General features: G+C 44.8%; 4 protein-coding genes across 6 annotated transcripts; 1 reads left to right on the top strand and 3 right to left on the bottom strand.

Moving 5' to 3' along the window:
* Positions 1–9,268: 9,268 nt before the first annotated feature.
* rpl10a (ribosomal protein L10a) lies at positions 9,269–11,980 on the bottom strand. The gene is made up of 6 exons (XM_067236042.1): positions 11,842–11,980; positions 11,304–11,375; positions 10,933–11,013; positions 10,112–10,260; positions 9,743–9,915; positions 9,269–9,486 (listed from the first exon to the last, which is right to left on the bottom strand). Exons 1-6 carry the CDS (start codon positions 11,844–11,846, stop codon positions 9,316–9,318), a joined length of 651 nt encoding a protein of 216 aa, XP_067092143.1. The 5' UTR covers positions 11,847–11,980; the 3' UTR covers positions 9,269–9,315.
* Positions 11,981–13,180: 1,200 nt separating this feature from the next.
* On the bottom strand, positions 13,181–35,614 carry LOC136942793 (peroxisome proliferator-activated receptor delta-like). 3 transcript variants are annotated; one of them, XM_067235783.1, is made up of 8 exons: positions 35,230–35,614; positions 27,905–28,270; positions 19,496–19,647; positions 19,154–19,292; positions 18,472–18,695; positions 17,016–17,222; positions 16,371–16,614; positions 13,181–16,099 (listed from the first exon to the last, which is right to left on the bottom strand). In XM_067235783.1, the coding sequence occupies exons 2-8, from the start codon at positions 28,206–28,208 to the stop codon at positions 15,852–15,854; spliced, it is 1,518 nt and encodes a 505-aa protein (XP_067091884.1). In that variant the 5' UTR covers positions 28,209–28,270; positions 35,230–35,614; the 3' UTR covers positions 13,181–15,851. The 3 variants fall into 3 exon arrangements, with proteins under 3 accessions (XP_067091884.1, XP_067091874.1, XP_067091892.1); XM_067235773.1 differs by having other exon boundaries at positions 27,905–28,267; XM_067235791.1 differs by having other exon boundaries at positions 35,500–35,569.
* A 5,994-nt stretch (positions 35,615–41,608) lies between these two features.
* Positions 41,609–51,359, bottom strand: LOC136942634 (differentially expressed in FDCP 6 homolog). Its single transcript, XM_067235613.1, has 12 exons — positions 51,239–51,359; positions 49,081–49,221; positions 48,572–48,751; positions 46,287–46,514; positions 45,795–45,941; positions 45,448–45,556; positions 45,085–45,272; positions 44,672–44,782; positions 44,063–44,229; positions 42,998–43,196; positions 42,686–42,776; positions 41,609–42,027 (listed from the first exon to the last, which is right to left on the bottom strand). The coding sequence occupies exons 1-12, from the start codon at positions 51,332–51,334 to the stop codon at positions 41,807–41,809; spliced, it is 1,878 nt and encodes a 625-aa protein (XP_067091714.1). The 5' UTR covers positions 51,335–51,359; the 3' UTR covers positions 41,609–41,806.
* Positions 51,360–60,274: 8,915 nt separating this feature from the next.
* On the top strand, positions 60,275–60,828 carry LOC136947223 (achaete-scute homolog 5). Its single transcript, XM_067241151.1, has 2 exons — positions 60,275–60,778; positions 60,820–60,828. Exons 1-2 carry the CDS (start codon positions 60,275–60,277, stop codon positions 60,826–60,828), a joined length of 513 nt encoding a protein of 170 aa, XP_067097252.1.
* The last annotated feature ends 4,387 nt before the right edge of the window (positions 60,829–65,215 follow it).

Genomic DNA, 65,215 nt, shown 5'->3' with positions numbered 1-65,215 from the left:
TCCCTTGTAGAGATGACTACAGGAGCCAGTGTTACCTCAGTATGTGTCCCTTGTAGAGATGACTACAGGAGCCAGTGTTACCTCAGTATGTGTCCCTTGTAGAGATGACTACAGGAGCCAGTGTTACCTCAGTATGTGTCCCTTGTAGAGATGACTACAGGAGCCAGTGTTACCTCAGTATGTGTCCCTTGTAGAGATGACTACAGGAGCCAGTGTTACCTCAGTATTATGACACCAGTGTATTAATCCATTTTGAGTGGCATCAAAGGATAGGAGAATACAAATGTTCCCTGCTGGGTGGTTCGCCCACATGGCTGGCTGGCCCAGTGCAGAGAGCTGTTTTCTTCTCACACTGCCATTGGAAAACTGGAGGCAAACGGCTCTACTCATAGAACTGAAGCTACATAAATGTATTATTAAATGTAATATAATAAATACATATTGAGTTGTTTGTCTTAACACAATAGCGTCATCTACTGTAGCAACACCACTTCATGTAACACTTACAACTGTTTGTCGGTGAAATAATTAAGTGTCGGAAAGGGAGGGACCAATTGAGTTATTAATGACAACACACCCATTTAAATGCAACTAAAAAGTCTACTTGTGAATTTAAATCACAGGCATGGAGTATGTAACTCATACATGTAGAATGACAGGGAGCTACCTGCTGGGACCCCTGTCGTACAAACAACTGTCGGACATCTCCATCCTCTGAAAGGGACAACAAGACAGAGTCAATAGAAACAACAGCCAACAACAACAAAAACTGTGAACATCAACAAAGTTTCCTACCCATGCTGTCAGCAAATGTAGGTAAAGTTGGCCACAATTTACCTGCCGAGTCATCATTTATCTAACCTCGACAGCTGAATTCGCAAGATCACGGCTACACGAGAATCTATCTTGCCAATCCCAATTTGTTTGTGCCCCAGTGGTCGGACCAATCAGCGTCTTGTGATGAACTACTGGCAGCTACGGGCGTGATTGAAGTTAGTCAGTAACAGACAGATCCAATCACCTAGCAAATTTCGGGGGAATAGTGCCTGCTTTTTGCCAAACCGTTTCCAGGGAAAGTTTCCCAGATGGTTGTGTGTAACAAATTACCTGGTGAGTCAGGTTCCCAGTTACCTGCTGAGTCACTGTGGATCCTTCCTCGGCAGCGGTGCAGCAGCTTCCTGGTCTCCTGCAGCTGAACGTTGTGGGCAGAGTGACGTAGTCTCAGGTGCTGCATGTGGGTCTGCATGAGCTCTACAGAGCAGCTCACACGAGCCTCCTGGGGAACCAACACACCTGTCAATCCCTCCATCCTTCCAGCCCAACTCAGATCTCAATCCCTCCATCCTTCCAGCCCAACTCAGATCTCAATCCCTCCATCCTTCCAGCCCAACTCAGATCTCAATCCCTCCATCCTTCCAGCCCAACTCAGATCTCAATCCTTCCATCCTTCCAGCCCAACTCAGATCTCAATCCCTCCATCCTTCCAGCCCAACTCAGATCTCAATCCCTCCATCCTTCCAGCCCAACTCAGATCTCAATCCCTCCATCCTTCCAGCCCAACACACCTTTGAATCCCTCCATCCATCCAGTTCATACAATGTGATACATACAATATTAAGTCATGAAACATGATACATCCCAGCCAGGTGCTTCCCGTGGACGTTGTGGGCTGACCTGGTGCACGGCCCCCAGCATCTCAGCAGTGCTGATGATGTCCTCCATGCTGCCCAGCACCTTGTCAAGACTAGTGTCAATACAGCTCAGCATGTCGGACCTCTCACTGTCAGCACACCTGCCTCTCAGAGCCTGCAGGGGGGACGGGGGACATGGTAACACACCTACATGACCATCAAAAAGATTACGGCAAACATTGTCAAAGCACCATATACCACCCACACTCATACAAACAAACTGCCATTCCACACGCCCTACCCACTCACATAAACCCCCCCTCAACCCCAACATGCACACTGGCCCCCCTCCTCCCCCCCTCCTCCCCCCCCCCTCCCCCAGGCTGACCTCCAGAGAGTCCCTGGCGCGCTGCAGTTCCAGGGTGAGGTTCTCCTGGGCTACGATGCGGTCATGCTCCTCAGCCTGCAGCCGCTGGCTCAGAGTGTACTGGTCACAGCGGAACGCCATCGCCAGCTTCGAGAACTCGCTCTGGGGGGCGGGGGGAGGGAGGGCAAGGGGGGAGGGAGGAGGAGGAAAGAGAGGGCGGTCGAAGGTATATGTCTGGATGAATGTGGAATGTTGGCAGAGACAATACTGTGACACTTGTATTGTTTCTTTAAGAGGCTCAATAACTGTGTGTGTTAGGTGCAATTTGCCCTCAAACTATGATTGTAACATGTCTTTAGGTACAACCCTGTGAGTATACTTAGTAACAGGAATCACCTCCACTTCCTCTTCAGTCATATCTGCCCCACTGCAAGCATTTGGGGGTGGGGGGGGAGTGAACGATGACGCATTTGGGGGTGGGGGGAGTGAAAGAAGAAAGGGGAAGAGAAGTGAGGGAGGGACGCAATGAATGGTGCAGAGGAGAGGGATGAGGGGCTGTGTTAAGTAAATAATTTGGAGAACATTCAAATTACACATTGCAAACAGAAATCAGAAAGTGTTTTTACCTGGTGAGTCCAAGTCTCTCCAGTATAGGTAGGTCGTCCCAGGCCACAGCCAACTTGTCACTAGGACAAGGTTCTGAGGAGAGAAGAGGAGAGGGAGGAAGGAAGCAGCTCATTTGAACCTGCAGCCAAACAAGTCTGACTAAACAACTCGCGGTTCTCATAGGTTCAAGTACTTCCTGATACCCACAGTGAGCCAATGAGACAGCCTACCTTCATCGCTGTCATCGCTGTCTCCCAGTATTCCAGCATATTCGCACTGGGCGCTCTCGTGAGGGAGCTGGAGACATTGAGTAGTGGTCAGCTGTCAGTCTACTCCCCACCTCAGTAAAGAAACTCCTATTGAATGTGTGATTTGACAGCACTGCAACTTACCTGAGCACTCATGATCCCGTCTTCACACGGAGGCACAGCAGGTAAGATGAACGTCTATTTTCACCTGCACTGTCGCCAGTTTGTTTGTGCGCTTTTCAGTGTGAGAGAGACAAAGGACTTGTCACAGCTAAATACATCTGCAGTGGACAGTGAGAGACGGGCGGGCATCATTCAGCAGATGGACGGAGGAAGATGAACAGTTGTACTGAAAATGCAGTTTTACCCACAGAGGAGACAAAGCGATGTGGGAGTGTGTGTGTGTGTGTGTGTGTAGCAGAGGAGGAGTGATAAATAGAAAGCTTATGAATGGACAGGCACCTAAGAGGGACTAACAGAACACGTCACAATAAAATAAGCACATGCTTTTCAAAACAGTAGCTCTAAAACAATGACATTGACATTCATAATCAGCACACATTACTTCAAGCTATAATAATTATTTTAGAACATAGTGACATACCGTCATGTTTTTTTAGAGACTGCTCATCACATCAACCATGAAAATGGCAGCTTCAACAAGATGTCTCTTCAGAAGCTGTAGCACGGTCAACTGCTGTTTTCTCCCTCTTTATACAGAAACCACAAAAGTGAGAAAAATTCATATAAAGAGTTGTGACAGACCAGCAGTACTAAACGATTCTGTCCAATACAGTGACTTGCAAAAGTATTCAACCCCCTGACAATTCTCTCTTGAAACTGAATTGCAGTTTTTTATAAACACTGCTTAAATCGTAATCTGCTTTAAATTTGAAATCAACTGTAGCAAGGCAACATTGTTTTTATGCTGGGAAATGTAAACATATTTAACAATGCTGCTTGCATTGCAAGTATTCAGCCCCACAAATAAATAATTAGTACAGCCACCTATTGCTGCAATACCATGTTTAAGTATGTTACTTCAGTACCATCTTTGCACAAAATTGGAGTGATTCTTGGCAGAGATGTTCAGTTTGGTTTGACAATGCTTGTAGGCCACAACATTCACTTACTGTTCCAAATTCTACAGAACCTATAAATAATGTAACACTGGTGCGTGTGGTGCTAACCTAATTTAACCGGTGTAGATCAGTTAAACTCACTCCTCAGGTATGTATACAGGCCACCCGTACCAGCGAATCAGTAGCTTTTAGTTGGTGTAGCTGGTAGTGGTCGCACTTGAGATGTCGGAGGTGGCGGGTTTGTTCCCAAGTGCAGGCAAACATCAACCGAGTGTACCTCCAAAAGGGGTGCGGCCACGTCTGTTACACTAACACTGGTGTGACGTTAACCTAACACTGGCGTGTGACATTAACCTAACACTGGTGTGTGTGTGACGCTAACCTAACACTGGTGTGTGTGGGACGGTAACCTAACACTGGTGTGTGTGTGACGGTAACCTAACACTGGTGTGTGTGTGACACTAACCTAACACTGGTGTGTGTGTGACACTAACCTAACACTGGTGTGTGACACTAACCTAACACTGGTGTGTGACACTAACCTAACACTGGTGTGTGTGTGACACTAACCTAACACTGATGTGTGACACTAACCTAACACTGGTGTGTGTGTGACACTAACCTAACACTGGTGTGTGTGTGACGGTAACATAACACTGGTGTGTGTTTGACGGTAACCTAACACTGGTGTGTGTGACACTAACCTAACACTGGTGTGTGACACTAACCTAACACTGGTGTGTGTGTGTGACACTAACCTAACACTGGTGTGTGTGTGACACTAACCTAACACTGGTGTGTGACACTAACCTAACACTGGTGTGTGTGTGACGGTAACCTAACACTGGTGTGTGTGTGACGGTAACCTAACACTGGTGTGTGACACTAACCTAACACTGGTGTGTGTGTGACACTAACCTAACACTGGTGTGTGACACTAACCTAACACTGGTGTGTGTGTGAAGGTAACCTAACACTGGTGTGTGACACTATCCTAACACTGGTGTGTGTGTGTGACACTAACCTAACACTGGTGAGTGACACTAACCTAACACTGGTGTGTGTGTGTGACACTAACCTAACACTGGTGTGTGACACTAACCTAACACTGGTGTGTGTGTGACACTAACCTAACACTGGTGTGTGACACTAACCTAACACTGGTGTGTGTGTGACGGTAACCTAACACTGGTGTGTGTTTGACGGTAACCTAACACTGGTGTGTGTTTGACGGTAACCTAACACTGGTGTGTGACACTAACCTAACACTGGTGTGTGTGTGACACTAACCTAACACTGGTGTGTGACACTAACCTAACACTGGTGTGTGTGTGTGACACTAACCTAACACTGGTGTGTGACACTAACCTAACACTGGTGTGTGTGTGACACTAACCTAACACTGGTGTGTGACACTAACCTAACACTGGTGTGTGTGTGACGGTAACCTAACACTGGTGTGTGACACTAACCTAACACTGGTGTGTGTGTGACACTAACCTAACACTGGTGTGTGACACTAACCTAACACTGGTGTGTGTGTGACGGTAACCTAACACTGGTGTGTGTTTGACGGTAACCTAACACTGGTGTGTGACACTAACCTAACACTGGTGTGTGTGTGACACTAACCTAACACTGGTGTGTGACACTAACCTAACACTGGTGTGTGTGTGACGGTAACCTAACACTGGTGTGTGTTTGACGGTAACCTAACACTGGTGTGTGACACTAACCTAACACTGGTGTGTGTGTGACACTAACCTAACACTGGTGTGTGACACTAACCTAACACTGGTGTGTGTGTGACGGTAACCTAACACTGGTGTGTGACACTAACCTAACACTGGTGTGTGTGTGACGCTAACCTAACACTGGTGTGTGTGTGACACTAACCTAACACTGGTGTGTGTGTGACGGTAACCTAACACTGGTGTGTGACACTAACCTAACACTGGTGTGTGTGTGTGACACTAACCTAACACTGGTGAGTGACACTAACCTAACACTGGTGTGTGTGTGACGGTAACCTAACACTGGTGTGTGACACTAACCTAACACTGGTGTGTGTGTGTGACACTAACCTAACACTGGTGTGTGACACTAACCTAACACTGGTGTGTGTGTGACACTAACCTAACACTGGTGTGTGTGTGACGGTAACTTAACACTGGTGTGTGACACTAACCTAACACTGATGTGTGTGTGTGACACTAACCTAACACTGGTGAGTGACACTAACCTAACACTGGTGTGTGTGTGACGGTAACCTAACACTGGTGTGTGTGTGACGGTAACCTAACACTGGTGTGTGACACTAACCTAACACTGGTGTGTGTGTGTGACGGTAACCTAACACTGGTGTGTGTATGACACTAACCTAACACTGGTGTGTGTGTGACGGTAACCTAACACTGGTGTGTGACACTAACCTAACACTGGTGTGTGTGTGTGACGGTAACCTAACACTGGTGTAAACCCTGGCTCTGGGCACACCGTCCCAGTGGCAGCATCATGCTGGGCTTCTCACCATCAGGGCTTCAGGCTCCTAAACAAACCTTTGGAGAAAATGCACCTTTCAGCAGGACAACGATCCCAAGGACATCATTGGATTGGCCAAGGACAACAAAAAATGTATCTCCTAGCGACCCAGTCAAAGTCCTGATCTTAATCTCATTGACAAAATGTTGTCCAACCAACCTGAACAAACAGGAGCAAATCTATCAAGAGGACAGAGCCATAATCACTCTACCTGTGCAAAGCAGACACACTCACCACAAAAAACTTAATACAAGGCACTTTACATGGACGGGCATGCCACCATCTGAATAGTCCAGTTTCAGATCCAAAATGAGCTATAACACATTTCCTGAGAACGTAAAACTGTAAACCATAGCAAACAATGGTATGAAAAAAGAACGATTTAGAACATAGTTCACAAAATCCCCAAAAAGCCAATACAGTCTTGACCTCAAAAATGACTTTACCTGATTTGATGAAAGGATTTGACAGTCTGTAAAATTGAGATCTGTTCATCTCTGCAGGAGAGACGCCATGGAGATGAAGAGTTTCACCCGTCCTCACAGTTCCCCAGACATCTGTTAGAGTTCCCACAAGCTGTGCCTCGTCATACTGATATCGTCTCTTTCCATGTCAAACACACACACACCAGAAGCAGCTTACACACCCCTAAGGTCCTGTAACGGATGCAAGAACACCCCACAGTAGACACACACTGTGAAAAAAGCCTGTCTAGCCTAGGCCAATATTATGTCTACCAAAAACTTTAGTTCCCCCAAAGGAACACAGAAATATGAAAATTATGGAGCCGAGGTCATTCTAGCCCTGACTCTTGTCGTCTCCTGCTCCAGCTGAAGAGAGATAATCTCATTAAGTGTCATGGCAGCTCAGTACCCGTCTCGCCTCCTGTCTCAGATTAAAGACGTGACCCCAGTCAACAGGCACAAACCAGTCGATTGGTGCTTTAGTTCTTCCATGTAAGTTTGCTTGTTTTATAAAAATGTTGGGATTTAAGATTACATAAGAAAAACTGTAGTCGATCCATGACCTTGTGTGAGCTGAAAAAGCAACCTCTAACCTGATTCCCCAAACCAAATCTAATATGTGTTAGAGCTCTGTAAATGTAAAATATCAGTTTACAGCAGTTTTACTGCCACTAAATTCTATGTAGACATTAAACATACACTAATGGGGAGTCAGGTGGCTGAGCGGTTAGGGAGTTGGGCTAGTAATCTGAAGGTTACAGGTTCGATTCCAGGCTGTGCCGAATGACGTTGTGTCCTTGGGCAAGGCACTTCACCCTACTTGCCTCGGGGAGAATGTCCCTGTACTTACTGTAAGTCGCTCTGGATAAGAGCGTCTGCTAAATAACTAAATGTCTAAATGTAATGGAGGGGATACATCTGTGTTTTGAGACTGCAAATGCCACAGCCAGATTTGCATCACTTTAAGATCTACCATTCAGTAACCCCATGGGTCCTGTGGACAGGTGCACTATCCCCCTGGAAGAGACCGCTCCCCTTCAGGGCAGAACTGTTTCATCACCGAACGGGTGGAGATCACTAACAATCATTTAGTTTGGATTTGCAGTGATCCTGTAGGCTCTAGCATGCAGGCCTGTCCCACTACCTTGGTGCCAAATACAGTATGCAGTCACCCATGTGTTAAGAATATGGTGATGGAGAATGAATGTTACCGTATGGCTGTTTTTAAATAATAATAATCAAATCAGCGCTTATGGCTTAGCCAGCACTGAACTCTGGAATGTGCATCGGTCTTTGTTGCATCATGCAATACACCTGTATGTCAGTGATAGCTGTTTCCTAGGCTACCACTTGTTGAGCGAAAGTCATAGGTCATCTTGCAGATGTCAGTCTATATACTGCACGTGGGGCCTCCAATTGTAAGACTTGGGACTGTATGGGTAATGACACAGCCTACTTATCCTACAAAACCAGATTATGATCGCTATGTACTTCATACTGAGCCCTAGAAGGAAACTTGTGCTTCATCATATACAAGTCACCCTGTACACTACATACTCATCATGACAACTCACTATGAAACTACCCAATGAGGCAACCAGGATCTGTATATAACTTTTACAGCCAGCCTTTCGTTCTTCCTTCTTGGATTTCGTAACAGCAGACACTTTCTCCACTTAATCAGTTTTTTTTTTTTACACTTTGTGTCACACCAGTATCTCTGGACTCTTGATGTAGCAGGTAGTCAAATTAAGTTTTATCACCTATCCTTTGCCTCTGAACTTTTATAATATAGCTCATTTATGGACTAAATTGAGCAACTAAGAGAATTATCAAGTAACAAAGTTACAACCAGAATTAACAGCAAGATCCTTTGCAGAGAACTGTCAGATGCTTTTATCCAAACCTTTAATGTAATCTTAGACCTTGTGACAGTGAATTCTGCCACCAACCTATAACCATGGCCTGAAAGCATCCTACATAATCAAAAGAGCAAATATTAGCTAAATAACCATTCTTAATTTAATACTAATGAACATTTTAAATTTCCCCTCATTTGGGAGTCAGATGGCTGAGTGGTTAGGGAATCGGGCTATTAATCAGGTTGCCAGTTCGATTCCCAGCCGTGCAAATTACGTTGTGTCCTTGGGCAAGTCACTTCACCCTACTTGCCACGGGGAGAATGTCCCTTTACTTACTGTAAGTTGCTCTGGATAAGAGCATCTGCTAAATGACTAAATGTAATTTGCAGGTATGAACTGACCAACAATTGCAGATCTAAAAATTTATATTAACTCAAAACAGCTTTGGGACAGACAAGGCAACATGGTTCATTTTCCAGTTTTTTTTTATTTTATAGTGGATAAAAGCAGACCACTAGTACAGGCGCTGGGGCTTGCCCATGGTGCTCTTCACGTAGAGAGCGCGTACGTTCTGCCAGTTCTTCTTGAGCAGAGACACCAGGAAGTTGACAGCCAGGTGGATGTTGTAGACCAGCTCCTCCTCGGTCATCTTGACGTGGCCCACAGCCACCGCCAGACACAGGACCTGGAGAGAGACACCGGGGTGGGGATCAGAACACGCTCATCCTCCACCTGCTGGATCCCAGTACTGCATCATACATGAGTGGAGACATTTGACTGTTTTAAAGTTCTCTGGAGGCTTGTGACCTTCTGGCCAACTTGCTCTGCTTTATGCTTTAAGTATTGGATTTCACAATTCTGTCCTTAACTGTGGAAATGCATTCCCCTAAACTGCATATGAAAAAGGTACGTGTTCTCTAGGGTTTGAGACAGCTTCCTACCTTCTTCATCTGGAACTTGATGGTGGACTTGACCTCATCCACCTTGGTGTTGAGGTTCTCATTGTGGGTGAGCAGGGAGGGGAACTTGCCCGCCTTGTTGAGTCCAGGGCCCAGGATACGAGGGATCTGCTTGATCAGAGACTCGGAAGCCAGGAAGGCATCATACTTCTTGGCTTGGGGAGAGAGAGATGACTTCTGTTAAAACACATTAGACGAACTGGAACTAAGGCAGGTCACGCAATACTGCCCAATACATCCTTCTAAAGGAGCAGAGGTTACACAAACTTGTTAAAAGACCATGACAAGCCCAGACTAACTGACTGGTGGGAAGTGTAAAACATGCAGTTCAGGATGGAGGGGCCGGCTCACCAAGCTTCTTGACCATTTTCTTGTTCTTGTTGAGCTTCTTGAGGGCCTCGATGTCCATGTGGGGCATCTCGGCAGCCTTGGCCTCGTCACAGTGCTGCTGGTCTCCGAGGACGCACACCGAGAACTTGGGCCTGGGGGTGGTCTTCAGTCTGGGGGAGGGACACCAACATCACACCTCCAACGCAAAAAAGGCTAACATCCAAGTGAATAACATGACTAGGGCAGTAAGTGTACTAGTGCGTGTATAGTGGTAACCACGTCGAGTTGAAGGGAGCAGTGGCAGCAGAAATTGACTTAGTCAAGACTGCTTATCATAAATTAACATTTGTGACTGTCTAAACTGAAGTCACTTCAGTTAGAAAACAATAACAAATGGGAGCATCAGTGAATGTATGATGGTAAACACATTAACTGTATATGACGAACCAAAACTGAACAGATACAGACCACCGAAAGCTCAACTCTGGGGTCTTACCCGAACCTCTCCACTGGCTTCTCTTCAGGAACTCCGCCAGCAACACCATTTTGTTAGATTAAAATGGTCGGCTCAGGAGGGGCACAAGGGCCCCTCCTTTGCCTCCCCTCATGTTTTAAGACCCAGGGTAGGGGTCCGTCTGCTAGCCCCCGGAGGGGTTCCAGTCAGACTACCCAAGACACTTCTGCACAGCGTGGCCCACTCTGCAGTTCTGACAGAACCCACAAGTTCAGAGACGTGAGGAAATATTCACGCCAAACTAGGCTGTACTATCTAACGGGTTCTGGTCAGGATGGGGCGGGGCATGCCGACAGAAGCCTGGGTTTGAACGGGAAAGGGGCCCAACCTGACGGTGCCAGAGAAACGCTTGTCCTTCTGGGGGTCGTAGTTCTTCAAGCTGATCTGGAGCTCAACCGACTCTGTAAACCTTCAGGGACACAGGAAACAACTTAGCATCTTCTAATATATGCCTAGTGCCTCATAATGATCCTACTGTCTATTCAACACTGCCAGTACAAAAAGGTTTTGATAAACAACAACAACTCATGGAGCTACAATCATGTATGGCATTGTATTTTAGTCAGAATGTCAAAAAAAACTCCAGTGTGTAACTCTCAGGCTATAACAAACAAATTATAAACCCCCTTTCCAGTCTACAAGGTTTAAGAGGGAAATTTGCATTGTTCCAACTAGGTAAAACACGGAAAACTTCCTTACTTGCGAGGCTTGGCCAGCGCTCCCGCCTGCACCTCCTTCACCACCTCATACAGCATGTCCCTGGAAATCTTACTGTTGACACAAAACGTTCAAAGCCGTTACTGATTGCATCCATATTTAACATATGTAAATATTCATCAATACATTTGTTACCAAGCTACCTTTGAACAAGCCAACTGCGGCCAAACGGAACATCAGTGTACAACCCTCGACATATCGACTGTCTAGGTCCACCTAGAATATTCATCCAATCTCAATACTTGTACTTCATTATTCCTTATGTGCGTTGTTTTACATCTGTTATAATCCGATGTGAATAATTTCGGGGAAAATGTAGGATGGACATAGATTTCTCCTGAAGTCCATGCTAGCCAGATAGCCTAGCCCTACCATTTTGTATCGATACGTTCACTAGATTCTACATTTAAAAATTAAACTCATCACTGAAGCTGATGTGTTTCATGCATGTAACACTAATGCCTTCAATTTATTTGTTTTTAAATAGCATAGCAAATAATCTAATGGAAATTATTCTCACCTCATTTTGACGGCTCTGTTCGCACGCGAAAGACAACTGAAAGAAAGGCAGAACGGAAGCCGGTCTCGGTTTTTAAACGTACTTCCGTGACGTACTCACACACCATTTGTGCATCCATTTTTGTAGTTTGTGCGCATTGTCAAAGCGTCAAAAGCTTTACAAAATATGTCTTTAGACATGCGCAAAGCCGATAACGTAGCGTTAACGTTCCTGATCTGAGTCTTGATGCTTGATTTCACCAACAATCCTGTAGAAATCAACATAACTAAAAACCTCCATAAGTCCAAAGTCAGAGAACAACCACATGTACACCCCAACTGTCAACCTAATGCTTGGAAACATAAACAGTTCTCTCTTCATTCAAAGACAGCAGGGGACCCAGCGGAGGTGGTCCAGACACACCTCATAGTTCATGTTCCCAGGGAGAGGCACGGAAACCTGGATGTGAACCTTCCAGCAGACACAGTCCCCTCGTTGGGAACTGGACCCTAACCTGAGACCTGGACCTGAAAAACAATAGCTGTAGGGGTCATCAAGGTCTCTGGGGAGTCATTGTGTTTGCACACATCTGCAGAATGCATTATCTAGCTGGGTTCACGTGCAGTTCACACAGGCAGGCACACACACACACACACGCACACACAGGGAGCCTCAACAAAGGAAACACTGTCTAAGGAAGGAAACCAGGGGCCAGCCAAGCCGTCAAACACCTGAAACACACCCCTCATTCCACTTCAGATAACCCACACACAATTAACAACAAACCCAGAAACTCTGAAACAAGGACATACTCTGTCGCTAAACAGTTGTACCTCCATCTGGGTGTTAGTTTTGTTTATCCATCACGCATATATGACAAAGGAACATAACATTCTGTCTCCTTCACATTCCTTCACACACGTGCAGATAGCAGCTTACCTAATAGAGCTTGGGGACTATTTACATGAGGACAAATTATGTCAAGGGGCAATCTGTATGCATTCAAGCCTCCATGAGGTCAAGCATGGAATCATCATTCAGTGTGGTAAATAGTCAATGATAGCCCTTGTGTTATCTTCGGGTCATTCTGACCCATCAGTCATTGTGACCCACAGTCGTATTGCGACAACTATACCGCATACAAAAACAAAGTGAAGCATTTTCTTTGTTTTTGTATTGGGTAAAATTGGGTAAACACAACGATGGTTCGTTATGAACCTTTGTGTCATGTGACCCGAAGGCAGTACAAGGGTTAAGTTACGTCATGTATTAGATGATTCTGCAGTCACAATGATAATGTTCATGTCCATTTGTGAATCTTAAATCACTGAAATCAAGACAAACAAAGTTTAAAGGAGGAGGCACATCAAAACAACGCAAAGTACTTTATTGACAATTTGGGGGAACATGTAGAAATTCCATCCATACCAAACAAGGTAACTGTTTTTCTGCTGTAGGTAAAATACTTAACAACCGTTGATAGTTTTTGTGCAATGTACTAACATTGTGTACACTTTGCTGCCATTACATGGCAATTGTAGACTGTTTAGTGACCCTATGTAACAATTTAAACTCAATAGATTTCTTCTCAAATTAAGTTGCAGTGCTGCTAGCTTTATTGGAATTCAGTATGTGCAGCCACTGTCACATTATTTGAGAAGCAAAAGAAATTGTCAGGACTTGAAAAGAATGGAGAACAAAATATATCTTAAATTTATCGAGAAAGATATAAGCCACTTCACTTTATAATGATTGATACAGATCATTTTCATCTGAAATATCAGTTATGTTCAAGATCAAATCCATAACTGATAGAATAAATGTTAAAAACAAAATATTAGACATTTTGATGCAACTAGTAAGTTGCGCCTAAATATAGACAACTAGTTATTATAAGAAAGTGGTCTTCGAAGTGCTTTTTAGAGGTATAGCAGGGTATTAATTAAGGTAAATATTTGGCACTTTCTCATGACATTTTAATAGGCAGGTAGTAATACAAGTCTATTTTGAGCTAAAATACAAATGTTTTAGTTGATTTAAAATGGTTCAAATAGAAAGACACATTGATTTGAATTTTTTTTGCATAAAATGGTCATTTTTTGGCCAAGGAAGTGCTGTATTGCAGAGATACACTGCAATAGTTTGACCTAAATACTGAGAATTACCATTTCTTTGACTGACATATCACTCATTGTCCCTACTTCTTAGAATTTCCCAAATCCCCAAATTCCGATTGTTTGACTAACACCACAGATTTAAGGCATGTAATTCATAATCACTGCTTTTTCAACCATTGGTCTTTCTGAGTACTCTAATGCTCCGCACTAGAAACTGATTACTAATTAAGGTTGCAGAAGGTTGTCGTGGGGTAAAAAACTTTGCCTTCTTCTTTTGAATCCTTTAAAGGTATTTTCGAAACCATCACACCAAAGCCAAATGATGAATGTTAAACAGAGACTGCAGAGGTGGTAGTTCACATAGGCCCAAAATCTGTGGTTGATAAACCTGACAGAAAAATGGTTGCAGAAAACTATAAAATATCAATAAAACTTCTTCAATCAACAGAAGTGATAAATCTTGGGTAAATCTTGGGTACACATTTTAGGTAAAATCAAGCAATGAAACATCATACACAAAACCCTGTGATCAGGTATATATAGATATCTTTCACAGTATTATTAGAAGTTGTTTTCCCATGTTTTAGACCCAACAGTTGTATACAAAGAAGAAAAAAAAACATTATAAGAGGTTTGAGGTGAGGAAGTTGTAATAATCTATAAACATGTCCATTGATAAATACTGAGATGTGATGTCGCACTGGTGCTTCCTGTCAGACAGGAAGAGATCCAAACTCAGTAATGTAGAGGGGGGGGGGGTGATTTTGTCTCCTCATCTTTCATTGACTGATAAGTGTGGTGAGGTCACGGGGCATGCGGTCGAGTGCACATGAAGGGAGCAGCTTGCGAGGACACTGACGGGTACAGGGTGGAGATGCATCCTTGTGGTGATAGGTGAACTGGGACATTATTAACCCATGATGTTTGCTTCCCGTTAGCACTGAAGCACACTTAAGTTCGACAAGGTACCAGAAATGCTTTGACTGGTTCTAGCAACTTTGTAACATCACCTCAATCAACTTCCTTCTGACCCATCAACAGCTGGTAACAAAGGCTGATAGCTAAAGTTAACCCTTCAACTAAGGGTAAAGAATGATCCATTATACAAAACTCACACATTGTGAGGGTAAAGAGAGACTACAAAATCTGTTTTATAAAAATAGTGATGTTGATTTATCCATGTCAAAAATAGAAGACAGTCAGTCTGGTTGATGTAGTTTTTGGGTGTGCCGTGAAGGTATTCACCTGGAATACTACTTCTGAGGCTACAGCTCGCACAGCCTTTTTTCCGTCCATTAACAGAGGAAAGCATGGTACACACGTGTATCTATGCTTGGTTGTGAAACAACTTATTGATTCAAAACACCCACCCTGCCCCATGCAGTCTGCCGTGTACGAGCACGGCAAATTGTGCACTGTATCTCCTTAGGGCACTTAGACTTAAAACATCTGTTGGTTTATTTCCCACGTGGTTAAAGCTCTGACATGGTCTCTGACAGGCCAGTTAGGATTCACAATATTTGTGAAGTGAATTCCAAAGCGTTACTTTTCACTGAAAGTGCTATGGACTTGCACACTGACCCAAACACGGACACGTGTATCAACAGCAAGTAACCTTGCGAGCTAATACCTTCCTCCGTCTTTTAGGTTTCATAGCAGTTTTGCACCATTTCTCTCTCTCTGATTCCCAATCAGAAAAAGACACAGTACCTGACATAGTACAGGTCAGAACCTCACACCACAGCCCAGTCCTGTCCAGTCAAGGTCAGAAACAGCCTTCAGTTCAATTCCGACCCAACAGGCTCCTGGCCAAGTCCAGCCTGGTTCCTTCTGGTACGAGTCGGTACATAGCTTTGTAGATCTCCTTCTGGTACAAGTCAGTACATGGCTTTGTAGATCTCCTTCTGGTACAAGTCAGTACATGTCTTTGTAGATCTCCTGGAGGAGAGGATGCAGCGACGTCTCCGACTCGGTTTTCTTGATCTTCTGGACCAGCTGGGCGTTCTCGGTGACCAGCTGCCGGAGGTCGGCCATCTTCTGCAGCAGCTTTGGGAAGAGGTAGGTGGAGTCGGTGTGGTTGGCCTGCAGATGCTGGTCCAGGGCCTGCAGGATGCTGTCCTGCATGTCCTCCACCTGCTTCACGTTCATCAGGCCTGGTCGGTCTGGAGGGGAAGGCAGGACAGGAGGGGGGAGAGGGGGGTTAGAGTTCACAGCATCACAATTTCTTATCTTCATATTTTACTATTAATGTTTCGCACTCAAGCAAAGTGAGTGATTCAGGCAGAAAGTAGGCCTATTGCTTGCTCGGCTAAGCCAAACAGCCTCTCCCAATACATGGAAACAGGAGAAACGTTTTCAACAGTCGGCTAACATTTTTGACCCTCGGTTTGGGACCCAACATCGCCGCTCTCGGTCTCTCGTGAGCTGCCGTACCTCCACACAGAATTATGGCGGCCACAAAGAGGGCCAGGTCGCTGTCGTCCAGCTCCAGGGCGTTGAACTTGACGGCAAACTCGAATTTGGGCTCCATGATCTCGCTGAAGGGCCTCCGCAGGCTCCGCAGGAACTCGCGGGTGACGAAGCCCTTCCCGTTGGCCACAAGCAGGCCGTCCTTGTTCATGAGTGAGGGCAGCATGGCGAAGATGGCCTCATGGACGCCGTACTTGAGGAGCGTCACCTGGTTCCCAGAGGGAGAAGGGCAGTCATGTTTAAGACATGGGAGGTTTACTTTGTGTGGGTTCATGATACAACCAGAAGTAGTGATCAACAAGTCATTATTTATTTTTATGTCACTATTTATCTCAAGCATTCAATTGGTCCTCAGGGACCCCCTGTCCTGCATGCTTTAGAAGTTTCCCTCTTCCAACACACCTGATTCAAATGAACAAGCTAGATAACGACCCATTCACCCGAATCAGGTGTGTTGGAGCAGAGAAACATCTAGGACATGTGTGACAGGGGTCCCTGAGATCCAGGGTTGACAACCACTGAATTTCAGTTTACGATGGTTCACGTGTCAGTGATCCAGCTCAAAGTGGCTTTCTAAACGAAACAGTATGCATATTTCTTAATCTGTACCTGGTCGTTGAGGAAGAGGTCGACAAAGCCAGGGATGCTCTTGGCGAACTCGGTGAGCTCACGGACAGTCTCCACCGTGGTGCACTGGCAGCGATAGAACACGTGCACGCCAATCTCCCTGTTGGGTGGAGCGCCATTGACCATCTGGTTCCACACCAGCCCGTTCTCCGCCTGCCACAGCGTGTCCATGTCATGGATCACAAAGGGCTAGGGGGAGAGAGAGGAGGGAGTGAGGGGAGGAAGAGGGGGGAGGGAGGAGAGGGGAGAGGAGGGAGACTGGGAGTGAATTACTAACACCCTTTTAGGTTTAGAATGTTTAGAATGAATGGAGAATGTAGGCTACTGTCTGTGTATGGGATCTTCTTCATTGGAATGCCAAAGAGAAATTGTCCATCCTCGATGAACAACAAGTTGTGTTACATTAAATTGTAAAATCTCTATTGCGCATACGAGTTCACCGATAATGACTTTGCAGATGACAAGCAGTGCATCCCCTGCATGCCCACAGCCTGTCCAGACAGATTGTAAAGGCCGAAATATGCTACTCCGACTCCGTTTACGGATGGGCGGGCGGACACGGACGGATACGGACGGATAGACTTTGTTTATGGTTCTCCGTAGGCTGTGGGTGCTGAAAGCAATTCTCCGCCAGAAGAGTAGGTGGCGCTGCACTGCGATGCTAGCTAGGTTATCGAAAAATCGGAGCAAATTTACAAATTAGTCGTTTCATCAATAAAATAATCACATTTTCAGCAACTACACTGCCCATTTCTCGTCACATTTTAATTCAGATGCTGATTTACATGTACTGTTTAGCTGAAATATGAATTGTAAAAACTTACAGCAATGGCGGTCAAAGGATTCTGTTCGTCTTGTTGATCACGGCAACCCCGCCCCTGACGCAAGCGGTTCTTAATACTGACCAATCACAGCCAAGGGGGTATCCGTAACTATCCGAAATTACGACGGATAAATTCAGGAGGTGCAAGTCGAGCTCTTCGGGGCTCTCCGAGGGCGTTCCACGTAGATGAGGGCGTTCCCATGTGTCCGTTTTTTGGAAAACAGAGTTGTATAATTCGGCCTTTACACTTCCTTGTATGAGACAACCTCGTCTACAAGGGTCTGGGCCCCTTCCCATGTCCTCGTCACTGAGACAAAACACTGATAACACTACTCTCCAGGGCTTTTCACACCAAGACCAGGCCAGACAAACCCTCACCCTAACCCCTGGTTAGGTGAGACTAAGTAGAGGTGACATTCCTTAAATGTTTTCTGATCTGAGAAAACTGTATAAAGGTTGTAGGTGAGTGTCATGTAATGGAAGTAAGAACACAATTAATGAAGATCCTCGGTCACTCATCCAGTCACTCACTCATCCACTCGGTCAACGAGTCACTCACTCATCCAGTCACCCACGTGATGACAGACAACAGCATGAAGGTAACAACATGTTTACATTCTGTACAAACTGAACAGGGTTGGAGCTGGTCTTCCCCGTCAGGATGCCCCGAGCCTTCTTCTTGGTCATGTTGAGGTTCTTCAGGTAGGCGTCGTTGACCCTCTTGGCCACGGTCTTGAGGTCGGAGCCCGCGGGGCTGTTCCCTCCGCCCTCCTCCCCGGCCAGCAGCCCCGCCACCAGCTTCCTCTTCTCTGCCTCCGGCATGCGCCCGTACCGGATAGCTACCACAACCAGAGAGAAAGGCACACGTTGGACTTCCCTTCTTCTTACTATACCAAGAGCATCTCGTCAACAGTACCAGGGAATATGGACCGAGTCACAATGACAGTACAGTATGTAAGCTAACTGATGATGTGCCTGATCTGCCAGTATGAAAATGGCCTGGATTGTGATGATAGGCAGTGTAGTGTCTGTATAACATGTTTGTTATAATGTCCATTTAACAAGGTTAATGTGTGACAGTGTGTTATGTTGTTAACTGGAGCCTTGTCTCAAGCATTTCATCATCCAGATAACATTTTCACTCTCTATATTTGATCAATAAAATGACTTTTGACTGTGAGCGAGTGTGTGCAGGTCCATAGATGTGTGTGTGTGTGCAGGTTCATAGATGTGTGTGTGTGTGTGCAGGTTCATAGATGTGTGTGTGTGCAGGTCCATAGATGTGTGTGTGTCTCACCATCATGGGACATGCCCAGCAGCAGACACTTCTGGAAGCGACAGTACTGACACTTGTTCCTGCTCTTCTTCTGGATCTTACAGCTGCGCTCACAGCGCTCGTACTCCAGCTTCATACGGATGGTTCTCCTGAAGAACCCCTGCAGGAGGAGGAGGTGGGAAGGAGAGAGGAGGAGGAGGGAGAGCAGGAGGACAGACAAGGGGAGACGGGAGGAATATAGCCAGGGGGAGGAGGGGGACAGCCAGGGGAAGAGATCAGTAGGGATGGATTAAGGAAGGGAGAACAGTCATTTGAAAATCCTCAGTTGCTGCTGCAGCTGAGGATTCCTCCTCCCGTGTTTACCTTGCAGCCCTCGCAGGCGTGCACGCCGTAGTGGAACCCCGAGGCCTTGTCCCCGCATATACGACACTCCACGTTGATCCCTGCCCCCACTCCCTCCTCCCTCCCCAGCTGCAGATGGTCACTGAGAGATGGGGGAGATGTCTGGGACAGATCTGGAGAGAGAGAAAGAGAGAGGGGGAGAGAGAGAGGAAGAGAAAGGGAGGGAGAGACAAAGAGTGGGAGAGAGGAAGAGAGGGAACAAAAGAGGGAGACAGAGGGAGGGTGAGAGTCAGCTATAAGATATACACTCACTGTATTAGGTACACCTTGCTAATACCGGGTTGGACCCCCTTTTGCCCTCAGAACTGCTTTAATTATTCGTGGTATACTTTCAACAAGGTGTGGAAAACATTACTCATAAGACATTTTGGTCCATTTTGACATGATAGCATCACGCAGTTGCTGCAGATTTGTTGGCTGCACATCCATGATGCGAATCTCCCGTTCCACCACATCCCAAAGGTGCTCTATTGGATTGATATCTGGTGACTGTGGAGGCCATTGGAGTTACAGTGAACTGATTGTCATGTTCAAGAAACCAGTTTGAGATGATTTGAGCTTTGTGACATGGTGCATTATCCTGCTGGAAGTAGCCATCAGAAGATGGGTACACTGTGGTCATAGAGGGATGGACATGGTCAGCAACAATACTCAGGTAGGCTGTTGCGTTTAAACGATGCACTATTGGTACTAAGGGGCTCAAAGTGTGCCCAGAAATATCCCCCACACCATTGCACCACCACCACCAGCCTGAACCGTTGATACAAGGCAGGATGGATCCATGCTTTCATGTTGTTTACGTCAAATTCTGACCCTACCATCTGAATGTCGCAGCTGAAATCGAGACTCATCAGACCAGGCAACGTTTTTCCAATCCTCTATTGTCCAATTTTGGTGAGCCTGTGCGAATTGTAGCCTCAGTTTCCTGTTCTTAGCTGACAGGAGTGGCACCCTGTGTGGTCTCCTGCTCCTGTAGCCCATCTACTCCAAGGTTCGACGTGTTGTGCATTCAGAGATGGTATTCTGCATACATTGGTTGTATCGAGTGGTTATTTGAGTTACTGTTGCCTTTCTATCATCTCAAACCAGTCTGCCCATTCTCCTCTGACATCAACAAGGCATTTTCGTCCACACAACTGCCGTTCACTGAACATGTTCTCTTTTTCGGACCATTATCTGTAAACCATTGAGATGGTTGTGTGTGAATATCCCAGTAGATCAGCAGTTTCTGAAATACTCAGAACAGCCCGTCTGGCACCAATCCCGTTGGCTCGGGAGACTTCTGATGACGTTCCAGACATCTAGATCCAGTCTCAAGTAAAGATGGTGGCACTTGTTGCCCTCTGTTCTAAGAACATTACCGGTCAAGTCCAGCACAGACAGTACCATAGAGCGTGTGACTGACTTGTGTTATAAATACACTTCAGAGAACTTACGCAACTTGCTGTGCACGTGAAAATCATGTCGCCCCTGTTTTGGAAGAGCAGAGAGTTTGTGTCTATGTATAAATGTGTGTGTATGCACCATATGCCGTACAGACAGTGTGTACTGCATGCGTGTGTGTGAACACAGTATACACGCTGGCCATAAAGTGTAACACTTTAGGAATCTTTCCAGCTGTCCAGCACTGGCACGCTTCTCACAGCTCTCGTCCTGGGGGTCCGTGGCTCCAGCCCGCCTCCTAAGGGCCTCTCTTCCTGAGGTCCTCTCCCAGCGCAGCTCTGGAGGTATGCTAGGAATGCAAGAGGCTGGAGACCCCCAGAGAAGGTTTGCTGCTGTCGTCCGCGTGTCTAGGGCTAGGCCCCCAGTTCAAATATGTGCACATGTCCATGACAACGGGGAGCCTACTGTGGTAAGGCCGGATGAGGATGATGAGGTGGGGATGTTCAGGTGTAGGGGACAGAGTCAGGGGAGTATTTATCATGAACATGTGAACAAAAAAACTATGATACAAAACTGCACTTACTGCATTAATAGTCTAGAAAAGTACTAAATCTGCTCTGTCTTTTCATAATTTAAGCCAAAATCAACACAAGTGGACATTTTAGGGACAGGTTAGCAATCAGTGGAGGGACACACAGCCAGCGACGATAACTCCCAAACTGTGAGGGCTCACTAGTTACTCCACCTCTTCAGGCTAAGCTGCTACGAGGCTAAGCCCCTCTGCTCCAGGATGAGTCAGGGAGTTGGACTGCTCTGGGTGGGAGGGGAGAGGGAGGTGGGCCGGCTGGGTGGGGAGGAGGTGGGCTGGGAGAAGGAGGTGGGCTGGGAGGGGCAGGTGGGCTGGGTGGGGAGAGGGAGGTGGGCCGGGTGGGAGGGGAGAAGGAGGTGGGCTGGGTGGGGAGAGGGAGGTGGGCCGGGTGGGAGGGGAGAAGGAGGTGGGCTGGGAGGGGGAGGTGGGCCGGCTGGGTGGGGAGAAGGAGGTGGGCCGGCTGGGTGGGGAGAAGGAGGTGGGCTGGGTGGGGAGAGGGAGGTGGGCCGGCTGGGTGGGGAGAGGGAGGTGGGCTGGGTGGGGAGAGGGAGGTGGGCTGGGTGGGAGGGGAGAGGGAGGTGGGCCGGCTGGGTGGGGAGGAGGTGGGCTGGGAGAAGGAGGTGGGCTGGGAGGGGCAGGTGGGCTGGGTGGGGAGAGGGAGGTGGGCCGGGTGGGAGGGGAGAAGGAGGTGGGCTGGGAGGGGCAGGTGGGCTGGGTGGGGAGAGGGAGGTGGGCCGGGTGGGAGGGGAGAAGGAGGTGGGCTGGGAGGGGGAGGTGGGCCGGCTGGGTGGGGAGAAGGAGGTGGGCCGGCTGGGTGGGGAGAAGGAGGTGGGCTGGGTGGGGAGAGGGAGGTGGGCTGGGTGGGGAGAGGGAGGTGGGCCGGCTGGGTGGGGAGAGGGAGGTGGGCTGGGTGGGGAGAGGGAGGTGGGCTGGGTGGGGAGAGGGTGGTGGGCTGGGTGGGAGGGGAGAGGGAGGTGGGCCGGCTGGGTGGGGAGGAGGTGGGCTGGGAGAAGGAGGTGGGCTGGGAGGGGCAGGTGGGCTGGGTGGGGAGAGGGAGGTGGGCCGGGTGGGGAGAGGGAGGTGGGCTGGGTGGGGAGAGGGTGGTGGGCCGGCTGGGTGGGGAGAGGGAGGTAGACTGGGTGGGGAGAGGGAGGTGGGCCGGCTGGGTGGGGAGAGGGAGGTGGGCCGGCTGGGTGGGGAGAGGGAGGTGGGCTGGGTGGGGAGAGGGAGGTGGGCTGGGTGGGGAGAGGGAGGTGGGCTGGGTGAGTCTGAGGAGAGCTCCACCAGTAGCAGGCTCACTGGGGTCTTCCTCATGGTTAGCTAGGTTCTGCTGTGCCAACTGTCTGTTACACAGTCAGGTGCAGACACAGCAATGACTAATGTTATGAGTTGAAGTATTTCACAATTAAATATAATTGAAGAGGTTTTAGGCTGCAAGGTGAACCACAAAACTCTTTTAGAAAATGATTCCCGCTCCACAGTCTGGCATCTACACAATCTTTAGCTCATAAAAAAGAACGATTCGTGCTAAGCTACCAAAAAAAAGTTTGTTGCTGAAATTCCAGTCGATTATCGTTGCGTCTGTTTTATGCAGAACTAGTTTCTTCAGAGCGTAATAGGATTTTGGTGGCACGGTTCGACACGTGATCGTTCTACACCAATAAGGTAGCTGCTTTTTGTCAACATGGATGGATATGTTTGGCAAATAGAGGATGGGACCTTGCACGTAACAGAAATTCGGCCCCTGACAGTGTTTTGCATGTGATACACTGCGGCTGCAAAAGTGCGTGTGAGACAGGCAGATGTTCATGTTTTTCTGCAGGACTGTGTTGCACAGACTTATGTCGTTGTTGTAATTGTGCCAACACAAAAGAAACTGAGAATCAGAATCAGAAAGGGATTTATTCGCCATGAAAGTTTGCACAGACAAGGAATTTGCTTTGGCAGGAAGGTGCATACAATAAACATATACCTAAAATTTAAATATGTGGACTAACTATACTAAGGGTACATAAACTAGCAGTACTAAGTGGGAACTGGGAGGAACTGGGAGATAACTGTCCCGACACTGACAGTGAGGACTGAGTGTCCTTAATCTGTTATTCCTTATTCTGTTTTGTACAGTTTTATATATCATATTTCATATTTTTCATTACGATTGTTTTTATGGTTGATCAGTGTTTTAATTTGTGGAAGAATGAATGAATGTTACAACAACGACATAAGTCTGTCCCCCCCCCCCCCCTCCCCCAGGTTAATGTAGCCTAGTTTAATAACTAATGTAATATTGCACATATTTTCGTACTATTTCCCCTAAAGCAATAAGGTTAGGCTACTTAGAGACCTTCCACTCATAAAGTATGTTCTAAATGGCATAAATGCTGCCAATTATTAATTGACGTAATTGACGTTGGTCAGTAGCCTATCATTAAGGTAATCGAAAGCATGTACACTGTCTGCTTCATTTGAGCTTGATAGGATAAGCATTCTGTAGCAAATAATAACAATAAACCCACTATTTATTAATTAAAACTACTTCTGCATAGTAATGCACCGAAAATACAAACGTAAGCAAAGGCAGCAATCGCTATCAAATCAACAGATTCGTGCAATTTAGCTAGCAGGGGAATAATACAGATCACCAGTTAACTTAATTTAAATTAGCAAGAATATAGACTAATACAATAACAGGCTTAAATTAACCGACAAGTTAGCTATACGACTTCTCAAAGACGCACAATCTCAACTGCGGTGTGAAGCGCGTATCCATGCTATTCTCCTACATGCACTCTAACAATCACATAGACGTCCTAAAACTTTGTACAGCCCTATTTCTGATACCATGGCGGCAGAAATTTAGTCGTGGCGGTCCGCCACGGCAAAATAAACATAGGAAACACTAACGTGCAAGGTCCCATCCTCTATTTGACAACCATATCCATCCATGTTTTGCCAAAATCAGCTACCTTATTGATGTAGAAGGATCACGTGTCGAACCGTGCCACCAAAATCCTATTACGCTCTGAAGAAACAAGTTCTGCATAAAACATAGACGCATCGACAATCGAAAGTAAATGACTAAATGTTAAATGACTAAATGACTGGAATTTCATCGACGAACTTTTTTTTGGTAGCTTAGCAGGACTCGTTCTTTTTTATGAGCTAAAGATTGTGTAGATGCCAGACTGTGGAACGGGTTGAAACGATAACAGGGTTCACCTTACGGCCTATTTTGGGCATTACTGACCTTGTCTGTCGCACCCACTCCAAAGCTGTGCAGTCTGTTTTGCGGTCATCTTTCAAGAAGACCATGATTTTTATGCAGGACAATGCTCCATCGCATGCATCGAAGTAATCCACTGCGTGGCTAGCCAGTAAAGGCCTTAAAGATGAAAGAATAATGACATGGCCCCCTTCCTCACCTGACCTAAACCTTATTGAGAACTTATGGAGCCTTATTAAACAGGAGATTTACAGTAAAATAAAACAGCACACCTCTCTGAACAGGGAGGCTGTGGTTGCTGATGCACAAAACGTTGATCGTCAACAGATCAAGAAACTGACAGACTCCACGAATGGAAGGCTTATTACTGTTATTGAAAAGAAGGGTGGCTATATTGGTCAGAAATGTTTATTTGAAAAAGTTGAGTTGTTTGTTTATTATTCTCAATTCAACAGATGGAAATAAAGAAGTGTTTTTAATTTAGTTGCATAATAATTATGCACTCTAATAGTTGCCCAATAATTGTGCACACATATATATTCTCGTAAGAAAGCCAAAACCTCACTTTTACTTTCTTAAATAGTCAGGTTTGAGGTTTATTGACATTTTGGATTGACCGAGAGCACTGTAGTTGTTAAATAATAAAATGAATTAAAAAATACAACTTGCCTAATAATTGTGCACACAGTGTATTTGTAAATTAGCAGGAATGTAGCACAATATGGATGTGAAAGCAGTTGATATTATGTAACAATAACATTTGTTTTGGTTAAAATCAACAAATAATCGTGATCATCAATAGTGATCTCAATATTGATCAAAAATAATCGTGATTATCATTTTGGCCATAATCGTGCAGCCCAAGACTAAATCCTGATGTTTAGGGATATAATCATGTCCGAAAAACCTCAACGGCCCTGATCTTTAGACTCAAACACTGGTGATCAACACAAGCCCCTGATGAAAATGTACAATCATCCACCTGCCAAGGCACACACACTAAACACTCAACTAAGTACAAAACTGGAACTGGCAGCAGGAAACGAGGGATCCTGATGAAGGCTGTTAGAAATCAAAACAGAGCCTATAAGAACATAATGAGGTATCCGCTTACCATGTGGCATGTACTTAACGTTTCAAGAACCTGGTTGATAAGTCACTTCTCTGACTTACCTCTGCCAATTCTTCCCTACTGTTTAGTTACACTGACTTTCGTGAGACAGTACCAGCAACTATGGACTGTACAGTTGCTGCCAAAAGCATCCTTGCACTATTACACCATTTCTTCCAGGAAACAATATTTTTCATACCATTGGTTTGCTTGGAAACAAAACAAAAAGTGGAAGAAATCTAGTGTTATTTTACAAATACACCCTAACATGGATACAGACCATCATTTTACAAGCATTTGAATATTACTTATCAGGAATCATTTGTTAGAAATAGTAAAACCCTTCAAGCAGGTGATTCTCCTTTAGTATGAACAATCTCAAGCCCTTCCCCTCGAACCTCTTGCCCCTGTTCCCTTGTATATGTGAGGCTGCTGGGGGGAAAACATCAAAGACCGCTGGGAAATGGTTGAGAGGGCACGTTCGTCAGCCGCCAGGCTTAAGCTGAGCCGCAGACACAAGCTGTGGCAGTTCACCCAGCGCTGGCAGGGCCATGAAAGAAGCTTGTATCCCACACTGGATGTTACATCTGTTACAGGGTGAAGGCTGTGGTTGGCCTAACTGCTCCAGGGCAGACAGAGCCCTGGAGGAACACAGTGAAGGCTGCTGTTTACTCAGGACTCGATAGTGTGCTTCTAGCTCTGAGTGCAAGTGGAGATAACCATCGCTAGGCCGGCAAGCCGTTAAGCAAACACAAACAGAGGCTCTTTATCAAAGGGTGTCTGTATCTGGAGGAAAAGTCATTGGAGCAATCAGAAGGACACAAGGTTCACCCTTCTTACTGCTTGTGGAGAACTAGGCCACACAAATGTAGCTAACATATCAAAGCATTTAGTGAAGAGTTCTCTGGGATGTGTTTAACACAGGTCAGAAAATGCTGTCAGTTCTAGATGTGCTTCAGTTAGAGTCAGGGTGACCTTTTCTTGGTGATCCTGCATTAAAAAAAATGCTGGTTTTGAATTATTCATTTTCTTCATATTAGTTTTTGTGTTTTGCAGATTTTAGAGAGACTTAAAACTCGAAGCTAATTACTTTCTGTAAGAGAAGTGCCAAAATGAAGGGCCCTGTTCTGATCGAATGAGCCTAGGAGTAGAGCCACAGTGTGAAAAATCACTTAGGTTTTATGATGAAAATTCCACCCAAAAGAAAGTACTTATGCGTTAAATGGGTGACAGTGTTACGCTGGCTCCTGTTAAGACAGATAGTCTCTAGTTTCATTGCACAACAAATGCCTGTGGCTCTAGCAGAACAAGCAGAAAGTCTATAGAGAAAAAACGACTCAGTATTCTGGATTACACCTCCCATCCCCTGCCTCAGTGGAGGCACAGTACACCTTCAGCTACAGACTGAGCGCACCAAGGTGCTCCACAGAACACCCATGTTCCTCCCAGTGGACATCAAACTGTCAAACTCTTCCCTCTTCTGACATACTATAGGACCACTGAGTTTAATATTATGTGCAATATCCTTATCACTCATGTGCAATTAATTAATGTATTACCTTTAGTTTTTATTTATTACTCCCGTAGCACTTACCACTTTGTACAGTTTAGTTTTATTGCGATATTGTCTTTTATTCTTATTATAGTTCTTTTCGAGCATTGTTGTAACCTTTGAGCGATCTATGGAAAAGGAATTTCCTTCGGAATTAATAAAGTTACATCTTATAGCGGTTTATACTGACTTTTTACATTTTCATTCACTGTGGAAACATTTCTGAGGAGATTTTAAAAAGGTGGTACCATTCATAAGCTTTAGTCTCATTAGTTCAAGGACATACAGACACAGTTTAAACATATCATTCAGGAGGTACATTTTACCAGAAGAAACAAACTACTCATTCTATGTCCCACCATCTGAGAAGGTGGAGGGCGAAGGGTTAAGATCAGACTGTGTTGTGTCATGCTGTAGTGGTATAGGATCCCACTCTGAAAATAACCATCAAACGACCATAGCTGTACGGAGGAGGGGCTAACCTCATGCCGGGCAGGAGGCCAGTGTCTCACCTGTGCAGCTGCTGGAGGGGGCAGGGCTGTCCGTGCTGGGAGTACTACGACTCCCCTTCTCCCCCTGCTCCTCCCCGTCATGGGAGTCCATGTCCCAGGAGTCGGGCACCACCGCCCCCCCCTCCAGCTCCGTCAGCGGGGAAGACTTCCTGTCCTCCGGGGGCGTCCCCCCCCGCCTCCCCTCCTGCTGCTCCGTGGCCGTGCTGCGGCCGAGGCGCTGCACCTTCCCACCGCGCCGCTTCCGCTCCCGCTCCCGACACGGATCCTTGTTCTGGAGTGACGGTAGGACGGCCGGCCCCTCCATGCTGCTGGGTGGCTGCTCCAGCCCCGCCCTCAGCCCCCCTCTGTCATCACATGGGCCCTCTGCTGGGGGGAGGAGGGGGAAGGCAGTCAGAACCATGGATGCGTGTTGCATGGCTTTCTCTAACCTGGACCTTCAGTGGTGCTGGTCCAGGACCATATCATTCATTTTCATTGACGACAGAAAAATTGCAAGCGGCCCTTCACTTCTAGCATGATGTTGTGCAGACTACTAGTATATTAGTACTAATACTTTACTAGTACTATTACTACTAATATATATTAATAATACTACTACCGCTAAGCGCTACTTGAGTAGTCCTGGAGAAGGCCTACACAATTGCAGGACACACTAAAAATATCACTGGACATATATCCACTCAGGACATGTTCCCACTCAGGACGTGGTCCCACTCAGGACGTGGTCCCACTCAGGAACACTCAAGACATTCATTCCCACATCACAACCAGTCACCTGGCAGCAAAACAAGACCACATGTCACAAAAACAGGTATCCATCACATTGCCTATTTTCCTCAAATCAAAAACATTCAGCTGATGAAAGGCCGGCATGTATTAGTGTAATAGAGTCCATCTGGAAACACTTGAAACATCGGATTTGACCTGGTTCTATTCAAAGGCGTTTCAAGGCAGCTGTGCTGGTGGGGCAGTGAGCAGCACCCTGGGAGGCAGACAGGAGAGATGGAGACAACGTCCTCCCAGACCTGGAGCATGCAGGCCAGGTCAGAGGGCAGCTGGCTCTGGGCTCCTGGAGCTAGTGAGCGGTAGATGAGAGCCAGCTGTTAGCCACTGAGTCCCAGTAATATATCTGCATAATCGCTAACACAGACAGGAGAGTCCTTTTAGATGTGTTAGCATTGACGTGTGTGTGTTTGAGGTGAGATGAGATTTAGGACAGTGTTCACCCACACAACCACACACAGAGAAACACAACCACACACAGAGAAACACCCCCACACAGAGAAACACCCCCACACACCCAGCTAGCCTCCAGGCCATAGAACATGCTGGGCTGGTGTTTTCTTGCGGACACCTGTTGTTGTGGTGGTCTGGTGTCTGGTGTTGGAGCTCAAGGCTCTGAGGCCTCAGTTGAGACGATCAGCCAGCACCAATGACCTTTCACCACACTTCCTGCTGCATGGCCCTGCACTTTCCCCCACTGGCCTTAGCGTGGTGTGTGTGTGTGTGATGAGTAGGTGTGTAGGTATGGAGGGTGTGTATGTACAGGGAGACAAACAGCCATTAGAATTTTGTAGCATGCACTGTTCCTCTGTCCCCTGTGTATTTAATAGGGGAAACGAAAGAACAAAACAAGTGGCTGTATGTAGACAGGTGCTATTTCATTCTGAGGGATTCTTCATTCTTCGTAATTCCCAGCTCCGATGAACCACTAAATGCTTTATTTGTAACGCCTGCTGTACGCAAGGTCACTGGTAGATCCACCAAGCAACACAACAGTGACACAAAGTGTCAAATAGTGCCAAAAATACATAAATGTACTGTAGAAAATCCTTGACACCAGCCCAGTAAACATAAAGTATGCAGAAACAGGCAATCATAGTTCTAAATCTTGTCCAACAATCCCTGGCTTTGTTGCGACTGAGACAAAACCAAAGAATGCATTCATTTCCCCGGGTTGAATAAAGTGGATTAGGATGGACTGAGAGCTGGCTGGAGGGGGATAATCTATGGGCAGGGTTAGGGTTAGGCATTGGATGATCTATGGGCTGGGTTAGTGTTAGGGTTAGTCCATGGGCTGGACTAAAGGAGCTGACTGTGAAAGAAAGGGACAGCTGCAGAGAGGTTGTGGGATGTGGTAACTAGTAGCCTGACTTGCCAGATGGTTTGTTACACATATCCATCTGGGAAGTCACCTTTTAGAACTGTATTTGGCTAACTTCAAACGTAGCTGCCAGCAGCACCAATGAATAACTTGGAGCCTGGCAAGATTAATTTTTGCGTAGTCCTGATTTTGCAAATCTAGCTGTCTCACAAGGTTAGGTAACTAGTGAGGTTAAGGAAAGAACAAGAGTTCGGAAATATTTCTTAATCAATACTTTTAACCCTGTAAGACCCGTGGTTGTAAAATTACAATGTCACTTTTAGCTCTCTAATTGCTCATTTGGTCTTAAAAAATTTAAAATAAACATTTGGTCATGTGTTTTTTGGAGAGCTAAAAGTGACGTTGTAATTTTTAAATTGGGTCTTACAGGGTTGACTATATTTAAGGGCATCTTAAAATGGCAGCTGTTTACATTTTAATGCTTTTTTTTTCTTATAGGCCAAATCAAGCAAATCCACATTAAGTATAGCGTTGTGGAGATGGCTAAATAGCTGCGTATTCAAAGTCTATTTGGTTGAACCAAATTTGAGTTAGGAGACCCTCTGACAAACAGAAACACCATAGAGTCAGTGAGTGACAGGACAGCTGAGTATCCATGGTTGGTCAGTTGGTTGGTCAGGACAGTCACACAGTCCCATGGGCCCAGTTCAAACACGATCAAATCCATCCTTCCTTCCTCCTCTCCTGGTAATCACTGAGGCGAAAGTGACTGGATAAGTGACTGGATACGTTTCCATTTCATTACTTCCTCCAACCCAACCCTCTCTTAGTTCAACCTACCATGAAACCGAAGCAAGCAAAGAAGGCTTGATTTGACAGGTTGCCTGTGGGATAATATGATATGAACACTTTCTCAGTAATGGTTAACTGTTGATACTAGGGAGTTTAGTGTCCTTCTCATCTGATGAGCAAACAAAGTGAACACCAGCCCTCTGTTGCATCTGTGCTTGTTAAGGCGGGGTGACCCCTGACCCACATCTGTGGTAAATAAATAAATAAATAACACATGGTCCAAAACTAGAAGGAGTGTGTTAAACTGAGCACAGGAAACATCGACCAACCTCATCATTATTCAAAACTGGAATAGTATTAGCCGGACAGTAGAATTTAGCCTACTGCTGACAGCCAACTGATCATCTCAGTTTATCATTTGGCTAATCCCCCATCCCCACCACTGTACATCTTAAATAGATACAAGTATTCTTCTTTCCTCAACAGGAAAGTAAATAATTTGTGTGCAGTAAGCTGAATCCTGAAAACCAGTAAAACAGGTTGAGGGAAGACAAGTCATACTCTATCTTTCTATTTATTAGGACAAAAGTTCATGGAAACCTGCCAATCTCAAAGACCAATTGATGTTTCTTATTGGGTCTGGATTGGTATTCTATAGGTTTGAATCTCAGGCCACAGTACATAATGTTTTAACCCAAATGTCCAAAAGGCTTAATAAGCTTAGTGACTGACAACAGTTAAATTCATGACTCACAAATTGCGATGACACCTTTGAAAGGCACCAGCCAAGAACATTTCTCCCACGAGCATTCTGTAGGTTACCGCTAAACAAGTGTCTAGATTATGTTGTCCTCAAGATATTGCACTCGATGCTATGAACCCCAAACAAGGTCTGAACTGTAACCTAACAACCTTTCACAAAGCATAACCTGGCTTTGAACTATAATCTGTACCTTGGAACACATCGATCATGGCAAAGGCATTTGTGTCTTAAAGAAACATGCTCACACACATGCTGGCCTGGGCTTTCATGACAAACACACCACAGTAACGTGGGTACATGTATGGGTCATTATTTCATCAAACTAACTGAATATTCCCCTGAATGAGTCAGCACGTCTTGTTGATCCTAGCCTTTCACACAGTCTCAGTTAATCATTATTGCATCAGCCTGCTGTGTAACTACAGGGCTTTCAACTCCATAGGTTCATTCAGGTTCTACCAGCAGAGAGAGCGAGCTTAACCTAGATCCACATCTGCTCTGAGTACGTCTCCATGATTGGGCCTGTTTCCTGTGGGCATAATCTTAAACAATCCTAACGCAAATTAGCTTCAAACTAAAATGATGATCTGTTAACTAGATTACCAACAACCTGTGTCATTGCTCCCCTGAGCACTCACAGGACCAAAGATCACATAACCGGAACCCCAGGCCACGACCCCATAACCGAGAATAAGCTAACTGGCTCAATTGGGCATCTGATTGGATAGGCTTCTTTGTTGTTGTTGAGTCCATCAAGAATGCTATTTGCAGACCACGTAAAACCCTGTTTAACACTGACGCAATGCTGTTGCTGGACAAGGAGACCTCCACAAATAAATGTTAGAGGATATTATGTGAGATGAGGAAACATTACCTCCACCTTACTTGCTTTTTTAAATGGTTGACTTGCCCTCCTGCCACATTGTCACTTAAAGAGATTGTATATTTTACGATGGAGACAGTTTCAAGAGCCGCACGAATGGCGAAGTCGCTTAAGATTTTAAAGATCCTATGATTAGCTTCTACCTGTAGTGCATTGAGTTTCCCCTTACTCATCTTGCCAATGCTACCACCCAGACTTCTGCAAAACAATGTAAAAAAAAAATCCACACCACCCTTTTGTTTTGGGTCTATTTCTAATAAAAGTCTCTTGGCATCAGCCTTTAGTTTAGGGGGACTGGAGTTAAGGTTTGGGCTTGGGTAGGTTAAGGTTTGGGCTTGGGTAGGTTAAGGTTTGGGCTTGGGTAGTTTAAGGTTTGGGCTTGGGTAGGTTAAGGTTTGGGCTTGGGTAGGTTAAGGTTTGGGCTTGGGTAGGTTAAGGTTTGGGCTTGGGTAGGTTAAGGTTTGGGCTTGGGTAGTTTAAGGTTTGGGCTTGGGTAGGTTAAGGTTTGAGCTTGGGTAGTTTAAGGTTTGGGCTTGGGTAGGTTAAGGTTTGGGCTTGGGTAGGTTAAGGTTTGGGCTTGGGTAGTTTAAGGTTTGGGCTTGGGTAGGTTAAGGTTTGGGCTTGGGTAGTTTAAGGTTTGGGCTTGGGTAGGTTAAGGTTTGGGCTTGGGTAGGTTCTCTGGAACATGGTCATGTTGTTTCTGAGCTGCTAACCTCCCAGCGACTCTAACCCAGCGAGGCTGCTTGTTGGTCAAGTTTCTATCATAACGCTGTGTGTATGCTGTGCGTGCGCTGTGTGTGTTCATGCTGAGTGTGTGTGTATATGCTGTGTGTGTGTGTGTGTATATGTAAGAAGAGATAAGTTGGGGCGCACAGCAGTGCTGACCCACAGACAGGGGAGGAAAGACAGGTTCTGCTGACGGACAGACAGCAGAGACAAGATGAGGGAAGACAGTAGTGATGGGTCGTTCGCGAACGATCCGGCTCTTGAAGGTGAACATCGGGAGCTGGCTCGCATATCTGAAGAGCCGACTCTATTTTTTATAGATTAATACAGCCTATAAAAACTAAATGATTATGAAATAATGAATTTTAATTGTATTTAAAATAATTGACTAATTCAAAGAACAAAAAAATACTTGTAGGCTTAAAGGCGCACACGATCATCCTCACATTCTGTTCCTGTCAATCCTGCATGAGGGAGGGCCGAGCCAATTCACACACAGTCAGAGAGTAGTCAAAACTCGGAGGAGAGCCATGACAAATCAATGCATTTTTAAAGATATGTGGTTACGGTCGAGTATAATTTCATTTCATAATTTAATTCAAATTGTTTTCACACCCATCATAGTCAAATTCATAGTTAAAACATGTATTTATTAAAGAGCTGTTTCTGAAGCCAAAAGAGACGGCTCTTTTTGGTGAGCTGAGCCATACGAGCCGGCTCATGAAAAAGAGCCGGAATGCCCATCACTAGAAGACAGGTTAGTTCAAACGGACAGACAGTGAGGGTTGACAGGTCCTGCTGGAGCATTCAGGGAGGAAGGGAACTGTACCAGACAGGCAGGGTTACCCACTTCCATAACAAGCTGCACTGGGGTGCCAAGGAAAAAGACCAAGCCAAGTGTGTGTGTGTGTGTGAGGAAGCGAGAGAGAGAGAAGGGGGGAGGGGGGGGGGGGGGGCAGGAAGGGGAAAGAAGCAACACAGAAAATGAAAAAGAATGGTTATGAGTGAATGTCCAACCTAAATTTAGGTTTAGGTTGGTTATGGGCCAGTTCTATGTGAAGCCCTCTGTTACAGTGCTTGTAAAAAGGGCTATACAAATAACATTTGATTTGACTAGATTAAATCCCTGGTTAAGAACAGAAAGAGGATATGTGATGATAATCCCAGCATCAGGTCTACAGTATGCGCCCAGTGTAATTTATCCCAGTAAGGACTGTCTCTATCCAGCTACAATAACAACTGAAACAACAAGTCCAGCAGAAACACAAGTGCTACCTGTGGCGGACTTACTATCTGAGAGGCAAGGGCGAAACATCTCAAAAGGGCACCAGCTGATGATGGGGCACAAATGTAAAGTATGAATTGTCCAGTTTTTGTGTGCAAATGTATTTCTTTTTTTTTAATTTTACCTTTTCAAATAAAACCTAATTTGGAATTTCCTTCCACTGCTATTCTATTTTCTCCCTGGGGAATCTTTCTCCCTGATCGTAGATAGCGCCAAGAACCGGTGGAAACAACTTTGGGTTATGGTCTTATCAAACTGTAAAACAGTACAAGATAACCGCAGAGGGAGCGGTAATTACGCTACGTTATAACTTCCTTACCCTTCCATTCACTTTATCGTTCAGATAATATTTAGATGTCATCGCTACCAACGACAGCACCGGCGAGTCACCTACTGATAACGACTCCGCCAGATAACGTTCACTGGGTTCAGAACGTGATCGCACCGGGCCACCACGGCCGACATATGATCAGCTACTGTCCATCTGCTTCCAATTTCACATGACGGCTGTCAGATTCCACAACAACAAAATCCAGCTTCTTTGTTCGCACACCCCCATAGCTGGTCAACAAACTAACGTTGACAAACACAGAAGGTGAATAGCACGTCAACTGTAAATGTATAATGTTAGTGATTAGCACATTTACCACACTGCCGTGAATGCCAATGTAGGATTCTAGAGAGGAGAAAGCTCACTGGCCAAGTAAGAATGCTAGCTAACTCGTCTGGAACTAGCTAGCTTGTAGTACAGTACGTAATGAATCAATCTTACCGTCGTATGAAAACCTAGTAGCGTAGTCGCCAGTTAGTGGCTAACGATTACCTACAAGAATGTGGTAATGCAGTCCGTGGGTCACCAGCTATCGGGCAAGCGCTGTTTCGCTTGCCATGCACTTCCAGTTAGCTTGCTAGCATGCTAAATGGGCTAGCCGACACTAGGCAGCATCACCACACTAGCGCGTCTCATTTGACATCTCCGGTTCTAGTGCAAAACCAGTCAGAGGATTCCGTATTCCGACGTGGAACTATCTATTTGTTTCACCTATTTTGTCTTTAATGGCATGTCCTGTAGTCAAATAAATCCATGCTGATGTCTGCAAAGTACAGCTTTGGTTTTGTTATTGCCAAACTTTGGGAGTTTGTCAGCTGTGCTCCGGTCGGTGTGACATCAGCCGATGTGCGCGTCGCTGGGCGGTGCGCCGCGCGTCCTCACGGCGTCAGCGTGTCGTCCTGTCCTCCACTACGGACTTTTCTCAATGAACAGGCCAGCGCTGTGCGCCGAAGCAAAGTTCATCTCTTCTGTTATCAGTTCGCCCTCAAAATATTTACTTTTAGAGTAAGAATTTAACAAACCGTGTAGTCAGAAATACTAGTCTTGTGCAGTAGGGCATGTTTTGATTGAGAACATTAAAGTGAAATAAATAATAGATGTGAAACCGTTAAAACGAGAAACCTTCCTGCTTATGTCAGACTTCTCTAATAGCATGGGTAACACTTTATAATAAGTCAACGCTTTTTGGCATTTACTAAGTGTTAACTAATAGTTAGTTAATTCTTTATAAAACATTTTGAAACATTAACAAAACATTATTAAATAGTTAATAATATTATTATTAAACACTATGTTGATCATTAATAAACACTGTTAAATATTATAGATTTTATTCATAATACAATTCATAAGGTGTTTGATAACTGCATTATCATACTTTATAGACAGCTTGTTAATATAGTTGCAAACCAGTAGTTTAAAAGGTGTTAGTGGTACATGAGCTGCTATAGAAAGCATTAGCAAATGGTGAACAAACCATTTACATTACCTTTACAAAGCATGAGTAAATAACTAACAACATATTTACTTATGTCTTTAATTAATGTACGCCAAGTCGAATACATTATGTACACCAATACTTAGCAGATATCTTAACAACTATTTTATAAAGACTTACTAATGATGCAACTTCTGATTAGTAATGCAAGTTATAAAGCATTTACTAACTGTTAGTTAAGGCTGTTGCGTGACCTAATCTAAAGTGTGAACTATCTATGCCTTATTAAACATTTATAAGTTATTTATTAAGGTATTCTTGTCCATTCTCGAACCTCACATTCACAAAGGCTGAACATACGTTTCTCAAAAGGAAACAGACACAACACAATGTGATACACAAAATTACTATTTTATTGAAGTAATGACAGGCATGTGTCTTACTAACTACTTAGCTCTAACGCTACTAGCCGAGTGACAGCGGTCAATACGTTAAAACCTCAGTTTGATATTTCCCGGCATGACCGAACGGTCGAGGTTAGTAGTTAAGTTGTTTATTATATGGCATTTTTAGCTCTTTTCATTTAAAACATGTCGTTTTGTTCAGCTCTACTCAAGTTTTCTCACGGTGTGTTTCAGGTGTTACTGTAGCACCTAGCAACCAATCTGAAATCTGAGCAACCAAACCTAGCAATCTGCCTAGCGCTTGTCGTTTATCTCTCTGTGTTCACACTTTTCTGCTCTTTTAGAAAGTTAGAAAGAATTTCCTCGTCGCTGTTGATGTCTTCATTGCCATCTGGATAGTAAAACTCCTCGATCTCGCTCATTTTGAAGATGACATCAGCGGAGGGCAATAAGAATACGTATCAGACCGCAGATGAGGTCAATACGCGCATAGATATATATAAAGACTTAATACGCGGCTGGCATGACTACCCATTAGCCAATCAGAACGCTCGTACTGTTGTTGCAATTGAACCAATATGCTGTTCTTATTGGTTCAGATGACGTTCTCAAAAGAGTTGTTGATATGTTGCCTTGGAGATGTAGTGACGTCACCAGTACAACTGCAGCTGATTGCTCTGACAAGATGGCGTCTGCTCCAGATTCGCCGTGTTTGATTTGGGATCTTCCCACGTATTGTTGTAGTATATAAGAAACCAAATGTTTACTCTTCGACAGGTCAGCAAACGCTTTGTCGCCTCAATTTGTTAAAACGATTTGAACGTTTTAACAAATCTCTGTTTTCAAAGGCGTTTGCAGACCTGTCGAGGAGTAGCTAAACATTTCCAGTTTATTACAGCCATTTTTGGAAAATAAAATACAGCTTTGGGTAACCAACTTTTATACCAATTCTACTGTATTGCTTCTTAATGGAAATAAAGTACTATTTTATTACCCAGGTAAATAAATTAACAGCTATTTCTTCTAAAAAACAAAAACACAACATCTATAGGCCTATCGTCTTTCTATAAATGCTTAGTAAGGCATAAATAGTTCACACTTTAGATTAGGTCACGCAAAAGCCTTAACTAACAGTTAGTAAATGCTTTATAACTTGCATTACTAATCACAAGTTGCATCATTAGTAAGTCTTTATAAAATAGTTGTTAAGATATCTGCAAAGCATAGTGTACATCTTGTATTCGACTTGGCATACATTAATTAAAGACATAAGTAAATATGTTGTTAGTTATTTACTCATGCTTTATAAAGGTAATGTAAATGGTTTGTTCACCATTTGCTAATGCTTTCTATACCAACTCATGTACCATTAACACCTTTTAAACTACTGGTTTGCAACTATATTAACAAGCTGTCTATAAAGTATGATAATGCAGTTATCAAACACCTTATGAATTGTATTATGAATAAAATACATAATTTTTAACAGTGTTTATTAATGATCAACATAGTGTTTAATAATAAGCTTATTAACTATTTAATAATGTATTGTTAATGTTTCAAAATGTTTTATAAAGGATTAACTAACTATTAGTTAACACTTTGTAAATGCCAAAAAGCGTTGACTTATTATAGTGTTACCATAGCATGTATTACTTATACCTTATATAGGCTACTTATACTCTTATAACTTTTTTTAAATTCCAGTTCGCAATGTAGTGTGTATTATAGTAGTGGCTTTTTTGTAGTGAGTGTGTGCATTAATACATGTAAATGTTCTAATGTGTAGGCCTATAGTGATGATGCCATATGTGTAGGCTCCACTGATGATGCCATATCTCCACTGATGATGCCATGGCTCCACTGATGATGCCATGGCTCCACTGATGATGCCATATCTCCACTGATGATGCCATGGCTCCACTGATGATGCCATATCTCCACTGATGATGCCATGGCTCCACTGATGATGCCATATCTTCACTGATGATGCCATGGCTCCACTGATGATGCCATATCTCCACTGATGATGCCATGGCTCCACTGATGATGCCATATCTCCACTGATGATGCCATATCTCCACTGATGATGCCATATCTCCACTGATGATGCCATATCTCCACTGATGATGCCATGGCTCCACTGATGATGCCATATCTCCACTGATGATGCCATAGTAACAGCACTCGACCTATGCCTGGCTCATCTGGAAAACAAAGACAGTTACGTGCGGATGCTGTTTATTGACTTCAGCTCCTTCAAAACAGTCATCCACCAATACCTGGTAAATAAACTTGGCTCAATAGGCATCAGCACCCCACTATGCAACTGGTTACTGGACGTCCTCACCGATAGACCACAGACAGTAAGAATTGGTAAAAGCTCTTCAGAGACCACCATCATGTACACTGGGGTCCCCCAGTGTACAGTCCTCTGCTGTTCACCCTGATGACCTATGACTGCTGTGCCAAAAACACTTCAAACCATATCATCAAGTTTGCAGATGACACAACAGTGGTGGGCCTCATCGATAGACGACTCTACAGAGAGGAGGTGCATCAACTTATTGACTGGTGTGACAACAATAACCTACAACTGAACGTAAATAAAACAAAATAAATAACTGTGGACGTCAGGAAGAATCACATGCCACACACTCCACTTACTATTAATGGCAGTGCTGTGGAGTCTGTGAAAAGCACCAAGTTTCTGGGGGTGCATATCACAGATGAGCTGACATGGTCCACCAACACCACCAGCAACGCCTCCACTTCCTTCTCCGGATGAGGAGAGCTGACCTCCCACCCTCTGCCCGCACCATCTTTTACAGAGGTGCCATTGAGAGCATCCTAACCAGCAGCCTCTCAGTCTGGTACGGCAGTTGCTCTGCTGCTGACCAGAAGGCCCTGCAGAGAGTGGTGAGGACAGCAGAGAAGATCACCAGATCAGCCCAACCATCCATTCAGGACATGTACATGTCCCGCTGCCGCAAGAGAGCCATCACCATCACCATAGACCCCACCTACCCAGCACACACACTGTTCACCCTCCTACCATCACCATAGACCCCACCTACCCAGCACACACACTGTTCACCCTCCGATCTGGCAAGCGCTACCGCAGCATGCGGTGCAAGACTACCAGACTCAGCAACAGCTTTTTCCCACAGGCCATCAGACTACTCAACACACTCAAGAAAGTCCCATGAACAGGTGCTCCTGTGCCACATACACCCACTAAGGACCAAGTGACCGCTAAATTATTTCTTTGTGAATTCTGTAAGCTCAATGTCTGCACTATGCACTTCATATGCAAAATATCATATAGTATCCATGCTGCTATTCAGCACTTGCACTTTACTCATATGTTGTTCTTATCGTATATGTTGTCTTTAACCTGTTGATGTCTGTTTGCACTATTATGTCAAATGTAAAAATGTTGTATTACTTGCACATTTGGAGTATGGTGAAACACCATTTTGTTCGTCTGTAATTACTTGGTTGCATGGTCTGATTGACAATTAAGTTCACTTTGACTGTAGCCAAATCTGATAGTCCTGAATTTCATCATCCTCTTAATTTAATAATTTTTGTTCCAAAATGGATTCAATAAATGTATCCTTCAATGCTACACACACTACCCCAAAATGACAGTGAGAATAGTTTTTTGATATTTTTTTCTAAGATTAGCAAAAACATCTGCACAGCATGAGGCTGTTGCCACCACCATGTTTCACTGGAGGGATGGTATTGGCCAGGTGGTGAGTGGTGACTGGTTTCCTCCAGACAATCTTTGTTTCATCAGACCAGAGAATTTTTTTTCTCATGGTCTTGAGAGTCCTTCAGGTGCCTTTTGGTAAACTCCTGGCAGGCTGTCATGTGCCTTTTACTGAAGAGTGGCTTCTGTCTCGCCACTCTACCATGCAGGCCTGATTGGTGGAGTGCTGCAGAGATGTCGTTGTCCTTCTGGAAGGTTCTCCTCTTTTCACAGAGCAACGCCCTGTCAGAGTGACCATTGGGTTCTTGGTCACCTCCCTGACTAAGGCCGTTCTCCCCCGATCCCTCAGTTTGGCTGGGCGGCCAACTCTAGGAAGAGTACCAAACTTCTATTTATGGATTATGGAGGCCACTGTGCTCATTGGGACCTTCAATGCTGCAGAAATATTTCTGTACCCTTCCCCAGATCTGGGCCTCGATACAATCCTGTCTCTGAAGTCTACAGACAATTTATGTGACATGCATTGTCAACTGTGGGACCTTATACGGACAGGTGTGCTCATTTCCAAATCATGTCCAATCAACTGAATTTTCCACGGGTGGACTCCAATCAAATTGTAGAACATCTCAAGGATGATCAGTGTAAACAGGATGCACCTGAGCTAAATTTTGAGTGGCATGGCAAATGGCTGTGAATACTTATGTACATGTGATTGTTTTTTTGTTGTTGTTTTTTTTCTAATAGATTTGCAAAAATTTCAAAATACTTTTTCACTTTATCATTATGGGGTACGGCGTGTAGAATTCTGAGGGGGAAAATGAATTGAATCTATTTTTGAATACGGCTATAACATAACAACATGTGGAAAAAGTAAAGGGCTGAGAATACTTTCCAGTTACACTGTCAATACAGTGTATATATATAGCCACCAGGTGTCCTTCTGAGCCAAATGACTGAACAGGATACATATGATTCAGGCCTTTGTTGGAATCTGTAATATACAGTAGCTTTTTTAGTTTTAGGTGGAGCCAGTAAACTTGCCACTTAAACTTGTTTTGTTATCTGTTACCAGGCTTCAGACTTTCATGTTATTGATGGATTCAGATTTCATCTGCTTGTAAAGGGATCAGCTAGTGCGTTTGGTGCAGAACATGTTACAGCTATAGCAGAACAATCTGATCATGACGTAACCATTCGGAGAACATTTCTTCCATTTCAAAACTAAAACCACAACTCAAGGAAAAGTGCAGTAGATGATTTCCTGTGACTTTATTAAGGTAGAACATAAGGTAGACTTTATTAAGGTAGAACATAAGGTAGACTTTATTAAGGTAGAACATTGTTCATTCTAAACACTACAATCATACAGACTCAGCCTTCAGTCTTAATGTAGCTTTCAGACATTTAGATTTGATTCATTTTTTAAACGGATCACTGCGATACATGGGTTTGTATTTGTCATTCCTGGTCACAGTCCATGTCCCCATTAGACGCCTGAGACAGAGGCCTATCCACCTTCCGACCGGCGTCCACATCTCTCACCTCGCTCCCCTGGTCCCCCCCGCCCTCCAGCCCCCTCTCCCTCTCGCTCCTCTGGTGGTACAGGCGCAGGCCAGGGTCTCTTCCAGTCGGCACACACACAGCAGGCACACCAGAGCCCCCCAACGAGGGTCTTCTGTCTGCAAGAACAGAGGAGGGGGTAGAAAGACACAGAGAAACAGAGAAACAGCTCGTTCACACCAAGGATGGTAACGACAACTATAACTGCAACAATAGCTATATTTGCATCCACACCAGCTCAGGGGCGTAGGCCCTTTTTGGGTAGGCCTAGAAAAATATGGATAGGCATCTTTTCAGTTTTTTTACTTAATTACTTTGCGATACCCGGTGCATCATTTTTTGGGGTTATTTTCGTTTTTGGGTAGGCCTTAGAACAAATTGGGTAGGCCTGTGCCTACCCAGGCCAACCCGTGGCTACGCATCTGCACCAGCCTCACGATTAAATGTCGTCTGCCATTTTAAATGAGCAAGCGCTTTAAATTTGGATGGATTCTTATAGGTCTTCAGTGTTTTATAGTTCATCAGCTGGAAAAAAAAACATATTTTGAAAGTGATCGTTCTGCAATATAGTTGTTGTTATCGTTGTGGTATTCTTTTCAAAACATCTCGTGCTCAATACTTGACGTCTCATGCTTGACATCTCATTAAACGCTTTAAGATGCAACTTTAAAGGAGCTATAGAAAATTAATGTTTATTATTATTATTATTATGCTACAGACTGCATGTTCAGGGGTTTGTTTTTAACAAGTTAGCCATGGTGCCACTCATCCTCTCACCTCCAGGCCCGATGGGATGCATGAGGCGGTTCATCTGGACGTTCCAGTGCTTGACGCTGGTGCTGGCCTGGCGAAGCTTCCTCTGAGCAGCCTGAAGAACAACAGGAAGAGCAAGTCAGCAGGAATACAAAGTTACATTGGCATTTTACATTCAAATTGTATTCATTTAGCAGACGCTTTTAGCCAAAGCAACGTACAAATGGAGCATGCAGAAAGTAATCAAGGATTAGAAGGGATCTTTTGTGGTCAGAGACAGCAGTTTGTATTTACCAGGCACAGTGCAAAGCAACCATATCTGACAGTGGAACTCACTGCTATGTCCTGGTCCACTCTGTGTCGGCTGGCCCGGACCCTCTCCAGCTGAAGCTGGGCCTCGTCCAGAGCCTGGGACTTGTTTTCCATCTCCTGTCTGAGCTCCTGCTTCTCTCTCTGAGTCTTCAGGATGTACTCCTCCTGCTCTTCTTGGAGAGCCAGTAGCGCCTTCATCTTCTCCTCCTCCTCAGCCAGCAACCTAGGATGGGGACATGGGAGAGATCGGTACTAATCCACTGAATTTTGAATTCCATGAGAGTAATTACAATTTGACTTATATTTGTACCTGCAAATCTCTATTAAAACAATGTACCAGCTTAGCTTGAACATTCTATAAAATAAATCGTACTTAGACAAGCTTGAGTGGGCCCACTCAAGTGACACAAATTGTTGTACATATTGTTGCACTGAACACTGACAAAGGGAGGGTTTCTGATTGGAGGGAAGAGGTTTATACACACAGCTCACATATGTGGTCTGGTGTTGCTGAACTTCAAGATCACAGGCTTTTTAACCACAAGCAAATTGCAAAGAGGTGACAGGAAATTGAAATAGGCTCACAAAGGGGGAATGTGTGTTTGTGAGGTGGCTGTGTACTTGCACATCATTATTCTAAGTTTAAGATGAGCTTATAACAGGTTTGGTGTGAGGGTTGGGGTTTGCTTCATTTACTTGCCAGTGACAGTAAAATGTAGGGCCCAGGAACAACATATCCGTAAAAGTTGGCGTAAAAGTTGGCGTAAAAGTTGGCGTAAAAGTTGGCACAAAAAGTTGCCGTAAAAGTTGGCGTGGGGGGGTTGGGGGGTGGGGGTCTGAGGCCAACAGCACACTGTGGTCCCAGGAACAGGTTGAGAAGCTCTTGAGTGATTTGACTGGTGTCAGACATCCAGAGCAATACAAAGACAGTGTGTTCGCAAGACAGTGAGACAGAGGGAATGAGTGAGTATCTGTTGGTCTGCATGCATTTGCCTGCTTGTCTGTCTTTAAGGTGTGTGTGTGTGTGAGTATGCATGTGTGAGTGTGTATGTGTGTGTGTGTATGTCATGGTGTGTGAGTGTGTCATACGTGGCCTGTGCGTGGCGGTGCTCCTCCTCGTCCTGTCTGGCTCTGATCTCCAGGTGCAGCGCCTCCTCCAGGCGTAGCTGTGTCTCCTCCAGCTCTCTGATCCTCCTCCTCTGTCGCTCCGCCTCCGCCTCCTTCAGGGCCATCTCTGCCTGCATGCTGGCCCGCGCCTGGCCCAGGACAAGCCCTCACTCTTACACTGCACTACATCACCTCCACACACCCCACATACACCCAGCGTGTAGAAGAAGGGCTCTTCTGTTTTCTCTGTGTGTGTGTTTATAGGGGAGGAGGGGTGTGAGCACCTCCCTCTCTCTCTCCCCTCCTCCACCTCTCTTTCTCCTCCCTTGCTCTCTCCTCCTCCCCCTCCTCCTCCCTCCCTCTCTCTCCTCCCCCCTCTTTCTCCCCTCCCTACCTCCCTCTCCCTACCTCCCTCTCCTCCACCTCCCTCTCTCTCCTCCCCCCTCCCCCCTCTTTCTCCCCTCCCTCCCTCCCTCCCTCCCTCCCCCTCCTCCCCCCTCCTCCCTCCCTCCCTCCCTCCCTCCCTCCCTCCCTCCCTCCCTCCCTCCCTCCCTCCCTCTCCTCCACCTCCCTCCCTCCCTCTCTCCTCACCTGTTCAGCCTCCTGGACCTGCTCCTGCAGGGCTCTCTGCAGCTCCTCCTGCTGCTGTTTCCTCCTCTGCTCCTCCTGGTGCAGCGCTGTCTGTGCCTGCCTCTGCGCCTCCTACAGGTGGGAGGCGGACATGCTATTGGGGTGATTCCTTTTTTTGTTAACTTGCTGATTGTTTGGATTCGTGGGTTACCACAGTACATTGTAGTAGTTCTTCAAGACATACTGTAATACTGTCTTTAGCATAAAACATGAAACGATCGGTCATTGCAGTCCAAAAGAAGATGGTTTCCATGGCAAAGATGATTAATAAAGTATTCAATTTTTGGAGGACACATACACTGTAGGCCAGTCTGCTAAATGAATAAATGTAAATGTAACCACGGCCAGCTCGGCCCAGACACCCTCTACCTGACCTGCAGTAGCTCCAGCTCCACCAGCCTGCTCTCCCTCTCCCCCTGCAGGAGGTGCAGTCGCTGCAGCTCCTCCTCCTTGCCGACTCGCCTCCTCTCGCGCTCCTCCCTCTGCTGCCGGCGTCGCTGCCTCAGGTCCTCATGCAGAGAGCTCTTCCCCTCCGCACACAGGCGGATGGCCGTCTGGATGGCTGACAGACACAGGAAGAGGGGGGGACATGTTAGAAAATGGTGCTCTGAAATATCACATCATGACCACACCACTGTTCTGATCTACAGCAGGCAGCCAGGCCCAGAGACCCAGGAAACAACATTTCAAGCTGTGTATCAAACTTATGTACTCCTAAACATTCCTCTCGAACGAACCGTTGGTCCACTCCTGTCTTTGCTTGGTGTCGGGGGCGCTCATTTCGTAGGTCTTGGTGAGGGTCTTCACACAGAACATGCACCTCTTCCCCTCCCTCTCCGGAAGTACCTGCCAACGGCAACGCAACACACGATGGATGACCAGGATTGTGATGATGATGACAGGGATGTCGATGAAGCGATCCTCATGTAAACAAATCTACATTTGATTGGGGAAACGCCGTCTACTGTATGTACAGCGGACCCCTGTTTGACTCTTTAGCTCCTATAGGCATTTTTGGAGTCTGTCTAATTGACAGAACCAAAACGTAGATTTTGGTTTCAGAGATGTTTGTCGCGGCGGCCACCTCCACACAGCAGTTGAGGTCCAGTTCAATGAGACCCTTGCAGTCATGGCTGTCCTCGCTCACAAAGTACAGCAGGCTGCTGGGACGCAGGGAGAACCAGCGCTCCGTCCAGTTCCTCCTCAGGTGGCCCTTCTTCCACAGGTAGCCCTGGGAATGGGCACGCAAACACACACACAAACACACACAACGACATGCTCACGTTGAAACAGAGTTCACGGTTATTTCAGCTGGGAGGTTAATCTGAAGACCTTGATTTTGGGTATGGAGGGTTTGGCATTCAGTCTCTCCCTCATTCACTCCTACACAAACATTCACTCACTCACCCTCTCATTCCTATGCAAACACACACTCACTAATAGTGATTTTTTGCTCGATTTACACATGATTTAGTGCTGTAAGATTGACTGTAACACTACAATTTCTATCTATCTAGACACACAGTCACAAACAAAGATGTTGTATGCACAACACACACAAGCACATCCAGCTGACCTCTTTGATTACATTGCCCACTATTTCCTGGTAGACCTCCTCTATCGCCATGGTAACAGATTCCCGCTCCACACCCCTGGTCAGCTTTCCAGAGTTCACAAAGTCCAGGAAGAGCCACACATTGACGCCGTTCTGCTGCACGGCCTCCTGGGAGTAGAAGTCCTCCATGTCCACACAGCTCAGCTCCACACTCATGGCTGAGCACAGCTTCTTGAGTAAATATTCCACCTACAGCAGGAGCCAGTAGAGAACCAACTGAGATACAATACGTATACACTACCGGTCAAAAGTTTTAGAACACCTAAATGTTTCCAGTTTTTATTGAAATGTACGCAGTTTAATGTCTCAATATACACTGAAATTAAAGCATAGAACAAATAAACAATTGGAGATAAAACATAAATCATGGAATCGCTTTGTTCAACAAAAGTTAATCTACATTTTTGACTCAATAAAGTAGCCACCTTTTGCAGATATAACAGCCGAACACACTCGTGGCATTCTTTTTACAATGGAAATCAAATATTGTTCGGAAAGTTCTTCCCAACACTGTTGCAGAAGTTCCCACAAACGTGTTGCACTTGTAGGTTGCTTTGCTTTCACCCTTCTGTCCAGTTCATCCCAAACCAGCTCGATGGGGTTTAAGTCTGGAGACTGTGCTGGCCATTCCATGATTTGAAGCCTACCGTCTTGTTCTTTTCTTCTAAGGTAGTTCTGACATAGCCTGGAGGTATGTTTTGGGTCATTATCTTGCTGTAGGATGAACCCCTGACCAACTAGACGTATACCAAAGGGTATTGCATGGCGCTGCAAAACGCTGTGGTAGCAGTTTTGGTTCAGGGTGCCACTCACTCTGTGGAAACGGCCGACTCTGGATCCAGAAAAATAGCCCCAGACCATCACGCTTCCTCCTCCATGTTTGGCAGTTGTTGTCACACACTGAGGAACCATCCTTTCGCTTACTCAACGGCATACAAAAACCCTGCGTAATGAACCAAAGATTTCAAATTTGGATTCATCGGTCCATAAGACCTTCTTCCAGTCTTCAGTAGTCCACATGCGGTGCTTCATGGCCCAGGCAAGCCTCTTTTTCTTATTTTGTCATCTTAGCAATGGCTTTCTTACTGTCACTCGACCTGTCAAACCCGCAGCTCAAAGTCTCTTCACAGTTGAAACTGAGACTTGCTTACTTCGACCAGTGTTCAGCTGTGCTTGAAGCTGTTGTCCTGTGAGCCGCCTATCACGAAAGCTGTTGACTCTGAGTCTTGTCTTCTGATTCTGTTGTGGCTTTGGGTCTGCCAGACCTCTTCCTGTCAGAGTTTCCTCCAGTTTCCAAGTGCCTTTTGATGGTGTAGGAAACTGTACTCACTGACACCTTGACTTTATTTGCAATTTCTCTAAAGGAAAGACCTACACTTTTAAGGGTTATAATGGTCTGTCTGTCTTCCTTTCTTAATTGAAAAACCTAAACTATTTTTTTTAACCTCTGGCAGTTTACCGCTTTCCTTTGTACCATTTCAGGTTATTCACTGGACTTGGCTTAAATTTCAATATAAACTGGAAAAAATGGGGATGTTCTAAAACTTTTGACCAGTATTTATTTTGCTATAGTGTTTGTACATTGTATTACATTACCTTCCTTTACAAACGGCCCCCAAACTGTATGACCTGGCCAGATGCTGTATGCTCCCTTCCATATCCTACCACTTTTCTCTTCTCTTACCTCCTATCCTACATCCTCTCTTTCCTCCTACCTCCTCTCCTACCTCCTATCCCACCTCCTATCCTACCTTCTATCCTACCTCCTATCCTACCTCCTATATTTCCTCCTACCTCCTATCCTACCTCCTCTCCTACCTCCTATCCTACCTCCTTCCTCCTCTCTTACCTCCTATCCTACCTTCTATCCTACCTCCTATCCTTCCTATTTCCTCCTCTCCTACCTCCTATCCTACCTCCTTCCTCCTATCCTACCTCCTATCCTACCTCCTCACCTTCTTCCTCTCCTTCCTCCAACCTTAGCTCCTCTCCTACCTCCTCTCCTACCTCCCTTTCTTCCTCCAACCCTTCCTCCAACCTTACCTCCTCTCCTATCTCCTATCCTACCTCCTCTCCTTCCTCCTCTCCTTCCTCCTCTCCTTACATCTGTGTTTCCTATTAGTCTATCTTACACTCCTCATGTTGGTACTTGTCAGAGGTGGAAGCCATGGTTACTACACATTCTGACAGGGCGAAAGAGAAGAGAGGGAGAGACAGAAAGGAAGTGACAGGAAGATGGAGCTCACCTCGTCTGAAACCAGCACCAGTGGGTACTTGTCCTCAGACAGGAAGTTGAAGAGGCACCAGAGTCTCAGGGCATCGTCATGGGACAGAATACCTCCATCTTTGGGATGATAGTTTTTATTGGAGCACAGTGTCCAACACAGCTCATCCACCTTCTCCTTATCGAACGTTCCCTCAACCACCTGGGGTCAGAGGAACAGCAGTTTAGCTGTGTGTAGTTATGCTCTGGTGTGCTACACATTTATTATGTACAGCTGCGTAAGTGTTTGAGACTGTAAGTGTGTTGTCTTGCGTGTGATGAAGCCAGATTGACTCGTACTTGTAGTGGTGTAGCAATACTATTGATGTAGTAGTAGTAGTGGTACTGTTTCAATGCTGCCACTGCATCCATGATACCAAAACACATTCATACAGTCAAATGTTTTGAGAAATCCACCAAAGGACTTCATGCAGGGACACTATTGGCCAATCCCTGTGTGCGTGTGTTTGTGAGAGTGTGAGTGTGCATTACTTTATCCAGTATGTATTTGTTGAGGTATGGCATGTAGCCCTGGTTGGAGACTGGTCCATCATCATCGTCTCTGAAGTGGTCCTCCAATGCCTCTGGGTCGTGTGGGATATTCAGCACTGTGTACAGGTTATGAGACAGCACCTAACACAGTAACACAGTAACACAGGTTATGAGACAGCACCTAACACAGTAACACAGGTTATGTTAAGAGACAGCACCTAACACAGTAACACAGAACACAGGTTATGAGACACCACCTAACACAGTAACACAGAACACAGTAACACGGGTTATGAGACACCACCTAACACAGTAACACAGAACACAGTAACACGGGTTATGAGACACCACCTAACACAGTAACACAGAACACAGGAACACAGGTTATGAGACACCACCTAACACAGTAACACAGAACACAGTAACACAGGTTATGAGACACTACCTAACACAGTAACACAGAACACAGGAACACAGGTTATGAGACACCACCTAACACAGTAACACAGAACACAGTAACACAGGTTATGAGACACCACATAACACAGTAACACAGAACACAGGTTATGAGACACCACCTAACACAGTAACACAGAACACAGTAACACAGGTTATGAGACACTACCTAACACAGTAACACAGAACACAGGAACACAGGTTATGAGACACCACCTAACACAGTAACACAGAACACAGTAACACAGGTTATGAGACACCACCTAACACAGTAACACAGAACACAGTAACACAGGTTATGAGACACCACCGAACACAGTAACACAGAACACAGTAACACAGGTTATGAGACACCACCTAACACAGTAACACAGAACACAGTAACACAGGTTATGAGACACTACCTAACACAGTAACAAAGGTTATGAGACACCACCTAACACAGTAACACAGAACACAGTAACACAGGTTATGAGACAGCACAGATAAAAAAAAATGTCAACACATGCCATGAGGTATGATGCCCAAGTCAAACACAGAGCTTATTAAGTGTGAGCTGTGGCTTTCTGGGGCCTCCAGGGCAGAGTCCCCAGCCAGGCTGAGCCTGGTTCAGCCTCTCAGCCGGGGAGTGTGACTGGGATTAGACACGTCACAGATCCCCCATGGCTGCTCCCTCAACACAGTGCTGGAGCTCACCAGACTGTTCCTGATTCTACCAAATGCTCGCTAAGCCTTTAGGAGCCCTCACATCAACAACAGTCCACACACCAGACACAGATTGGATGACAACAATAATCATGGATGATGATGATCATGACATATTATAGACAGCATACTGTATGATGATTTAGAGAATAATGAATTATAATCTTTACACTGACCCTCTACTAACCGGAGTAGATGAATCATACACAAAGAAAATCATTTTGAAAATTGTCATTTTGAACTGTGTTGACAATGTTCCCCAAGTCAAGATATGTAAATAGTGTTGGACAGTTCTAGAAGCAGGTCAGATCACCACCACAGTGTTGGACAGTTCTAAAAGCAGGTCAGATCACCACCACAGTGTTGGACAGTTCTAGAAGCAGGTCAGATCACCACCACAGTGCTAAACAGTTTCATAGTCCAGAGGTGGGTTTTAATCCAGAGGATCCTGAATGCACAACAGTTAAGAGATCAATCCAGATTAAGACCCTGTAGCACATACAATAACACATTATATCAAGTTGTAGGAACTTCTTTCACACACATAAGGCACAGCACAACAGATACATGTGTTGAAATTGATTTGAAAAGACTGAGGTGAACCATTTTCACATTAAATATACTGTGATGTCTTTCTTGTGTAAACAGGAAGCACACCCACACTTTCATACATACACACAGCAGTGTGAAGAAATGACAGGAAAGATCAGTGATGAGAACCAAATGAAAATGTCTTGACCTTGTTTCTTGATAAATTATGAATGTGACAATTAACTTGACAATTTTTGGACAAGGGAAAACAAAACTTAATATCTGCAAAAGGAATAAAGCAACAATTTAAGAAACAAAATGAATCACAATGAAAGAAAGCACAGGTGATTACAATCTGAAAATGATGGAAACAGAGAGGCAGACAAAATCTTTGGCATAAGGACCCAGTTCTCATCTTCTTCCCTATAACTTGAGCCCTGCCCTGACCCCCTGACCCCTTACCCACCTTCAGCTGGGACTTGGACACCTTCCCGCTCTTCTCCACATCCAGGGAGGTGAAGGCGTACCAGATAGACTTCAACAGCTCAGCACGCAACTCCATGTCTGAACTGTCAACTCCACTCTGCTCTGCTCATTTTACTGAGCCGTCAGTGTGTGTGTGTGCTTCACGACTGCTCTCTGACTTCTTGGTTAACCCTCTCCACATCCTGCTTCTGGCTGTATTGGGCTGTATAGTGGCGCCCTCTGTCTTAACAAGACTGTGTGATTCGCCCACCAGAGGGCTGTGTGCTACTGTGCATAGTTTCATGTCAACAGAAGCTTCCACAGCATGAATATTCTAGCCTGACGGTGCTTTTACACGGAGAGTAGTGACACGTCACAGCTTTAAGTTCCAGTGTGTCGTCACTGAAAAGAGGCGTGGGGGAAGGAGCTGATGTGTCTCTAGAAGAAAGGCGTTGTGTTTCGAGTGTGGGGAAGGCCTAAAAAGTTAGACGCATTCAATTATGATAGTTATATAAACAGGTTGCATTTCATGCATGTTGCAGAAGCAGCAGCCATGGGTCTCAATAATTACACTACCACATTACATTCTTTATCAAAGATTTTTTTTAACTCTATTGTCCAGTTTGGTGTAAAATAATGCAATTTTTGGCTTCAATTTCTTTGAAATGAGAATGGAGGCAATTCTCAGTACACTCCCAGTAAACCAAACCTTAATAAAATAATGGTGGTAAATAATCTCTACCTGTTGTAGACTGGGGTAGAGGAGACATTTCTTTTGTGGTTTCCTTTAATGTCAGCATACTCACACATGCTGTGACTGCAGGGTTGCTATTCAGACAGGATCCTGACTGATGGGGATTGGTGGAGAGGCTGCTGTGTGGCTGTCTATTAGATGGATTACACAGAGATTTATGGAGGGGATTTGTCTTTTGATGTATTTGTTTGTCCTCTTAGGGTTCTGAGTGTCTTTTGTAGTACAGACACACACACGCACGTACACTCACACAGCAAGACGCACACGAACACAAAGTGTTCATGCATAAACACAGACACATGCAGAAGATCACTTACTGTGGGCCTCCATACACACACGCACTGTAAACAAGCACATACATAAACTCAGAAACACACACTAAACACACACTAAACACACGCAGAGACACTTGATTGATCCATGTAAGCATGGCACACGGCCGAGGGAGTACGCCCTTAGATGAAAGAGCTCACACACAAACATGCACACACACTCTCACACACACACTCTCTCAGACACACATGCACAGATTTCCAGACAAAAGATCGACATACTGGATTTTTGTGCTCCTAATCAATGTACGCTGTCAACCACCATAAACACCACATTATTTTGTTATCATTTATCATATTTATTATCATAAAAGTTCTCATTCATTAGTCAAATATAATCATACACAATATACTTTAGGAGTCAGATGTCCAAATAACTTATTCAGAGTAAGGAACAGTGTCCAGATTTTTCTGCAGATGATTATGATCCAGCCTGGAGTGAGAGGTTCTTCTGTGACCCAGTCCTCTTGAGTGTGTAGACCTGGTGTGGACCAGTCATGTGAGTGTGTAGACCTGGTGTGGACCAGTCCTGTGAGTGTGTACACCTGGTGTGGACCAGTCCTTTGAGTGTGTAGACCTGGTTTGACCCAGTCCTGTGAGTGTGTAGACCTGGTGTGGACCAGTCTTCTGAGTCTATAGACCTGGTGCGGACCAGTCTTCTGAGTCTATACACCTGGTGTGGACCAGTCCTGTGAGTGTGTAGACCTGGTGTGGACCAGTCCTGTGAGTGTGTAGACCTGGTGTGACCCAGTCCTCTGAGTGTGTAGACCTGGTGTGGACCAGTCTTCTGAGTCTATAGACCTGGTTTGGACCAGTCTTCTGAGTCTATAGACCTGGTGTGGACCAGTCTTCTGAGTCTATACACCTGGTGTGGACCAGTCCTGTGAGTGTGTACACCTGGTGTGGACCAGTCCTTTGAGTGTGTAGACCTGGTGTAGACCAGTCCTGTGAGTGTGTAGACCTGGTGTGGACCAGTCTTCTGAGTCTATACACCTGATGTGGACCAGTCCTGTGAGTGTGTACACCTGGTGTGGACCAGTCCTTTGAGTGTGTAGACCTGGTGTAGACCAGTCCTGTGAGTGTGTAGACCTGGTGTGGACCAGTCTTCTGAGTCTATACACCTGGTGTGGACCAGTCCTGTGAGTGTGTAGACCTGGTGTGGACCAGTCCTGTGAGTGTATAGACCTGGTGTGGACCAGTCCTTTGAGTCTGGTGTGGAGTGGGGGTGAGGACAGATTCCCCTGAGGTGGTGAGGTGAGCTGCTGTTAGGGAGGCCAGTTTCTGTAGCCTTGCCTGTCTGCACCTTGTCACAGCAGCCCAGTGTTGTGGTCCAGTGTGTGTGTGTGTGAGAGAGAGACAGAGAGAGAGAGAGAGAGAGAGAGAGAGAGAGAGAGAGAGGGGGGGGGGGGGAGAGAGACTCAAGGAGCAACTCATCACTTCCTCTAAAACACACACCTGGTCCCTGCTTCCAGCCAGTTTCACACACCTGCACAGGAAGGATCACTCATACACACACACACTCACAACACACTCACACACAAAATAGGTTGGATCAAACAGTTCATATCCTCCATCATGTATTTGACAGACAGCTAGATGTCAATACCCAAACAGGAATCTGTGTGTTTTTGGTTGGCCAACAACAAACATGAACATGGGCGTTCAATCAACTATCTGATGTGATGTATACTTGCTTTTCCATTGGGAATGCTCCTCTTGTTCACACTAGTGAGTGAGTCAGTGAGTGTGTGTGTGTATATGAGAGAGAGAGTGAGAGAGCTGGAGACAGAGAGAGTGAGGGAGAGAGAGACAGAGAGTGAGGGAGAGAGAGAGTGAGGGAGAGAGTGAGGGAGAGAGTCAAATCAAATCAAATCAAATTTATTTGTATAGCCCTTTTTACACGCAAGCATGTCACAGAGGGCTTCACATATGCCCATAGAACTGCCCCTCAACCAACCTAAACCCTCAAGGAAGACAAGGAAAAACTCCCAAAAAATTCTCAACAGGAGAAAAAATGGAAGAAACCTTGGGAGGAGCAATTCAGAGAGGGATCCCCTCCTCCAGAGACGGTTGGTGAGAGAGAGGAGCAGAACACAGGCTAAACATAGTCATACAGTGTCGATGGGTTTTGAAACACCAAAATCCATTGTTCAACTTTATAGATGTAGGCAGGGTTCTAAATTAACTTTTTTGATCACCAGCCAATTTGGCTGGTAACTTTCTAAAGTTACCAGCCAATCAGAATTTCCACTAGCCAAATTCTTTCAGGTGAAAATAAGAACAATTATGAGTTTCACTGAATGCATTTGATCATTTTATTAACATTGTTGGCATGAAAAACACAGAAAATGAAGTAAAATGAAGCACAGAAGTATGATGCAAGGGTATGTGAAATCACCAACACGTGACTAAGTAAGGACACGATTTATTGTAAATGGATAAAACGTCCATTCGCGTCATGAGATTGACTCCTGCCCATGCATTTACAGTAACGTTTTGTCCTAAGCAGGCATTAATTAAACTGACCTAATATACTCTTTATTAAGAACAGTGTATTTACATTACACTAGACTGTGTCAGTAAGCAACACCATTTTTCTTATGCGTAGACTACATGCGGCAATCCTTACAAAACATTTTCATTGTCAAACACAAGCCATTCCCGACCCGTCAGCCATTTGGCATTACATTTTATTTTCTTCGTTTCTCTAGTGCTATCAATATCCTCGTTCCTCTTCTCGTCCCCAGAAGTTTGTCCTAACCACCGCCGCATTAAGTTAACTTTTTACTTTACTTTACTACTCTAGCTAGCTCTTATTACCTCCTATGATCCGCTATGCTTCGTTTTACTTCTTCCTTGTATTTTCTGGTGGAAGCTCCGTTCGTTTCCACGGTTTCTCGCGCCGGTTTCACTTCAACTGCGCGCAGCCAATGGGCGTATAAAATGTTATCACGTAGCATTACGGCACAGTGTTCATGGGAAACTTAGGAAGTACTGCCAGGGGGATAAATGACCAAGAACCATGCCGAGAACAGAGCCTCATGTATCACCGGCCAAACTGGCCAGTGAATTTTTATTAACACCCGCCAAAATGAATTTTAACCCGCATTTGGCAGGTTAAAATGTTAATTTAGAACCCTGGATGTAGGACAGGACCGGGAGACTCGCGACCAGGTCCAGCGTTGGCTGACCGACGACCAGGCAGGTGCTGACAACTCAAACCCCCCACACCACAAGGGATGTGTGTGTGTGTGTGTGTGTGTGTGGGGGGGGGGGACAGAGAGAGGAGAGCAGGGATTAGAGAATGCCAGGAGCAGCTAACAGTTACAGTCATAATAGAATGAGATCCCCACCGGTCAAGTGTGGACTGGTGCAGCAATTTAACAGAGCAAAAAAGGGGAATTTGATGCAACCCCACACACCAAGACAGCGACAGCCCCCCTCTTTGGAACATGAAATCTGTTCCAGGGGAAGAGAACTCTAAAATAAGTTATACTTATAGAATAAGGATGGAAACAACCCGTCCCCCGTTGCCTCCAACTAGTAACATACTTACCTTTAACAGTCGTAGAATTGACTAAACAATAACGTTTTTAACCTAATTTTAAATGTCGAAATAGTATCAGATTCCTTAATTGAGACGGGTAATTTGTTCCAGAGAAGAGGTGCTCTATATGAGAACGCCCTACCTCCAGCTGTTTCTTCTTAATTTTGGGAACCACCAGATAGCCGGCATCTTGAGATCTAAGTGTCCTTGCGGGGCAATAGGGTGCAAGGAGACCGGAGAGGTACAGTGGTGCCAATCCATGCAGAGATTTGTAGGTTAGTAGTAGAACTTTGAAGTCAGCTCTGGCTTGGATAGGGAGCCAGTGTAGAGAGATAAGAGTAGATGTTATGTGATCAAACTTTCTTGATCTGGTCAATAGTCTAGCAGCAGCATTTTGCACCCGCTGTAAATTTTTTAGGTGGGTAATTGGGAGGCCAGAGAACAACACATTGCAATAGTCCAATCGGGACGTAACAAATGCATGTATTAGTTTTTCGGCATCATCCTTTGAGAGAAATTTTCGTATTTTGGCAATATTACGTAGATGGAAAAATGCAGTTCTGGTAATTTGCTTAATATGGTACTCAAACGAAAGGTCTGGGTCCATTGTGACTCCTAAATTTAGGAGTCACAATGGTCACAAAGTCACAAATCTCTCTTAAGAGAAGAGAGAGAGAGAGAGAGAGAGAGAGGGAGAGAGAGAGAGGGAGAGAGAGAGAGAGAGAGAGAGAGAGAGAGAGGGATGGTGTCATTCTCACACAGACACCCTGTCAGCCTGATGTGTGTGTGGGATGGAGGTGATGACTTCACCCTCTGGCTGCTCTCACCCACACTACATCTTCTCTCATTTCAATGAGCTGAACTCCTTTACAGGAAGGAAAGAAGATAGAGGGAGAGACAGAGAGACAAAGAATGTACAGCTAGAATTTGTGAAGTATACAAACTCTCATATAAGTAATCGCAAGTAGTAGAGAAGACAGTAATGGTAGACAGTGAGAAATTCAAAGAGGTGTGTGTGTTTGCATGTGTGTGCATGTGTGTGTGTGCGTGTGTGTGTGTGTATGCGTGTGTGTTTGGTGTGTGTGTGATTGGAGTGTGTGTGGTGAGTGTGTGTGTGTGGTGTGTGTGTGGTGTGTGTGTGGTGTGTGAGTGTGTGTGTGTGTGTGTGTGTGTGTGTGTGTGGTGTGTGTGTGGTGTGTGAGTGTGTGTGTGAGCCCTGTGAGGTATGGTATTATGTTTAGTCTTGTTCCTCTGATGAGCGAATCGTTGTTTTCACATCCGCTAGTGCTGAGAGACAGTTCAGCTTGCAGTGCCATCTTCCTTCAAAGTATTTATCCAAAACACATGAGGTCCACCGTGTTATGGTTGAAGGTTGCTGTTAGAACTGTCTGACACACTCTTAGGGGAGTGTGAAATAGTTCTGTCTATTTGAAAGAGATCTCATGTCAGGTTCAGAATACAGTATTTCCTGTACTTGATCTGCAGTTTACTGTAATGGACTTCAGTGATGGAGGTCGATGTGACTTGTACACAGCACTGGCTAGCCTACTGACAGGATGTAACACTGTAGCTGGTTATAGCATCAAAACATTGAATAAGATGGATGCTTTTAAATTGATGTATTTTATAATTACAGGTCATCATGATAAAAGGACTTTTGAATTAACTTTGCAGTTGGCCTTATGTTTGAATTATTCTTGAATTCTTACTTTAAACATACATGAATACATCTGTTATTTTATTATTACAATAATATACATATTGTAGGGATATAATCCCTTTCCAGTCTGTTTTCTTTTTCCATTATGATCTGAATGTGCTCTGGTTGCATTACAGCTCAAAGATTCAAAGTTGTAGCAGTTATTTTGGTACGAAAGTATTTGGCAGTACAGGAGTTTCATGAGTCCTTGTAATAGCAGTGGTAGTATTTCAGTGACTCTGCATGGTTAGGGATCCTTCCCTCCAAGGGGGGGGGGAGGGGGGGGGGGGGGGCTGCCTGAGGATATCGGTGTTGTTTTGAGGGGCAAAGCTCTCCAGCCCATACCAGCCCTCGTGGCGATGATTGATGTTTGGGTTCTTTTTAAGGCTGTCATCTGTGTTTAGAGCGTGCGAGAAGGTGTGTGCGTGAAAACAAACATGCACATCTTTCGTGTGTGTTTGATGTGAGTGCGCAAGTGCACACTTGCATGGGTGTGCATAAGTGTTTGAACACTTATGCGTGTGTATGAGTGTGTGCGTGTGTGTATGAGTGTGTGCGTGTGTGTATGAGTGTGTGCGTGTGTGTATGAGTGTATAGAAGGCAGACGCTACTGCAACTCGATCCTTCTGCTGTACTGTCTACAGATCAATCTCCAGTTTAAACCCCAGGACCACAGGTCCAGACAAGCCCTTAGCGACCCTAGAAATCCTATTTGGTTTGACGTGAAGGCTTTTTACTTATCTTTACCCATACTCAAACACAGTAGGCCGGTGCAAAAAATTGTGTCCAGACTTGAAAACTGGATTTAGCACAATCAAAATGATCACAAATACATCTTCATGTCGCTATCAATATACAAATACATATTAAATATGACATAAAATATTATAGTAAATAATACTGGAAATACAAACGCATATGTATTTATTTGGAAGTTAATGAAACTGCTTAGAAGGGCAGGGAGAAAGACCAAGCTTCCTGTAGAAGAAGGATATACCGATGGGAGTAAAAAGGAGGACTAGTTAATCTGGAATGGGAAATGGAGGATTATGTGTAGGAAACAGCAAACAGTCATTGCGTGATGCATGTCTTTGATGCCTCAAACCTTGCTATTAAACCTTGCAACTAACCTTCAGTTGGTAATTTCAGTTGGATTCAAAAGAAGACATGTAAAAGCAAGTTATTTAAAAAAAAACATATTTCCTACTAAACAGAAATCCTTATATAGCCATACTATATATGGCTATAGTCTTTCTGTGTATATATACATATACAGTATATTATATGTATACAGTACATGTACAGTATATACACAGAGAAAGTGAGACCGATAGATAGATAAGAATTGACATTCTTAATGTTCCTCAATAAGTTTACAGGTGACATACAGGGGACTATGCAGAGAAACTGTTACCAAAATGAACAATATGTGTATACAGTATGTATGTTCATATTTTATGATAACATGGGTCAGGATTTCAGCCCCCTTACACAATACTGTTTATGGCTACAAAAACACATTTGATTTCCAAGAACAGACTTTCTAGTATGAACGTCAAACTCTGAGATGATCATTTTGTACCGACAGGGTACAACTTCCCAGTCAGACTTTTAGTAATCACCTCAAGCTTGTCTTCTGGGGGGCGGGGCATCAAGGGACAGGTAACTCCTGGGATCTCCTCCCACCTGTCCCACTCTTCTACACACCCTCACTACAGAACCTCCACCAGCACAAAGCCCCACACAGGGACCTGTCAGAGCTAATCACCCCAGGTGACGAGCATCCTGAGCTGGGCAAAGATCCACCGCCGCTCCCTGTGGACCGAGTGGAGCTCCATGTGAAGTCTCTCTTGTCTCACATGCGACAGGGTAAGAGGGAGAGAGTCTTAATATTTCTGATATTGGTTCTTGAATGCTTTTTGGAGGTGTTTAAGGCTTAGCAAATAACATTACAGTGGTTTTAGATGCTGCAGGCAGCTGTTTTGACTATTGCTGCTAAACTTCAGTCGTTTAATTCAGAGACACAGTATCAAATGTGCCTGGTAAAATAAAACCACACTCTTTTATCATTTTAAGTGGTTTTGGCAACCGTTTATCTTTCTTAAGGAAATCTGAGACTGTTTTAATGCAAGGGGAATTCCTCTCCTCTTTCTCTGAGCATAAGCCAGCTATGTCATCTTCATGAAGGAGTAAAATAAGAAAGGAAAAAAGAGGGATTAGAAGTTCTTAAAGATTATTGAGGGAAATAACAGTTCTGCCCGCAATTTTAACCCTTTGTGTAATAGGCAGATTTAATGTATATTTTCATGGCTTTTAATGATGCATGTGTATCAGCATTCACGGTGAGGTTCCCAAATAGCTATGAGATAATCAAACTGGGTACACATTGAAAGAAATTTAGAAATGTAACAAGTCTTTCTGTGTCGGTAGCAACTGGCGATGGTGGTGTCTACAGACAAACTCTCAAAACTCATTCATCTTGACTGAGAACTTCCGAGGACCATGATTCTTTCTTCTACTGCAAAGACTTTTACAAGTACAAGTTACAAGTACTTTTTTATTTCAAGTCCATCTGCTATCAAGATTTCTGTACAGGGATCTGTAAGGAACTCTGTAACTTTATCTTTTTCAGTATTCAGTCAGTAAGTGCCACTGACATCTTTCTCAACGGAGAGACTTGGTTAAGGCCTGACCAGAGAGAGACTATGAGTGCTGCCTTCTCCTTCCCCTTCGTGGACCAGCACCCCCCCTACCTGAACAGGAGCAGTGGGCTGACGTACAGCTTGTCACCTCCTGATGGCCACAAACAGCACCGTCCACTGGCTCCCCACCTCCACCACCGCTACCCAGGGACAGACACACTCACCCACAACATCCCCTTCCTTCTCTATCCCTCCAGCATGGACCCGGCCAGCCTCAGCCTCTACGAGGGCTCCTTAAGGGGCCCCGGTCCCGGCCTCCTCCCATACCTGCCCTCCTTCCCCCATGGGCACCTGGGGGTGTACGAGTGCCCCTTCGAGCCAGCGTTCATCCAAAAAAGGAACGAACGAGAGCGGCAGAGGGTGAAGTGCGTGAACCAGGGCTACGCCAAGTTGCGAGAGCACCTGCCGGGGGGCAACAGTGAGAAACGTCTGAGCAAAGTGGAGACCTTGAGGGCGGCCATTCGTTACATTCATTATCTACAAGGTCTGGTTGAGGGGAAAGGGCAGGTGGGTCATGGTGCCAGTAGTGTAAAGATGCAGGACTCCAGGCACAGTGACGGAGAGTCACCAGCCCACTCCCACTCAGGATCCTGCTCTGGGCTGGACTCTGGGGAGTCGGAGAGCTCCGGGAGTTAGAGCGGCAGTCTGGGAGTTGAAGCATTGAAACGGCTTGCGTGGATGGGCATTTGAATGCTGAAAAAAATGAAAAGAAGTATGCACTAACATCCACTGTATTGACTACATTGTAACTACCCAACATTAGAGTTGTGTTGTGAATGCATTTGAACATTAGAGTTGTGTTGTGAATGAATTTGAACATTAGAGTTGTGTTGTGAATTAATATGAATGAATACGTTGGGATATATTTGAGGATAAAGCTTAAACAAAACCAGAAATTATACACTCAATAATCATGTCCATACTATATAACTTTACATTTAAGGATGTTTATACATTGAACTTCCTCATATGATATTTTGACAAGTAGCTCATTGTTTTCAAGGAGAGAAAACCTGTAATTAAAATACGAGTACATCTTTCTCAGCATTTTTTTTACTGAAAAAATATACAATGGCATGGAAAGACACACACCAACAAAGTACGTTTATCAGTTTTATATGAAGGAACAACAAAGTTGTATGAAAAAAAAATAGGAAAATAATATATGAGGGAATGCTATAGGCTATATGATCATCTAATGGTCATATTATCACAAATTAAGAACTGCCTCAGATCATACTTACCCAGAAATTATGAAGGCCTGGCTGTCTTAGAAAATGTACACAGACACCTTTCAACTAAACGTATAGCTTATGAAAACCGCATTAATAAAAAAAAAGGGTTTAATGGACAACAAAATTTCAAACCGTTAATTTACTAATCTATTACTAATCCATCCAAATATATTAAATAACCATGTTATTGTTGCTCTTGGCTTTCAACCGCATCAATTGTTATCATAATTAAAAACTCAACTCAGAGCGTTTGACATTTTTCATGCCACCTAAAGTGCGTTTGCTTAGATTCCGCAAAAAAGTGCCACAAAGTAGACGTCAAAAGGGTGTGTCGGGAGGAAGAGCAACGCATTCGAGCCTAACATGCCTCTTATCAGAGACTGTCATTTATTTCTTAAACCACAATTCGAATAAAGGCCAACAGTCAGTCAACCAAGCACACTTAGGCTATATATATTTATAGAGCTATAGGCCTGTACCATGTAAATCGCAAGGCTTAAATTGCATGAATGTTCAGGTTGTTTGAAACACAGGTTCAGGTTCATTCACTCATGTCTACTACCTATATTACCTTGGCTCTGTACAGGACTTTTTGATATTACAAAATTCGTAAACAACCAGAGCAAATCTTTGGACGGATCACTGATAGGAAACTGTGATTGTTACTTAAATACCAACACACCACACTGTTGGCCTACATAGTCCTAGGGCTCTCAAGTATCAACCATTTCTCACGCTGAGAAATAAGGGATAACTTGTCCTGCTATATGCATGGACGAGGCGCAGGAATACTGAGATGATAGTTGTCTCGAGTTACACAGAGTCAATTCAGAGAAATTCACCAGCACCCCACCCCCCGGTCGGCAGGAATTTTTACCCAAACGTTAACAGATAGTATGGGAATCTACTATGTAGTCCCCCTCTGAGACAATACGTATTCAATCATTGCAGGCAACGTACCAAGTTGTATTAGAACGAAGAGGTGGTTGCATGAAAATGCCTTTCCGATCGGGTAGCTCTACGTCGGAGAATCCGAGAATGTCGGCCTCGTGAATTTAGGTTGTCTGTAATTAAAGGTCCCATCACATGCTGTTTTTGGATGCTTTTATATAGGCCATAGTGGTCCCCTAATACTGTATCTGAAGTCTCTTTCCCGAAATTCAGCCTTGGTGCAGAATTACAGCCACTGCGAGCAGTCCCACAATGAGCTTTCCTTTTGACTTGCCATTTCTGTGTCTGTAGCTTTAAATGCTATGAGGAGGAGAGAGGCGGGGCTAACTGCCATGCTTCAGTTGTTTGCAAGCCATGTTGTCTCTCGAGGAAAAAACTATATCGCGTTCGCAGGTCGTAGCTCATTTTCTCATTGGCAGGCCAAATTCTCTGGGGGGCAAGCAGAGAAAGGGGAGGTAACCTTTCCTTTTATGACGACATAAGAGGAACATATTCAAATCGGAGCGTTTGAGCTTTCATTTTCTCAAAGGTGGAGAAGAATACCCAGGGCTTGGTTTACACCTATTTCTAGCCACTGGGGGACCAAATGCAGGCTAGGGGAACTCATATGAATGATTAAAAACCTCCTAAAGTGTCATTTTCATGTCATGGGACCTTTAACTACTTTTAACTACATTTTTCCCCACACAACCCCGCATGTAGAAGTGTTGGAAGACGACTGACTGGTCTTAAGCATTAGCCACCTCACTTCCTCAATCATGCCATTATTCCACTCACACTGTGGAGTCACCAACTCCCAGATTAATTGCGTGAGCAAGATATAAAATTCTGGTAATTCTGCATGCGTTACACTAGTGTCTTAGCTGGTACCACAAGGCTTTTGCGGTTTCTTGCTCAAGCCCTGACTCCTAGCGTACATTAGAATATGTGAGAATGCCCATATTGGTTTTCATTGTTTGTATTTACTTGGCTTGTAATGAAATTGCATGTGTGAATTGGTAGCCAATTGGTTAGTTGGTAGCCTATCAAAAGGAATGCAGGGTATCTAAAACATTCTGAAAAAAACTCCTTAAGTGTTAAGATATCTTTGCTGGAAGCCTGTACAGGGTTAGACACGTGTCTTCAGGGGAGAGTGTATCTTCAGAGACCGACCTAACGGGAGTGACGAACGGCTTATCAGCCATTTGCGACAGGAAACTGACTGCTGATAGCAAAGAGCGGGTACCCGTCTGTTCATTTGGAATTATTCTGATTTATTAACATCTGCATGGAGGAAAGTACCAAATTGGCCGGTATTCACTTGTCATGAACATTTCATAATTAATGAATGAGGCACAATGTGATTAGCTACCTGAAATAGCAACTAGCCATTGTGAGGTGGTCTTCTCCTCTCGAATCTAGTATCAACACAAAACACAAGACATTAAAGGACCAAAAAGTGATACCCGTAAATAGGCTTTACATCTTGTGTGAGAGGCGACAACTGTTGATACACGTTTAGCCATAGTTCAGTCACAGACGCACACTTCAACCACCACACATTCCGTTACATGACAGTAATTCTACTCCCAGACATTTGCGAGGGGAACTTGGCGAGTGGCCAATGAAGTCACAGCATAATATACCATGTCTGTCACGGCCAATCAGAACTCACAAAGCTTGACCAGTGGCTGAGGACGGATCACTGTTTTTACAAAACTCATTCTAACTAAAAGACATTTTGCACTGTGCTGCACAAACAAAATCGTGTACAGTTGGCTACACACGATGACTACAGTTCAGTAGTCATGGTCACTCAAAACTCAAAATAGTTCACACTTGTTTGTAATGATGTTGATATGGTCCTTCAAAATAATGTCATCTGACTACATGAAATACAGCAAAGAGCTGTTGAACCCAATGAAAACGTTGAAGTAATTCAGTGTCAGACTTTTGACCATTGGCATTGCAAGTGTATAGAGTACCCTTTAAGCGCAACTCAGAAAGGGTCAAACATCTTTGATTTCAGTATGTGGAAGTATGTGTACACTCAGACACTTGCTTATAGTACAGTTCTATGCTGTTGCTGTAAACTGCACCATATTGTAGGGTATGTAAATATACAAGATTTATAGATTTATTTCTGTATCACTTACTACTTATTTATATCTTTCTACTAGAGAATGTTTGATTTTGTTTCCATGGAAAGGCCCCTTGAATACATGAGATGAATCATGGTTCAACATGTTGAGGACATGTAACGTAGACCAAGTCCTCTTGACCCAGACAAACACGTGATGCTGAGGCAGTATGAATCTCTCAATGACTGGTTTTGCAGTAGTAATATTATTTAGTGTATTGTAATGTGCATTTAGAGCTTTCTTTGTTCTTTGGGCTTACTGTATGCAAGTGCTGAATATACAGACATGCAATACTGTATGACTTGCAGTACTTACACCATACTTCACCATACTAAAGGCCTTTATATGCTACTCCGACTCTGTTTACGGATGGGCGGGCGGACAGATACGATAGACTCTTTTTAGTTTATGTTTCTCCGTAGGCTGTGGGTGCTGAAAACAATTCACCGCCAGAAGAGTACGTGGGGCAACGGTAATGATGTCGTTAGCGGACCAATCACAGCCAAGGGGGTATCCGTAACTATCCGAAATTAGGATGGATAGTTAGGAAATTCAGGAGGTGCACGTCGAGCTCTCCGGGGCTGTCCGAGGGCTCTCGGAGAGCTCGGAGAGGGCGTTCCACGTAGACGAAGGCGTTC

This window comes from Osmerus mordax, chromosome 1, assembly GCF_038355195.1.
Source record: "Osmerus mordax isolate fOsmMor3 chromosome 1, fOsmMor3.pri, whole genome shotgun sequence".
NCBI classification, from domain to species: domain Eukaryota; kingdom Metazoa; phylum Chordata; class Actinopteri; order Osmeriformes; family Osmeridae; genus Osmerus; species Osmerus mordax.
This window is presented reverse-complemented; position numbering and strand designations above follow the sequence as displayed.

What these genes read in the sequence shown, in the direction of transcription:
- rpl10a (XM_067236042.1), bottom strand. An exon ending in GAAAATGGTCAAGAAGCTTG is followed by an intron (nt 9,916 to 10,111) that starts GTGAGCCGGCCC and finishes TCTCTCCCCAAG; the next exon opens with CCAAGAAGTATGATGCCTTC. An exon ending in TCAAGTTCCAGATGAAGAAG is followed by an intron (nt 9,487 to 9,742) that starts GTAGGAAGCTGT and finishes GTCTCTCTCCAG; the next exon opens with GTCCTGTGTCTGGCGGTGGC.
- LOC136942793 (XM_067235783.1), bottom strand. Translation starts at nt 28,208, where the DNA reads ATGGAGGGGCCGGCCGTCCTACCGTCACTCCAGAACAAGGATCCGTGT. An exon ending in GCTGGGCATGTCCCATGATG is followed by an intron (nt 18,696 to 19,153) that starts GTGAGACACACA and finishes TGGTTGTGGTAG; the next exon opens with CTATCCGGTACGGGCGCATG. An exon ending in CTGTTCAGTTTGTACAGAAT is followed by an intron (nt 17,223 to 18,471) that starts GTAAACATGTTG and finishes CTCTCCCCCTAG; the next exon opens with CCCTTTGTGATCCATGACAT.
- LOC136942634 (XM_067235613.1), bottom strand. Translation starts at nt 51,334, where the DNA reads ATGGAGTTGCGTGCTGAGCTGTTGAAGTCTATCTGGTACGCCTTCACC. An exon ending in TGTCCAAGTCCCAGCTGAAG is followed by an intron (nt 49,222 to 51,238) that starts GTGGGTAAGGGG and finishes TTACTGTGTTAG; the next exon opens with GTGCTGTCTCATAACCTGTA. An exon ending in CACCGCCACGCACAGGCCAC is followed by an intron (nt 43,197 to 44,062) that starts GTATGACACACT and finishes TCCCCATCCTAG; the next exon opens with GTTGCTGGCTGAGGAGGAGG.
- LOC136947223 (XM_067241151.1), top strand. Translation starts at nt 60,275, where the DNA reads ATGAGTGCTGCCTTCTCCTTCCCCTTCGTGGACCAGCACCCCCCCTAC.